Consider the following 72,089-nt stretch of genomic DNA (forward strand, 5'->3'; position numbering starts at 1 on the left):
AGGGTGGCACTGTAGCTTTATAATTAATTGCAATTAAAATGTGAGTAAACATATATCTGATAAAATTTATGTGTTTTCAGATGAAGGTATCCTTTTGGTTTGCCACTGGTGGAGCTGGCTTCTGCGTCAGCCGTGCCTTAGCCCTAAGAATGCTGCCAGTTGCAAGGTAAGCAATTCACTTGAATAAATATGTTAAATGCTGTCATTTTCAGATGGCAGTGTGTTGCTTAATGGTTATTCCTAGTTGACAATGTATGTAGAAACAGAAGTAGTAGTAGTAGTTTTAAGGGGAGGCGACCGACAGCTAAGGTCATTTGCGCCATAGGGGATGGACAGGAAAGGATGAAGGGTGGAGAGAAACCCGGCGTCGGCATTAGCCTGCTCTTTACGAAAGGCGCCAAGGGGTCCGCAGTTTAACGTCCCATCCGACGGACGGCGTACTCACTCAAAGTGCCCTCCACAAAGCACCTCAAGTAGGGATCGAGATACCTCTGAAAAATATTCAACACCGCCGGGATTTGAACCCGCGCCCTCAGGGTGGGAAGCCAGTACGTTAGCCCCCGCACCATCTCGATCCCCGTAGAAACAGAAATATTGACCAATGGTTCATGGTAACTGGGCGAAAACAGAATGAACAGGGAAAGATCCATCTTGGGGATGGATACTCTTCCCCTTGCGCACCCCTCCTGCTTCCATTCCACTCCCCTTGATTGGCCAATGGGCAGATGTGCAATTGAGAAACATTCTCTGCTAAGATTTTTTTCATTACACTGAAGAGATGCATCAAAATCATTGAATTCCGTTTGGTCAGCCTCAGTGAGGTTGGTTGCTACGCTGAGCTTTTGAACCTGGGAAAAGTATTTATTGAGGATGACGCAATGAGTCACAACTGCTAACAAAAAGAAATAATTTATATCATTATTATTCTTTCTTTACAAAAGGCGTTGCTCCCCCTCCTTTGCTGCTGGACACATGTACCACGATTCTTAATACAATCCTGTGTCATTGCTTTCATAAACATTCTGGGTAGATTAACTCCTCTCTAATGAAAGGCAAAACTTTTGGCATTAGGCCTTCAACAGGAAAATAATTTATTTACCTAATTGATACACTCTCTGCGAATAAAAATTGTTGTTATTTTCATAACTGGCTTTTGGGTTACTAATATAGACATGCTTATGTTCAGAAATAGAATATTAAATTAAATATGTGTATTTAGAAAGTTGTAAAATTAAGTAATTAAACTGATGACCTTTATGTGATTTGGTAAGCTAATTATTACCTCTTTTTGAAGAGGCAATGCGTTGCTATTTTATTGTTTTTGGACTTCTGATTAAAATCTATAGTTGAAAGTGTTATAATCTTTGTATTTTCCTTCCTTCAGAGTTACTCTGTCAGAAATTCTTCTCTACCAACGATATAAGCTTTTTCCATTTATCATACAGATTTAAATGCTCCATCCGTACAATCTTTTGTTCTTTGCCAGTATTGTTGTTTAGCCATCATGGTAAAGTGTACCGTATAATGAAGAAAAATATGATTTATACAAAAATTGAGATTATTCTAATTAATTGTAATGGTTTTCATTTCCAGTGGTGGGAAATTCATAAGCATTGGTGAGCGAATACGTCTACCAGATGATGTCACCATGGGATATATAATTGGTAAGGATCCTTAATGTGTTTTCCAAATGAGTTAGATCCTCAAGCTTCCCATCTTCAAGATTGAAGAGAAAGATGAAATCAAAATAATTCTGTTGAGGAACCAGTTGAGTTGATGGACCACATAGTATTTATACTCAAATTTCTATATACATTAGAAAATTAATGTAAAGTAAGTGTACAGCTTGCACTGGATGAAAAGCTAATATCCATGAACTGTTTACCCCACGGACCAATGAGAATGTAAAAGTTTTTTTGAGTAGTCTTGGCTGTGAGCATGCAGTAAAGTACAAAGTAATAATATCTTACTATACTCACGTTCAAGTTAATATAGACTGAAATTTCCTCTGTTTTTTCTACCTCATTAATACTCCACTGACATAGAGTTAAGTTGTCATTTCTGTTTTGACTCACGCTATATTTTGATTGCCTGATGGTCAGATAAATGTTTTTTTTTAACTCTAATCATCTTTGGAGCTATGAAATTCAAGTATGGGCAATGGCTGGGGTTGCAGGATGTGGTGCCAAGGCTGTCTGGAAAATGTCAGCTAATATTTTAAAATTAATGCTGTGATATTGAATTCACAATCCCCTCAAAACTCTATTGGGGTTTATAGGTAGTGGATGAGGTGGAGTTGAAAACGTTTTGTATGATTTAGTGAGACTAGTTGATTGCAATCATTAATTATGCTCTTTATTCATGTTGACTTACTCACAAATGACATTAATATAATGAAGAAGTCAGTATCAGGGAATTATTTATTTTCCAAAAAGTAAAGAACGAACCCAAGTATTTATGTAAAGAATATGATTGATTATTGATTTTTATGCCAAAGGATCCTTAAGTGTTTTTTGCAAAAAAAATAAATTCAATATTCTAAAAGCCATTAAAATTATTGTAATAATTCTCAAATTATTTGCAGTCATTGAGTTCCCATTAATTTACTTATCCTAGTTTTCCATAATTATTCTCTGCAGGATGTCGCCTGGGGTCCATTTGTAAAAGCAACCAGTCACTCAACAAGTTTTAATGCAATCAATTGTGATGTAATTCAAAATTTCCATGCATGCATTCTGTGGAAGTTAGACCAGTTTAACCAGAATGTTAACGCTGTTAATTTTTACAATACTTTTATTTGGTGAATAATTAAGAATTTCACTTTGTTTCCACCAAATATCCTTGCAAATATCTGTCATATTTAGGGAAAGATCTCATACCCATAATTCACTGGCGGGAAATAAATTTCAGTTCATGGTACTTCTTAGAACATTTGTTGTGCTCTTTACTAGAAATATTTTTGGTTCAAGCAGCCACCATGCAAGCACCTTTTCATCTCATTTTCTGTGGTGCTGTGGAGACTTCAGTACTTTATGGGACATACGTGCCATAGCCAATGTGGGCAAACTGACTCAACCAAGGGAAAACTATTAGAAATGGCTGTTCAGTGTGCAGTGATGTGCACCAGAATATAAATATATATGAAATAAAATAATAAATATAAATATGAATGTGTATCCATGTGCCCAAAATACTAGCTAAATTTTGAATGACTGTTATACGTAATTACATATTGCCTTTGTAAAGTCGGAATGACTGCATAAATTTGGTGATATTTTTATGCTTATGTAGGCTAATACTTTCTAGTTTGATGTGGATTCCACTGATGATTTCACATGCTATTGTATGGTACATTTCAGAGCACATCCTTGGTCATCACCTTACAGTTGTGGATGAGTTTCATTCTCACTTGGAGCCAATGAGATTCCTTCCTGAAGAATCTTTTCCCGAGCAGGTGAGATGAAATAGTGACACAGCACAATTTAAGTACTTGAAACTTTTGAACTGTGTTTCTATCAGTAGCAGGATGTTTTTGCTAAGAAAAAAACTTTTATGTGTGGTTGTTTTCCCTTTCTTGCAAATGAGGTCACCCCGCAAGGGAATAAAAAGAGTGTTGACGTAGGCACCTCTGCCCTTGGAGGTGGAGAGGTGGTATGTCTAATGGTTTCACGTCTCTTCATGCTCACTCAACAAAATTTATTCAGAATTTTCATCCGCTAATCTCGTTAACTGGTTGAAATGGGTGATTAGGTACGTCAGCACAGGTTGTCCAATTCCAGGAAACATTGAAAACCTTGAAAGTTTGAAGTGCACCGGTGAAATTCCTCTTCGTGCTCTGCCCATTCTTAGCACTTACAGAGGTGCTTTCAGCATGGCCCATGCCATGATTGCTTTCTCCTCTCGCGTGGCACAGTTATGCACTGTTATGACAGGGCTGTAAATTCTGGATTCCTAATCGTGTTGCAATTTCATTTTTTGCCTGCCTTTGCCTCACTAGCCAGATTGTCCCATTAAAAGTGTTGTGCATATGTATGTGAGCCAGTTTGGGACCCCCCTCTATGTCGTCATGCTGACTTCGTACGTAGGGTGATAGCTTCACTTCCCACCATCAACCATAGGAATTAATTTGTTTCTACATTTTTATAGATGTACTTTTTTCTTCATTCATTGAACAATGTAGCATTTTTGCATTATATATTCTTCTTATTTTGTTCTTAAATGTTCTTCAATACATTTGATTTTACAAATTTTGTCATGTACAAGCTAATAATAGTAATGCTTCATTGTCTGAGAGGTCAAATGACAGTAATAGACCCACGATATTGGCAAATGGAGGAAATGAATACAACTAACTTATAGTTTGTACAAAATCAAAAATACAAAGAGAGAAAAAACAAAAAGATAGAGATGTTGATAGCTTAGGTTAACATTTTCAGTTTATATTTAAAAAACTGATTCACACTGTCATGCATCTTGCTTTTCAAGAATTTAATGAATTTTATTTCTAATGCAGTGGGAGAAATAGTTGAAATAGTTGAATAAAATGATTTTGAAAGTTAATCGTAAATTTGGTAAGCAAAATAGTGGGGGCCTTGCATGAAATACGTTCCAGTTTTGAAAATTTCAATGAATTAGCTCTCTGTCAAGGGTTATCTTACTATTGGAAAGCAGTAGTTCCCAGGAGCAGAGAAGAATATTTTCTCTAGTTGTGAGGGTTTATGTAGATATGAGGGAGCGGAAGGGTTTAGAAATATTAAAATAATGAAAGGCCCATTGAGACATTTAATAGATACCTCGAAAATTGGCTTAAATAGACTTATTTTCCAATGTGAATGCTCGAGTGGCAGTCCTTGAATTACCTCAGAAGATGAGAGATGGTATTGAATTTTAGAGAAGTAAACCATTTTTAAGGAGTGAACGGATGTAATTACCACAAAATTTCTTAGCATGTAAATGCAGGAGAGAGTTTGTTGGAAAGATGATGGATTTGAGTGGTCTAATAAAGATACTCCCTATAGTGTAGACCCAGGATTTGACTGTTTAAGGACATTGGATTGTATAATTAAGAATTTTTTGGGCTGCATGATGGGGGAATATATTTTAAAATGGAATTGAATGAACAAGTTTTGTTTTTATTTAATTACATTGCTTTTACAACAAAAGGTCATGCTCCTAGTCGTATGTTTTGCAAATTCCAAAGAAACTGCGGGGGATGCCGCAACAGTAATTTTTTAACAGAGTCACCTGCTAATCTGCATTTCATGGCAACAATTTCAGAGTGTAAAAATCATTCTCCTTGACCGGGATCCCGGTCAAGGTGAATGATTTTTACACTCTGAAATTGTTGCATTGAAAAGTCTCTTTTGCATTTATCAGTAGAGTAGATCAAATGTCATAATCAAAATTCAGTGGGGAAGTAGCCTCAGCATGGGAAATTACATTGCTATTTGGCACAGAAATAGTTAGGCCTTTGATAAATGGATGAGAAAAGAGGGTTCCCAGAGAGTTATCTTTCAAATTGCACCAATCCCTATGACGTGATGTTCGACAGAAATACGGCAAACGTATTACCTCATGTATTTGGAGGCATCTTCCCTCTTGTCTCCACAACTCATCTTAATCATGAAAGGAGATTGTCTCTTTTGGGCGTTGGCACCTGAGCCACATGAATGTTTGTCGTTTTTAGAACCTTAAGACCGGGAAATTCACAATGGTGTGCCTTTCCTTGGCGTCAATACCGCCTGAGGTGGAAATGATGGAGGACTGAGTAAATGGGTGGGATGGAGATGGTGTGAGCCCAAATGAAATTTAGGACTTGGGCAACGGCACAATTCAGTCAGCTCTGGAACTTGAATCCTACAATACATTCTCACCTTGATATGTTGGTTACCATGTCACTATCATTGCGATTAATCTTTGTCGTTTTCTTTCTTCAGATCACCTTCAGCTACTCACGATATGGCAAGGAGCAGAATGTGCTGAAGATTGAAAAAGGTCTGCCCATGAAGGATGATCCTACCAGGTCAGTGTGCAAAACCCGATCTGAAGGGGTTAGAACAGAATGAAAGCGTGTGATATTGGTGCAATATACCCTTTTTGAAAGGAGGGGCTCGAGTCACAAACTTGGTTGCCGCTCATTCTATAACCAAATGCTAATGCTTGACTTAACTAATATCTCGTAATTGTGATCCTTGGACAAATAAGTAAATCTTCTGCTCTTTTGGAATACTTTCTGTGAAAGTGCCACCAATGCGGGTTGAACTAAGGCCAAAGTGGTCTCCTGCAGGAGGTCAATGACTCATGGTCAATGCTAGCCTTCAAATTTCCCTCAAGTGTATCCGCAATAAAAAAAATGGAGTTGTGGTATTTGAAGTAAATGGTTATTCAGTTATGTATACAGTGATTATCAATGCATGCCATTGTTTAGCCTTTTCCTTTATATATATTAATATTTATGTTTTTACTGAGTAAAATGTAATCTTATATAATATGTGCTCCTCTTTCGCAGGTTACTCTCCCTTCACTGTATACTTCACCCAAGTGCCAAATATTGCCCCAGGTGATAGTGCTCTGATCTCAAATACAACTTGATGAAGTGTGATGTCCTGCAACGTTTTTCGTCTCGGCCTTATCACTCCATAATCTAGGTACACTTGAGTTTGTTGATGACTGCTTGGAGTCCATCAAGTGGTTGCTCACAAAGCTGGGCATGGGATTTTCATGGCAAAGACTGAAAAAAAAAAATCATTGCTTATAAGAGAATGGAACATAAAGTGAGTCACTGTGAAGGTTAAGTGCAATCAAAGATAAAGGTGCTATTTTTTAGGTGTATTTCATTGTTATTTTCATCTAAATGTTTTTAAATATTGGGAAATGTGGCTTTCATGCATTTCCGTGGTCGTAAGAATACTTGTACAGACCATATGTGTGTGGTTTTCATGAGATCACTGATTATTGTTATTACTTCTGATTTGGGAAATTACTTGTGGTGAGTGATGTGCATTAATGCCAAAGAAAATGTGTAGTTTCTTGAATTTGATTATTGCAATGGTCCATTCATTATTCATATATTTTAGCATTCTTACTCTTTTCTTTAACAGTGATGCATGCATTTATCTTGAATGGAACTATTGGATTTGTTGTGATAATGTTTTTATTTTGTGGAAATTTTGAATGTGGTGTGAGATATTAAGAGTGAATGCATTTATCAATGGCTGGAAACAAGATAGTGTGAAATCATTCAACTTGTCCTGCGTACAAAATTACTCCGAAGATACCAGCTTTCACCTTGCACTAATCAATGAAGCATTTTCAGCCTTAAATGCATTGTTATAGTGTCTGTAAATTTTTGAAAATGGCTGCTATTATGTGGAAACATAGCTTAGTTGTTGAGATTGTTTTTAAAGAAAATATGTTTCAACAAATCATTGATGCAGCTATTAAATGAAGCGGAAGGTTTAGGTGCGTACACTTCGATTTGAGATGTGTGTCTACTGTGATATAAAGTAAATGGTTTTATAAACTTTGAATGATTTTTTCCGTGGAAACAAAGTTGCCTGTGGTTTATGAGATAAACACAATGTGAGATTTTAAGAAATAATGGCAGGATATGTTTTTTCATTCATTTAGGACAAGAAACATGTTTTAAATCATTGGTTACAGTGCAATTCTCTAAAATATGATAAATACATTCCAGGACAGGTATCACATTGTGAGAATGGTGCATATATAAAGAAGAAGAAGTAAAATTGTTTCTGGAAACTTTATAATTATATTTCCATTGTGGTAGACTCGCATGCATAGCTTGTGCTTCAGTGAATTTCTACTGTTTCAGTATCATCTAATTAATGGGTGTGTAATGTTTTTCAAATTAGACATCGATGCATTATTTTTTCTATTATATTTTACTCCCACTGATGTTGTACAAACAGTAGCCCAAAATTAATTTTGTCTGCTGCATTTTATTTCTTCTGGACGTTTGTCAATAGTTTTGAATCCCATTCACATTCACCTTATAAGTAATAATATCTATTTTCTTGGTCATTGAAAACGTATAATATTTACATCACCAACAAAATCTTGAAGGTTTAATGAGGTATTAACAAATCCAATCAATCATATATGTGAGTGCTATCTCTGATTATTTTTGTTTATTTATAATTTATATGCCAGCCCGTATTCTGATGTGAGCTCTAGTTTGGTTGGTTGCCATCTTCCATTTCACTCTTATTAGATCCCAATTAATTTATTTCCACCTCTGAATCACTTAACAAATTCACTTCTTGTTCAATAAGGTGTTTTGCCATTCTACAAAATGAGAAAGGAGCATTTTGAAAAGAAAACTGATAATTAAATGAGACGTTTAGCAAAAATGTATTACTCTCCAAATTCTTCAAACTGCTTCAAGCATCAAACTTAACCAATACAAAAAAATACATTTATATGGATTGAATATTCCTTGGAAATAATACCTAATTTGGATTATCCTTGTTTTCTGATTATTTGTGTGTGTATCTGGATAATCAACCGTGCAATAATGGTAATTATAATGATGGATATTTAGTTTGTGAATTATTTATATGCACAAGAAATTATAATACAATTTTTTGCTGCACAAAAATGGTGTCTTTACTGTCCATCAGATCTATGGCCACATTAAAATATGTCATTTGGCTGAGATCTTTCATGTGTTATTTTAAAAAGTGAATTAGCATTGTATGTGAACCTTTTAAGTGTGCAGATACTCTGTAAATTTCTATTAAGAGTGGTTAAAATTGTTTGCAGGTTTCAAAGTTTTTGATTGTTCATTCTATTTAAATGGATAACCTATGTAATTAGCTAATTGCTGCATTGGTGCCATTGAAAATGTTTATTAGGTCGTTGAAATGAGCATGTAGGTTATTGTTGTCCAGGTACATGGGAATGGTTATTGAGTTTAACTAGATGATAATATGGATTTTCTTAAATGCATCACCAAAAATGAGTACTCAAAGTTGGTGCTGTTGACAACCCAAGAGTGTTTGGCAGCGACAGCACCTGCATTCGCAGCTGCTGATAGTAATGGCGCAATATTTTCAATTATAAGCATCTCTTGATAATTATTTAAGGCAGCAGATTGAAATCAAGGAGGAGGGGGTGAAAAGCCAACAAAACCCTAGCCATTACCTTCCCTATTCCTTTTCCCGAGGATTTCCTTTCTTTCCTCAGCACTCACAGTCTTTTTGTGGGATTAAATAGTTGGTGGAAAAAATAAATTGAGTTATATCTGAAAGGCATGAGAACATAGAAATACAGTGGATGGTATGGTTGCATCTTACATATCTGTTGTTGGTGCCTGTGTTCTGCAGGAAAAACACAGAATATTAAGCAATATTTAAATATCCATCCATCCATCCACGTAAACATCTTGATATATGGTTTTTATGGGTGAGGTTAGAGCTCAGCCGAAACCGTATTACACTATGTTCAAGCTAAGGAGACCATTTTCTTTCCCATGAAATTCTTACAATCAGAAAGTCGTATCACTTTGATTTTTAGATTATGTTATGTGGAGGCATCATTCGGTATTTGAACCCAAGACCCTTGATTCAGGTGTTCCACTCACTAGATCCCCATGGTAGAGAAATGGATATGAAAATATTATGTACAGAAAGATATTTATTGCTGGAATACCAATGCCATGGTAAATCTGTGGTGCAAAAATTTGAGCTTATAATTAATTCATTGAATTTTTAGCTCTAAGTGACATCAAAGTAACTAAGTAAGTACTGTCAATGTGTATATCAACATGCTTGGAAGTTAACTATGAGTCTAAAATGTTAGTGGTAGATACGTGTGTTATATTTAAAGACGAAGGTATTACCAAACAAATGTCAGTGAATGTATCTCCAATGGAAGTCTTTTTCTATGGTGGATAGCATTTCAGCACCTTTGCACAAATTGCTTTAATATATAGGTAACATGATTGAATTAATTTGAATCATGCAAATTTTGAAATCTGTGCGCATTGGCCATAGATCTTCTCGACCCTCCATAGTTGGCTTTCCCAAGTCTTTCTGACTGACTCACTCGAGGCTTACTTTTTTAACATTCATTTGCTGCTGATGCAAACTTTCATAAGCATTTATCTTGCAGAAAGGTCAATTAAAATTTAACCAGTATCTTGTCATTCTAAGTAATTACTAAAGAATTTTACGAATATTTTTATTTGAAAATGGTTTTTAGACTCTATGATATGTATTCACCCTTATTCCTGTAATAATGCAATGGTTAGGATGGACATGGGCAATGTGTGAATCTCTCTTTGGTAATTTTTTCAAAAGCAAAGAATGCATATAGGTACCAAATTCTTGTTTGCTCAAAACGTTTGGTTTAAATTAATTTAATTATGGGTAAAATTATAAAATATTTTAATTTTCTTTCTAAAATTCCAAAGTGAATTCAAATCAAAAGCTGAGACTCAATTATTGAAATAATTTTATTACATGAGTAACACCACATCTCAGAGTAGTCAGTTATTTTTTTAAGCTAGTTACTTTGATATTCACTGTAGGGAAAAGGTACCAGTGGCAATACTTTGCAGTAATTTAACCAGTACCGCATAATGGTATCTTGCCTTTAGGTGAAAAAATATTTTTCTGTAACATAAATCAATTGCCTGTCTCCGTCAGACTCTTTAAAGTAATTTTGGAATGAATTGCCAGTGGTGGATACAGAGGAGTGACACCCACTCCCCACAGAGGAAGGGAAACATTAACAGTAAAAGTTGAAGAGAAGAATCTGTTCCTTTGAATTCTGGTGGTTCAGCCTCTAGGACTAATAAGCCAGGATTGCAGGGTTGAACATTTAGAGATGAAAAAATATCCCAGAGCGAAAAATGCCAATATAGAGTGATTGGAAAAATAATGAATTATTAAATGACTCTACTGTTGTACTTGTCCCTCAACCATTATTTCTCTCTCCCTCAGTTCCTAGAATATTTATTTTTAATTTAGGGTTATTCAAGTAAGAGTAGCAATCAAGGGAGTAAACAAAAATGTAGCTATAATATATGTAATGCAAAATTTTTATCTACCACTGATTGCACATTGCCATATAGGGCCACCTTCATATAAATTCTTTATTCGCCTCTGCTAGGTGCTAATGGATAATTTTCACAAAGTTATCTTCCTCATGGACATGGAGAAGTCCTGGAGTCACCTCTGCGTATTTGTAAAACTTGCATTTTTGGAGAATTTTTGAGCTCTCTAAATGTCCATAGTGACTGCTGAATAATATTCCATGGAATTTTACAGAGAACTTGGGTGCATACAAATTCTTCACAACTTTCATTTCCAACATGTTTTTGCTTACATTAATGAATGTCAAATCTAGGGGATAATTTTAATTTCCTCTTTTTAAGTTGGCTTTTCTCTCCACAGCTTAAAATTGCATGACATTTAATTTCATGGGGTTTCTAAAAAATATCAATGAAAACTTTTAATGAATCTAAAAGCATAATGTGTCATAGCTGCCTTTCACTTACTTCCATGTGTATGGAGAGGAATTGAATGCAATGTTTGAGGAAATTAGATCTTTCATGGTGGGTCTATGCATTTTTTTGAGCCAATGGTGCTGGACTCAACCAAATTCTCTGCTGCTTTGTGTTTGTGCAATACATTGAAATTAATCAAGAAATGATTTTTATGTTATGATGTTCTTGTAAAAAAAAACTTTAATGTGGCTATTATTTTGTAACAAAGGAGTGGTGCCGATATGTTTAAATTGTTTATATTAATTGTTAAACACAATGAGTATATTTTTATGTACATTTCTGTAAAATCTAGCTAAATACATGTATATACACAATATGTGTTCTGCTTTCATTGAAAAATTTAGTGCTTTAAAAAATAAGATGTATGTTCACCACCAAAGTCTTTTGTGTGTTCTCCCAACACTGAGTAATTGTGGCAATTGCTCCTGAGTGTTTTGAATTATTTTCATCCTCACCTCTTGGTGAAAGACATATTATACTCTGTATGTAATGATTTACATCTACTCTTGCCACACGTTCCCCGTTGCCCACCCCACTCTGTCCCGCCTCACCTCCTTCACACCCACCCAACCACATTTACCCCTTCACATGCCACATTTCCACCCTTCCACCCAACCAACCCCAAAAACCAAGTGTCTATAACTGAGGATGATTTTTAGCACAGCAAGGCCACCTTGGCCATGCCTGAAAATGTTTATATTTGGAATTACTTGGTATTAACAGCTATTTTAAGAAGAATAAAGACCTGTTGAAGTGTTATTGTTCTTTCTCTCATTTTGCCTAGCATGAGTGATTGGTAGTAGTGCTACTCTGTTTAATAAATACAAAAACTGAGGCCATAAAAACTTTATTCTGCAAAATTTAGTCCACAGCGATTTTGCCTTCTTTGAAGTACTCTCCATTCATTGCTATGCACTTATTCCATCTTCTTCTTTTCATGCACTGTCTAAAGCACCCTTGGAAGTCCTCCTCGGCAGTTAGGCTTTTTAGTTTTCTTGTCGTTTCCTGCTTTATTGTGTCTTCCACATCTTCCAAATGTGATATGTCCCCTCATTACATTGTTGCATTTTGTGAAAGGGAAGAAGTCGCAGGGGGGCAAGATCTGGCGAATGAGGAGGATGATCAAGGATATTGAATTTTTTGTCAGGAAATGGCGAGTAATCAATGCTGGATGTGCAGGTGCATTGCCATCCATCCATCATGTTCGGTTAAAATATTAGCGTGCACTGTTGACTTTCCCAAATTCAATTCATCAGCTGTCATTTCGGACAGTTTTCCGACGATCGGTAAGGTCCCTTGTCCGTGCACACGATCAATGCTGTCGTCAACACAGGTGGTCAAAGGTCGTCCCACTCTGGTGCATCATCTATGGCGTCTTGTCGGCCATCTTTAAAGTGCTTAATCCACTTGAAAGCGGATGTTTTCCTCAGAGCAATATCAGCGTAAACAGCTGTCAACATCTCAGTAATTTCTCGACAACTTTTTTTGCACTTCACCAAAAAACTTGATGTTAATTTGTAGCTCTGTGATTTCGTCAATTTCCATTTTCAACAAATGCTAAGGACGAGGATGACAGAAACAAACATAACCGACACCACATGCATGGCTCGGCCATCCACCAAGCACAGATGGCTCATTGGGTCTCAGGAAACTAGCGCCGCTAGTGGGAGGGGCTATAATCCGTGTCATGGCCGCCAGATTGAGCATTTATTGTACAGACCACATGTACCAGAATAGTGTAGGCTTTTGGTTGACCCTTCACGTACACACAAAGGCATTCCTAAGCTCTAACCAGCTCACAAAATATCCTTGGACTCTGCTCTACATATTACATTGACACATTTTTTACCTCAGTATATTTTCTACCCCGATTAATTTAATTAAAAATGCCTATTTGTTTGCCCTCTACCTTACTTCCCCAGGACTCTAATAGTGCCTCCTCCAGCATCCTATTGCCTCCTTGGTATCTTCTGAATCCACTTGTCCTGCCTTCGTTGAATCTCTGCCAACAACCTACTCCCTCCACCTACTATGCCTAAAACATCATTATTTCTTTTCATTTCCATTAAATTAATTTTTCTACTCTTCTTCGCACCTGCATTTAAAAGGCCTCACAATCTTTTTATCCTCCTGCTTAAATAGCCAAGTTTCTGGTTCATACTAATCAATGCTCCATATAGAGTATTAATGCTCCGTAGAGTTTTCACTAGATTATTCTATAAATCTTTACCGAAGGTGCCTGTCATCAACCCCCACCACTTTGTGAATGCATCTTACCCTGATGCAATTCTTTTAACGACTCCCTCCATTCTGTCCAACCATCCTAAGTATGCTTTGATACCAAACTAAAATTATTTCTCTGAAAATCCCATTTCATCAGGCTAATAAGCTTTTAACAGGTCAAGTTTTATATTGCTTTTCAGGTATAATACATATGAGGGTAGGCTGGAAAGTAATGCACACATGCTCGTAAAACGCAAACAAAAACAAATAGCAAGATCAGGCAAAAAATTCTTTAAAGCACAATTCTTAATTTTCAAAATAATATATTTATCTTTTGACATAGTCACCATTAAGGCTAACACATTTCTCCCAACGTGTGACATGTTATTTCATCCCGTCATTAAAAAACTCTTCCGACTTTTCTCGAATCCAGGACTTGACAGCTGCCTTCACCTCATTGTCCGAGGTGTAATGACTACCCTTGAGTTGTCTCTTTAGGAGTTGAGGAAAAATTTGGGGAAATAAGAGGTGGGTGTGGAATCAGTTCAAATTTCAGGTTACGCAGAACCTCTCCAGTTGCGTGCGAGGTGTGTGGACGAGCATTTCCATGCTGGAAGATTTTTGGTGCCAGGCTAGTATTAACACGACAAACTCAACATCGGAGGTATTTTAGAGTCTGTGTATACTGAGAAGAATTTACCGTTGCCCCTCATTCCAGAAAATTGGTCACATAAACTCAGTGAGTTCGGTAAAGACGTCCACTGCGTGTTTCATCAACAATTATGGCTTTTCCAGGCTTGCAACCACAAAATTTTACTACCCATTGATTTACAGTAGGCCTATCAAGAGCATCTTCTCCATAAACTACCTTTACACGAAGATGAATCCCAGTAGGAGTCAATTTTTTAGCAGTTGAAAATTCTATAACAGCATACCGTTTGACTCCATGCTTTGACTTCTGGGAATACCCTCGATGTGTGTAGTCACCTCAAAACTGTGTGTGAGTATTTAGGGGGAATGTTTCTTCCAGGTGTTGCCTGGTACACTTCTGAAGGTCATTTCGTTTGTGCTCTACAAGCAGCTGTGCATTACTTTTCAACCTACCCTCATATGTTGCATTGAGAAGGAGGATGAAATAAATGAACTTGGTAAGAGGTACATGAAAAATTAACATACATGACCCAATGCATAACACCCTAAGTGTGATTAATGATGACATTTGCACAATAGTCCTTGGAAGAATTATGTTGTATTCTCATATACGCAATGAAAAATAAGTGAATGAGGGCCGGTTAAATTTGCAATTGCTCTATTTGGCAGTACCTGTTGAAAAGCAACCTGCAAAGCAATCAAAGATTGCCTCACATGGATTAATACTTTATAAATCTATAATTCTCAGCCTCATCTAACTGAATGCTTTATTCATTAACCTGAAGTAAAATAAGTGTCCTTCAGATGAGTGTAGATTGATATAATGTACTGACAATTGCATGCACATGACTCATTGGTATCCCTGTATAATGTACCCAATTCATTTGGACAACCTAAAATGTAAGCTCACATTTTTTAAACACACCCTTGGGTGGGCTGTGCAACCTGAATTTCATACTTCTTAGCTTGTGGACCAACATAAGGGTGTAATGTGTAGGGTTCAAGGGTGGCATTAATTGATTATTGAATTATCGAGATATAAGAGTTATGAAACTTTGGAATGTTTGAAAAAATGAATAAGTAATTATTCTATGGAAAAATTGCAACGATGTATATGAATGAGACATGCTCATGTATACCAGTCAGGAGGATATTTTCTATACATATGTGAACACTGGTTGACCAATGAAAATATTATTGTCCTGCAGTTGCAAAATTACAAGTATATTTCGGTTTTCTGTAGCAATAATTAAATATGGTGGGGTTGATGTCTATACTCACAACTATATAAATTACATCTCTAACATAATTAATATTCCTTTGGTGGAAGAAAAGGTTTTTGAGTTAGCAGACAATTCCATTAAAACTGAAGCAGTTGAATTTATGTTGGTTACACTTAATAGCTCTCCATCAAGTGATCTATGTGTGTCTATTAAAAAACTGAATGAACTTGTGTACTCTTTCTATAATCATGGTAGAACTTTGATATAAGCTAGTGGTTTAAAAGTTCTGTAAATGTATTTGAACTAAGCAGTTCTTTTCTCATATGGCTTAAAATATATAATCCAGTTTCCTACTTGAATCACAAGCTCACCAAGTACTATTCTTGATAACAGAACCAAAATAATTTGAAAACATCTATGCTTGATATAGGACTGTTGGTTCACTATTATTGAAGTAAATTTCATTCTAAATGAAATGTCTGTTATTAATTTGTATTGTTCTAAGAAAATATTCTCCCAGTATAACGTTGAACATCTGAATTTCCTGCTGTCAAAGGAAAACTATCGTTATTAAAAAACAATTGGCTCTTTTCTCCCATTATAACTGGTATGTGTTCCATCCTTGAGAATTATTTTCCTCCTATACCTATTGTTAATGGCGGTTGAAATCTGTTCCAAGAGCAGGTACCTTTAGAAATTTAAAAAAATATATCATTCATCATCAGTACTTCAATCCGATGGTCGGTTGATTGAATAAATCCCTCCACCCCACCCTCACTCCTAGGTAGGTCTTACGTCTCACAATCTACTTTCCTTTGCTTAAGTGTTTATCCCTTGGTTTTTCTTGTGACACATTCCCTCTCTATATGTTCCTAAAACAATATTGCGTTTCAAAATGTACTCATCTGTCTAACTATTTTCCCCATTTCACCCCGCCTAGATCAATAAACGCTATTTTTTCAAAATGCTGCAGCAAAGATGTCAATACGAAATTGAAACATTTTCTTTTAAGGTGAATTTTCAGAACCACTAATCTGATTGCCTCAGAGTTCACCATAATTAGTGGCTCTGAGCTCTTACATTAGAAGATGGAAGATTCACTGTTGTATTCGGAATGATTTAAATAGGTATTCTGCCGTAAAGTTCTGTCAATGAAAAATCAACTACATCATTATTCGAAACTACCGGGCATCACACCCAGTCGATGACCGTTGGTCGATGGCGCTCGTAGAACCTCAATTGAAGTAGCTGAAGAAACGTTGGTAACGATAAAGAGAGATCGTTACTTTCCAGCGCCATGGTGTGCGCTTCGGAAATAAACACGTGTGAGTTTTGTGTGTTGGACTGCTATTTATCGAGGAAGTGCTAGTGGATAAATTAAAGTGATTTCGGCAAGCGAAAAACAATGTCAAAAACCGGAATTCTCAAGCCCTCAGGGGCTTCCTCTAAACCTTCGAATAAAGTTCAATTCCGAGTTCCATCAGGTTTGAAAACCACGTTGTCAGAATACGTTAAAGGACAAGATAACCGATTATACGAAGAAACAGTGTCATTATTGAGGGATTATGACGTAGTGGTATGTCTGTTTACCTTCTGGTGTTATTTTAGAACCTGCTATAACTTTTGACTTGTGGTATTTTGGTCACTAGAACCGCAGTTGTTCACTATGCCGGAACTGTAAGGGGCCACTGTGCTGCGTCAATATTAATACATTTTGTAAGCATGTAACTTCCAAGGTCTTTCATGCAAGGGTTACGTTTCAGGGAAAAACCTTTAAATAATACTGAGACGTTGACGTTGTTGGACTGGGAATACCTCGTGTATCTTCAAATTTCCCAATAGTGCTGTTCTTTTCAACCAGATTTTACAAGTGTATTAATGAGTTTTTTGTATTTGCATGTTTTAAGTAAATAATTAGAATGGTATCAAAAACGATTTTCATATTGTGTAGTCCAGTTATATTTCATAATGATTCCCACAAGTTACTACACAGCGTTAGTTCATTGATAGTGAACGAAGTCGTATATCAGTGGTCTTCTGGTATGAAATTTTGGCAACCAGATGTTTTGTCATTGCGTTTTTCCTCAACACATATAGCTTTGGTAGAAGAATCCTTAACATATCCCATGATAGCCCTATGCTCTTGCTATCGATGCATGCTTCTTTATTCATGGCGTTTTTTTGTATGCCGGGAAACCTTCAGTCTTCTCATTGAAACAGAATTTCATGAGTTCAGCTTAAATAGTATATGCAATACATTAATGTGTGTACATTCATTTCAAAGACATCATTTGACCCGGAGCTGGGTCATCCAGTTTCTGGTGGTGGGTGTTAATCATTTATATTGCCTTCGTGATCTCGTGAAAATGTAAAGATTCAGTGTAGATTCCGTTTGAGGCGAATGATTGAACTCCGTTTTAAATTTACAAAAAGTGGTATGCATGAAGAGTTTAAAATTCATATTTGACCTCTATCATTATCTCACCACGTATGTTGGGATAAAGATAAATTTACACTATTGACTCGGTGTGCCTGAAAGAAACTCATTCCTTTCTATTGATGGTATGATTGATATTTATTGTTCTGTCTTGGTGATGGCACCTGCATGTATTAACTATAATTTAATTATTCTTAATTTTTAGGATGAAGATCTCTTACAGCTCCTGAAGGAGGTTCGCAGTGTTGTTTCAATCCTTGATAGAAGAGTAAAATTCTTTGTTCATGTATTTCTGGTAAGTACATTTGAACATGATGATATTTCCAGATTATTAATGAGTCCCAAGGGCAGGTCAAACCAAGGGTGATACAAATCTGAAAAGGATATTAAAAACCACTGAAATTTAATTTATAACTCATTTGTATTTTACAAGAACGTTTGAATGCTGTCTGTGCCTTAAGGAATGACTCTTCTCACACAGTTCTGTTTTATTCTTATTATAACGCCTCCATGCATTGTTTCTTTTATAAATTTTAATTTAGATGACTCGACTAAAGTAAATGATATGGCATTTGTCTAAGTTAGCACCCATTAAACATGGGCCTAGCCTTTTGTACTGTGATGCAATGTATAGATGGTGAAAAGTTCATGTACAGTAATTAGTTAAAACATCTTTGCCCATTTAACCCCTTTACTTTAAGAGGATCCTTTCTAGTTAACTGATTATAACGCTTGCCTGGAAATTAAGAAATCTGGATTTGAATTCTGGTTTAGGTGGCATATGTTTACAGTGTGAAATTCTTGCTTGATTTTAGTGGTGTAATACCTCATTCTATGATTCGTTTAAAAATTCAGATTTTGCGGTAAACAAACCTGGAAAAAGTCAGGAATTACTGAAACTCGCTGGACAACCCTGGACAAATTGGGGAATAAATGAGGGATATGTCCAATAAAACAATCCTGAATATGTGAATTAGAAATAGAATATGTGAATTAGAATTAGGAATAATGAAATATTGATTAGAAAGACGGAAGTGTAGTTGCGAGGCAAGCTGGTGTTTGCTCTAGTCCATTTCATGCAAAACCCATGCCAAAAACTTAAACTATAGTTTCAGGCCAACTCCAGTTATACCAGTGGCATGTGAAAAGGAATGATTACAGGAAATACCTAAACAGACTTCAGATACTCAGGAGAAGAATCAGGAAAAGGAAATTTCACCAGGGAAAAGCCTAGAATTCAAATCAGAAAATAAGTTTGCATCTTGCAAGCAATCATTTGTTATTATGATTGGATTCATACAAACTTCTCAATTGTTTCATCCTCACATTTCACAAAAACACTATTCCAAGTGTCATTCATACTACTAGGCTAATGAGGAAATGAAGTTTAAACCTCCTGAAAAACATGAACCAAAATTTGAAAAATAATGGACAGTAAAACCTTTCTTGAGATTTGAAAATAGATTAACATTGTGCACCAGGTCGCCAATTTAGAAAAGTTTTCATCGTTAAATGGTGAGGATTTGAATGCATTGCACTTCTTTGAATTCCCTTACATTGCATGCCATCCACAAGCTATGTAATCAATTTTTGTTGTGGCTGTATTCTTGTCTGCTCATAATTTGAATTAAAATGTGATCATCACCTTGATGTGATGCACTTTTACCCAAATTTTTTCAAATCTTAATTTCTGTCAAATATTTAAGAAATTGTGTTGATTTTACATTACCCAATACATTGAAATGGAATGTATTACTCCAGAAATTGTTGGGGTACCATTGCATAGACCATGGAGGGCGAACCTTTTGGTGATTGAGTGCCATTGTTTATGTACGCAATAAGGGTATACTCTTAACATGCATGCCACCCCATGTGGTTATCACGGTGGAATTGACCGTAACACCCTCCCAGCTCTGTGTACCAAAATAATTACTCTGCATGGCACTTGGGGCATGCAGGCATGTGCCATAGGATCACCACCCTCGGCTTGGTAGTCTGGTGGTAGCCTAATAATAAATGATGAAATTGATGTTTGGCAAACGAATGTTAGTACTCGGATATTAAGGATGTTAATTTCCTTTCAGCTTATTCCGTGGGCTCATCGTGCAGGCTCTGTGGTTGATGAATATCAAGGTTTTCTGTTAGATTTGCTAACAGCCCATAATTATTATATTGACATTTCATTTGAAATTTTAATAAAAACATTTAGGAATGGTGAGTAATAATATATTTTAGATTCTAAACCCTTGAAGTGAATTGTTTACAGATAATGTGAACTGTCAACATTCAAACTGATTTTACTAAAATTCATTTTATTGGTATTCTAACATTTGAGGTAAGGTTTGGATGGGCACAGACTGAACAATTATTCATTTCTTTGTTTTTCCTGACAAAAACACAATCTGAAATCCAATGCTGCAATAAACTTTGCCAGAACGCATACATAAAATACTAGTGCACCAAAAAACCTCTTCTAACACACATGGAGGCTAAAAGTAATGCTAGTATGATGCAACTTGGTTGCAAAGCATTACCACAACAAAGCATGACCTTAGTGCTGAAAAATATCTGCTGAAATGCTAAGGAGCATGCCAAAGACTTATTTTTTAAGGGCCTTTCCATTTTCAGGGATTACCCTGTATTCATACCCATTAACTTCCTGGTCATTGAAATCTTCTTCCTCAATCCCATATTATTCAGGGTATTTCTCCTCTCTTCACGTGATCATTATTTCCTTCTTCTTGGTGATGACCATTCTAACAAGATGTCTTGGCCATCTTTCTTTGTTCATTCTTTGGTTGCACCATTAGAGAGCTTTTCTCAGGAGTCTTTGTACCTTTAATTCTTTGGCATCTGTTACTTGCCTAATATCTGAATTTTTTCCTTTCTAACTTGAATCCCCTGGCCCCTCTCCTTATTCCCTCCCATCCCCACAGCTCGTATTTAACTCCATTTGTTTTTCACAAGAACAGCTACCTCAGGTTTTGCTCTTGCAGCTTTTTTTCTACTCCGCTCCAGGAAAGAAAATAAATTGCCAATCAATTCCCCTCCCAAGTCCTTCTTTTTCGTTTCTATCATTGCCAGGATATTCACTCCCAATAGCCCTCTTTCCTTCATTTTATCCTCAAGTTTTCCACTCAATCCCTGGACATTCCATGTTCCGTGGCTGAAGGTTCTCTTACATAGCCCAAGTCTTTAATGGTTCATCCATTTGGCTTAATTTTCTTTGGGAAATGTTGCAAAATTATTGTCCCAAACCTATCAGAGCAACATCCTTGTTAAGCCTACCTCATTTGTTTCGGTAAATTCATTTTAATATTTGCCTTTGGCTGAATTGAACTCATCACATAATCTGTAAGTGAATGAACTGCTTTTTTCTATCAGGGAACTAGTCTCACAAATTGATAATATATGCAATTAACAATTTTTCAGTTGATCCTGATGCTGTGGAAGATGATCCTGTTCCCAGTGCTCATGAAAGAAAGGTGTCCGCCAATGTTCATAAGGTCCTCCAGGACATATTAAGAGTAATACCATTGTAAGTTCTATGCTAATGTGCTTAACCTTTAATTTTGGTATTTTAAATGAAGTAACAGTAGGTGGGTTTATTAAGTGAGTAATTCAAAAGTAAATTTGGTAAAACTGAAAAAAATGTAGCTCAGAAGGATCATTTAATGAATTTATGGCTCGCATTGCCACTGCCTAATTGGGGCGATGCCTTGTACACACCGTACAATGCAGGAGTTTCCTGTAACCTTCACATCACATTCAGCCTGCTGTCCCGGACCTATCACTTCTTGAAGGCTCGTGGAGTTTCTGAATATTAAACAAGGAGTTTGATTATCAAATTGCGGCTTGCATTTAAGCGAACTAGCAGCGTGAGGCATTCTCTCTTTGCCTCGTGGTCAGGCAATGCATTCTCAGTTAAACACATGCAGTGCAGGTTCCCCTCAGAATCGAAGATCTTTCTGAAGTCACCGATGAAGTTCTCTGCTGCCTTTGACTCTGAGCTTGCTGCTTCACCTTGCCTCACTATGCCATTGACGACAGTTCTTCTCGTTGACTTCTTAAACCATGCATGGCTCCCCTTGAGCACTCGTTGGGCTGATGATGATCCCGATATCTTATTAACGAAGTTGCTGGAAATCAATTTTCCCTTCTCACAAATTATATTCCCATTAATGGTGTCGCACAGCAAATGCTGCTTGTTTATGAGAATCAATCTTTCAGCATTGTTGAGAATACGTAGCCGTTGCGTGAATACTCTTGTGACTCTATTTGAAGCATCTGCCCCCTTAGTCTCGTCTGTGTTCTCTAAGAAAAGGCCCTTGTCGACCGATTGTTAATCTGCATGTTAGATCAGCCACGCTCACACCTTGTTCCTGATTTTCAATGACTTCACTCTTCATTTCATCTTTTTATTTTTCATTTTAATTCGCTGATGGCTTTCTTCTTATGGATTTTTCTTCAGGGTCAATTTTAAAATTATGCACCAAATATTATTGAACTTCGCCCAAAAATTCACAAATAATATGTCTTAATACAAGTCAAGAAAAACGTGTGATCACCAAGGACACAAAGGTGCCGGTGGAATGAGTGCGAAATACAAACTGCTGAAGCCAGTGCGAATCATTCTGGGAATTCCTATCTCCTTGGCACTTGTTGTGCAAGAAGTCCCTTGTTAAGGTGTTCATTTTCCAGAATAATAAATCAGCTCATTGTGCAAATTGCTCTATCCAAAGGTGCTCGTTTAGCGAGATACCACTGCAATTCTTTTCATGTTCTCATTCATTGTGCAATGAGTCAAATAAATGTTTACATGCTGAAATCAAGGGTTTATGTGGTCCATGCAATAAATGCATGGACTGGTGGAATCTGGTGGCCATGACGCGAACTATAGACCCCCTCCCACACACTAGCGATGGCGCTAGTTGCCTGAGACCCAATGGGGAGCCGCCGTCTTCCTCTGTGCTCGGCGGATCGTCGAGCTGTGCTTATGGTGCCAGTTACGTCATAGTTTCTGTTGTCCTTTTTTTTTTACTGTTTGTGGAAAATAGAAATTGACGAAATCACGGGGCAATGAATCAGCGTCAAGTGTTTTGGTGAAGTGCGGCAAAAGTTATCAAGGAATTTTACTGAAATGTGAACAGCTGTTTATAATGATCATGCTCTGAGGAAAGCATCCAAAGCCGAATAAGCATTTTGAAGATGGCCAACCAGATGGCACACGTGATGCGAGGCCGGGACGACCTTCAACCACCCGTGTTGTTGACAACTTGGATCGTGTGCAGTACACTGTCCGTACCGATCGTTGGAAAACTTTGCAAATGAAAGCTGATGAATTGAATTCGGGAAAATGAACCGTGCAAACTATTTTAACCGAACATGATAGATGGATCCTTCATCATGACAATGTACCCATTGCACATATAGCATTGATTGTTTGCCAGTTTCTGGCAAAAAAATTAATCGGCATCTTTGATCATCCTCCTTATTTGCCAGATCTCGCCCCCAGTGACTTTTTCCTATGGCCATAATGCAAAAATGTGATGAGGGAAGATGTGGACACAATAAAGCAAGATCTGGGAAGATGTGGAAGACGCAATAAAGCAAGAAACGATGAGAAAACTAAAAAGCCTAACTGCCGAGGACTTCCAAGGGTGCCTTAAACAGTGCATGAAAAGAAGAAGATGGAATAAGAAGGCATAGCCATACGAATGGGGAGTACTTTGAACAGGGGACAAAATCAATGCAGACTGTATTTTGCAAAATAAAGTTTTTATGGCCTCAGTTTGCATATTTATTGGACAGAGTAGGATTTAATGAAGCTGTACGTAATATGTGTCTGTCCATGAGCTTGAATGGGATTTTCTGTCGAATTGTCGGCTCTTTATTCTTGTGATTATCTTACAAAGAATATCAGAGTAACATTGAAATATAAATATAAGTGGGAATTTTCTAACATTGAAAAATTAAAATCCAAATTGGGTAAAATCTGTCCCATAAACCTAAGGTTGCTAACTTGTGGTGTGAATGATTGATATAATGTGTATGCTGAATTATAATTACATTACATTTTCTTAGGTCCATGGAAATACTAATTGAGCACTGCAAGACACAGTATCCTTACGTCCGGCGCCCGGCACGCGAACAGGAACTTTACCTTGGCAACCTGCTGACTATTATGAAATACCAACCTAGTTTGCAGTCTGAACTATTAGGTGTAATCATTTCGAAGTGAGTATTTAAAATAATAGGAATGCCTTAAATGTAATAATCAAGAGGTTCTGTGTAGTGTAATTGCCTGATGTCAAAGTGCATCCATTACATAACTTAGAGAGAAGAAATTTGTCTGTTGTGACCTCCAAGAAATTGAAACGTGATGATTAGTTTCAAGTATATTTGTAGAAACTTTCAAGCTGAGTGGAGGCAAGCTGAATTTCAGCTAAATTTGGGCAGATTGCAGCAGTTCTGCTTCTAGTGACCCCTTAATATTCCTCCTGCATTTCACTGCTGGACTCTGCCAGATTATCCAGGAGTCTGGATTGTCAAGGGTTTACTGTGCATGTTTCAAACAGGTTTTAAAAATGTTTTGCAACCTTCTCATACTTCTTGATAAGGTGAAGAATATTGTCAAGTGAAAATGTGCGTCCGCATATATCGTCTTCATTTTGCGTTCACCTAAATGTCAATCAATTATTTGGTATACTCTCAGGATGATTCATTTGGATGTGAACTCTCCATTTGATGAGATTGAAGCTATGGAAGAGGAAGAGGATGACGACGAAGTTTCCCCAGCATCCGTGGATGATTTAGATGCAACAAGCACTGTAACGTCCCTGATGGGAGGCCCTTTGGTCAGAAGAATAGGAGGGACAGGTTAGTTCGACCATTGGTATTCACTTATTCTGCTTCGTAGAATCACAATTCTCGTCATTTTGCATTGTCAGTAAGCAGTCTTTACATGTCTGACCTGGAAACTAATGTTGCATTTTTCAGGAGTTATTTTAAAACTATAATTGGTATTAAACTGAACATTGCTAAACTTGCATTTCTTTCATTGTTTCAGGGATCAGGCACCCTCTCGCCAATACTCTAGATCGTAAAATGGTGCGGTTCTTATCCTACATTAGCTCAGAATGTATCAAGAAGAGGGTTACCAGAGAAGATCAAGGTGTTAAAAGGTAAGGTGAATTTCCTTTCAGATCCAAAACAGATTGATTGATTTCAAAGAAGTGATGGGCATGCCTTTTTCCCCTCCCTCTCACTTAGTTTTCAAAGGGTGGCTAGTTTATACTCATGCATACTTCCTTCCAGTGGTGGCTCTCCTTTGAGGCGATGCAAATCCTTTCTCTGCTATTGCTCTGAACCCATCCACTGCCTTCCCTAGATACAGTGATCTGCCTGCCCCCTCAAAATCCTTTTTCCTCACCTGCCCACACTTGTTATATACTGAGGTGCGCAATTCAGAATGTTGCCAGAAGATGCCTTATCTGGGTGAAGGCAGTCAAATTTATTTCAGCAGTGTGGATAAGTGTCATATCCGTTACTTCATTGAATATCACATCACTTCCATAAACTTATATGTGAACCTACCAAGAAGATTGATTGATGTTTCAAAATAGCATTATAATGTTGCTAGTTGGTTTGAAAATTTCTCCATTTCTGTGACTAGATGACTTAAAGAGGATGCCCAGTGACCGGAAAATGACAGAGAAGTAGTTTCATCATTAATTAAATATTTCAAACTTACATTAAAAATATTCTAAGTGTATTCTGTTAATACAAAGGTGATTTTAGAAATTAAAAAAGAATTTTCCCTCATCATTTACCTCATAACTTAAATTTGAGTGACAATGTCACATCGCTCTGCTTGCATTAGACTCAATTCAAAGCCATGGAATATAATTCCAAGAAAGTGTTGGATTAGAGGTGGTCCAGAAAGAAACATCCATTTGGTCTTAGGTGGCGCAAAGGTCAACAGATACCCTGCAGGTCACTTGCCATCAGAGTCAATACTAACCCTAGAATCATCTGACTGATAGCCATTAATGTTTAGAATGTTTGTACATTATGATTGTTACATGTTGGTGTGGTACTCCAACGGGTAGTGGGTTGGCCTAACGACTGGAGGGACCAGGTTTGATTCCTGGGGATGCCTCTAGCCACCCTCAGTCTCACCTGAGCTTTGCGATTTTTTTGGTATCAGATCTTCCCAGGAAACCATAAGCGGCCCAGAGATAGGAACCGACTCCCTCACCTTCCCCTGATATGTGAACACCGTTGGGCATCACACTATGCGTGTTCTATCCCCGCTTATGACACTGACCTTTGGGTTGATAATTGTGTTTTAAATTGATTTTTCACCCTAGAACTGTGGTGGACCCACAATTGTGGAGGGCGGGTCATTTTATAAATTGACGAAACAAGACAAGCTATAATCATTCTATGAAAACATAAGTAAAGTTCATGAGATGCCACATTGTGACTTGAAAGTTACAGGTCACTGAATTACAAAAATATGTAGAAAATCAATGATGCCATGAAATGAAGTTAATACTTCCTTTGTCAATTAATTTCATAATTTTTCTAGCTTGGTGAATGGATGAACAAAGAAATAATCTGCATGGAATTGAACACGGAGTGAGATAACAACCGCAATGTGCTGAGGCTTCAAAAAGAAAATCCATCAGTGGGGGGAATGGGAAATACAAAGTTGCAAATGAGAGATATATCTATGGACCCACTGCTACATTGAAGTCACAATGATATACTGAAGTGAATACATGTAAATAGAAAATAAGGCCACGTATAATATGTTACAAAAAGGTAAAGGTTGCATCATTGGAGGACCAGAGGACAATAAGTTTGATATCCCACGCAGCTAAAGTTGTTCTCAGGATCATAAACAAAAGGATAGAGATTGGGCATGTGATTACTTAGGGGATGATCAGTTTAGGTTTAGGAAGGGGAGAGGTACGCGTGATGCCATTGCAGTAATGAGATTATTAATCGAGAGGAATATAGAACACAACCAGGAGGTATTTGCCTGTTTCGTAGATTTCGAAAAAGCGTTTGATAGAGTGAATCGGGAAAAACTAATGAGTATTCTGCAGAAAATAGGAATAGATTGGAGGGAAAGGAGGCTAATCCGCAACCTGTATATGTCTCAGACTGCCCAGGTGCGAGTCCGGGAACGGGGAGTCCAGTTGGGCAGTGTTAGGAAGAGGTGTAAGGCAGGGTTGCCCATTATCACCGTTGCTGTTTGACCTATATGCAGAGGAAATGATCAAAGAGGCATGGGAAGACCTGGGGGTAGGAATGAAATTGGGCGGGGAATTCGTAAAATCAGTTAGGTTTGCTGATGACCAAGCTTTAGTTTGTCAGTCAGCCAAGGGGTTGCAAGCATTGCTTAGTGAATTGGAAATTCAGTGCGACACATATGGGATGAAAATCAATATTAATAAAAACAAAGGTTATGCAATTTTCTAGAAAGAATCAGGCTAAGGTAAACATTAAAATAGGAGGGCAAAAACTAGAGCAGGTAGAACAGTTTACGTATCTCGGTAGTGTTTTGGACAAACACGGTCAAAGTAGTTGGGACGTAAGGAGAAGAATTGCGCTAGGCAAAGAGGCTTTCACAAGGAGGAGGGAGTTGATGACTGGGACATTGAGTAAGGATATTTAGAAAAGACTCAAAAACTTTGATATGGAGCTTAGCTATGTACGGCGCGGAAACATGGTCATTGAAGCTGGAGGATAGACGTAGATTGGAGGCTTTTGAAATGTGGGTGTGGAGAAGAATGGAGAGGGTGAAATGACAGAGAAGAAAAAAAATGAGGAAGTACTTGGTATGGTGGGCGAAGAGAGGAGTTTGTTGGGAGAAATCCTATGGAGGCAGGAAAAGTGGATGAAGGGGGTAGTGACTGGCAGCGGGATGTTGAAGACTGTGATAGAGGGTAGAATGTTGGGCAAAAGAGGAAAGGGAAGGAACAGGATAGGGATGTTGGACGGGATGAAGGGAGGAAGAAAGTATTCGGAGACGAAGAGGGACCTGATATAGAGTAGGATGTAGTGTTTTGCTAGGGGTCACAAATTATTTAATTAGTAATTATGTCCATCCAAAAACCTACCTTAACTGGTAGATTACCTAATTATAATAATAATAATAATAATAATATGTTACCTCCTGCTCTCAGGGGATTAGAGAAGGCAAACTGTTGACGGATGAGGAAAAGGCATCTACGCGAAAGGATAGCACACTTAAAAGAGCATATCATCTGTTTAGCCCTCAAGTGGTGTAGCAGCATTTTTTTGAAGCCTATTTCAATTTTGAGGATCAGTGTTCGTAAGAAAACTTGCATGTGATAAGTAGTTGTTTCTCTGTTTTTCACAAGTCAGGAAAAAAATTAATGTACATAGTGTTTTTTACATCTACTAGCAATATTTGTGGTTCTGTCAACTTATTTTTTATAATTGTTGTTAAAGCTATGTTCATGTTCCACTCTGGGTGATGTCATAGCTGAAAGGAGGGAGTGTCATGTGGGAGTGCAGTCCTGGCGTCAGGAGATAACAAAGCAGTCAGAGCAGTGTTAGCGGTAATGTGCACAGAATCTTTCAGAATATAGCAAGCGACTCAGAAGCTGTCAAAAATCCCAATTTATCTCAGGTGGACAAATTAACAGCTCAGGTGTGTGGCATGTCAGATAGCGCTGTGCAGTATGTAACAAGTGCAACGGAGGCAGAGGAATAGATAAGAGAATCAAGTCTTTGACACTCCCAGGAAAAGTACGTAGGGATGGATAATAGGTGCACCGAAATAGAAGACTACAATGAGAAAGATGTTGGTGGAACTGTACTCAAATTCTCAGCAACAGTGCTGGATAATTATTGAAGAATTTGCATGAACTCAGATAAGCTTCAGGTATGTAGGTGGCTAAGAGAAGTGAGAATTTCCAAATATTGTGTTAATGTCTTCATAATTCTCATATCCTATAGGTTAAGAAGTGTGGCTTTGAGGGATAAGGAAAGTTGATGCCGGCCATTATGTGTTCCTTAATAATGTCTATTAGAAGGTGTATTTAGGATAAACGAGGTGTTGTTGTAGGAGAAGAATATACATTTTGGATATCGTGAAGGAAGGTAGAATGTGAGCTGAGGTGAAAAATTGTTTCTGTGCATGCTGTAGATTGCCAGTGTGTTCTGTGCTGGTCTAGGTAGAAGTTGTGTGGCAGTATATAGTCCCTATGTCAATGTAGTTTTTCTGAATCCATCAAAAGCTCACCTCAGTATAATTCAACCAGTGTGTGCACTGAAACATTTAATGGGCCTTTCAGGGAGGAATGGAATTTGATACTAAGCAACAGTTTCTTGCTAAACTCGAGTGTTTTGTAAACTCATTGAATTGTTTTTTTCTTTCTTTTTCAGTTTTCATATCGAGGCTTTGGAGGAATTATATTTGCCAACCTTAGTTCACCAAGATGAGATGGAGGACTCCAATCAATTACCATGTCAGTCGGGAGATAAGGTTTGTTGCATATTTTTGCTATTTAGTATTCATCCAAAAACAGCCCTTTGTCCTAAAATGTTGAAATATACTGAAATATTGAGGTTATTGAATTAATCTTGCAATTACCGTAAAAGATTTTCTATTCTAGTGACGAGGGTTGTCTAGGAAGTAGCCTAAATTAGGCCATAAAAAAGCACAGGATTAGGTACAGAAAATATTATTTACATCTCAAAACTGGACATCTCTGCCATTTTTTCCACATACTCACTGAGCAGATCTGAGGATTTTCCATGTCTCTGAGCTGGTTAAGATATTTCCTCTGTATAAAATTCTGCCACGTGTGATCACAGTCGACCAATGAAGGGGTTACTCGTCGAGATGAGCACAAACCTTGTGGTAATCTAACCTTTTAGTCTGAATTCCATGCAACAGACTCTTAGAAATCTGTGGAAAACTCTATAAAGGACTTAGATTTTGTAAAACGCCAGTTTTGTCCAACATTTTTGTCAAGTCTCCGTAGCAGTTCATTGTTCACCACAGATGGATCGCCAGTTCTTGGACATTATGGAAATTTGTCCATTTAATGTTACCTCTGACCCACAACACTCACTCATCACTTAGTCTGTGCACAGCCCAAATATCCTGATGAATGTCGGCTGCTTTGACATTTACGACCAGTGAAAGCCTGAATGGATGTAACATTTGGTGGGATTTCCAAATGTATTGTTCATTTTGACTCGCTGCTGCCGTAAACACACGACGTGCGGCGTGGCGTTCCCCCAAACACTCTGCAGGTGGAGGCGTACTGCCTCTCCCTATTGTGTGTGTGCGCGTGTGTTTGTCAATGCAGAAAACATTCCAACTCCCCCCTCTACATTGTTTGCTACATGATAACGGAGGTTACTTCCTGGATAGCTCTGGTATTATTACATTATTTTAGCTATTATTGATTGAGTCAATTTCTGTTTCTTTGGTTATTATCAGGTTATCTAATGCATGGAAAATATAGGATTTCTATTCTTGTTGCCATTCCCTCCAAAATAATTCTGGTTTAAAATCCAGTTTGGTTGGCCAGTTATGTACTTCTCCCACATTCATTGTTGAATATGCTCCGAATTCTTCTCTTGTGATGACATGGTGAACTTCCGCATCATGCCTGCAGGTATGGGGTAGCTTATGAAGAATGCTACAAGATTTATATTGTTGCACGATCATGTATTCCCCTGCTAAAGTCTACATTAATTGACGTTTTTAGGTGTCTGTTTGCACGGGAATGTAAAATAAAGGAGGCTAATGGGAATCGTTCTCATTTAATGAGAGAGTTAACTTAATTATGCACTTCAATTCACTGTGGAAGATCTTATCATGATCTGTACCAAGTACATACCGGCTAAAAAGTATTAGTTAACATGAGTGCTACGCCTAATTTCATGGGTAAAATAAAAATTACAATTGGTTCATTTAAAAGTAAAAATTGTAATGTTCTGATCTCATCTTTTGGGTCCACAGCCTTCAAGTTATTCATCATAAGAACTCACGATTTAATAATTAATGTTGGAAGAAGTTATTAGGAAGCCATTTCTGCAGAAATTGGTGAAGATACAGGGTTCGTCCGGAAAATAAGTGTACTGAGCTCAGGAAAAAAAATTTATTACACTTTTACATATCTTAAGCTAATATTCCTCAAAATAGGACCCTTGTGAGTCGATACACTTGTTCCAGCGGCATTCCCATTCCTGGAACGCTTCCGCGAAGGCATCATCGGAACCTCTCGAATACACGTCGTCACGGCCTCTTAGACGGCGTCCAAAGTTCCGTATCGCGTTCCTTTCAAACTCCTCTTTATCTTCGGGAACAGAAAGAAGTCCGGTGGTGCCAAGTCCGGGCTGTAGGGTGGGTGCGGCAGCGTTGCCGCACCATGCTTGGCCAAGAAGTCCGACACAACAAGCGCGGTGTGAGACGGCGCATTGTCGTGATGCAGCCGCCAGATGTTTTTGAACGCTGGCCGGACGCAGGCGACTCGTTTTCGAAGCCTGTCGAGCACTTGGACGTAAAATGCAGCATTTACAGTTTGTCGTTCAGGTACAAATTTGTAGTGGACGACTCCCCTTTTGTCGAAAAAGACAATCAAATCAGTACACTTATTTTCCGGACGAACCCTGTATTAATGAAGACTAATCCAGTGGACTCAATTTGGGCCACAAATTAAGCAGACTTTTGTTGCTATTGCCAGTAAATTTCTTCAGTCCATTTGTTCATACATGTGACAAGTGCAAGTCCCGTGCAAAGAATGGTGTCAGGCATGACACATTCCCATTCCCAGGCGTGCTCTTTTTTCCTTCTCTACTGTAAGGTGTGCCCTTGGGTATTTAGCGCATGTGTCATGCTGGCTCTTCTTTTGAAATTCCCCTTTACAACCAGCTGCTAATTTGCATACCTCTTTCAATATAATTTCAAAAGAAACAATGCCGTGGAAAAAGTTAATGATCCATCTTTATCGAACAGCCTTCACATGTACATTGCATTTATGTGGAATTGCCTGTCCCATTTTTCATTTTTAGCCTTGAAGCTGCTCAGAAACACAGAGCTATCAGCCATTAAGCTTATTAGCCATCCACATTTAGCCATTGCGCTATGAAAATATTAACAGTGATCCTCTGCTATGGCAGGAAATTACGTGACATGGTTTTATCCTAAACTCATTTTGTGTTTTCAAGATTAAGAAGTGGAAGTTTCATTTTTTTACGAGTTAAGAGATGATATTCGATTTAAACTGCAAACATTCCGGGAAAAACCAAACCAAGAAGCGACCGTAAAACTGGAAGAAATTATTTCATGTGACGGCTTGTGATGTTAGGATGAAACTGGAAGTGAACTAGATGTGCATGCTTGGAATATTTTTAAAATGGATTTGAGATGAAAGGTATCGACTCTCCAGTCAGCGGCTCCTTGCAACCTTCTCGAAGGTTGAGTGCCAGACTTGAGTCAATGCAAGTTTTGAAGCAGGAAATTCTGAAAACATAAGTTGAAGTGAATAATTTTGAAAAGGGTTTATTCGCTTATCTTTGTCTGCTCGGAAATGACTTTTCAATTTCTTTGTTAAAGGAAGTGGATTGGGCGAGATGCAAGTCTCTCTTTGTAGACCTGAAGGACGTGTTCTCTCGTCTCGTACTGCCCACGCATGGATCACACCATGTGCAGTTCCTCATGTTTTACGTGGCAGCCGGGGGTATCCAAGGTAAGGCACACACGATGTGCATATTCTGTCCTTTTTATGTAAATCTTGTGGCGTACGATTATTAATTTAGAAATTTAACGTTTTGATTTATGGTGGGAAGTCTGTTGATATTTAATCTATTTTTAGAGGAAACAGAAGAAGAGATCCCCGTGATAGATGTATTTCATTCATGACTGTTTATTGGTGGGGCCCTGGAAGAAATTCCCAAAAATGTATTAACTAATGCTTACAATACATTTTTGCACCCACTGAAATTGAGAATGGGAGCATACCCTCGGAATGTATACTGAGGAAGATGATGAGGAAATACAGGGTTCGTCCGGAAAATAAGTGTACAGAGCTCAGGAAAAAAAATTTATTACACTTTTACATATCTTAAGCTAATATTCCTCAAAATAGGACCCTTGTGAGTCGATACACTTGTTCCAGCGGCGTTCCCAGTACTGGAACGCTCCCGCGAAGGCATCATCGGGAACCTCTCGAAGACCCGTCGTCACGGCCTCTTTGACGGCGTCCAAAGTCCCGTATCGCTAAAAAATTTTGCTTTATTATCGCTAAAACATTCTCTAAAAAATGTGGATCATTTTTGCAGTGATCCGCAAGTTGTGTTGCGATTTCCAAACGATTGAGTCTTTGATCATCACTGAGCACTTTCGGCACCAACTTTGCACAAATTTTTCGCATCTGTAATTGGTGCCTAATAATCTCGTGCACTATTGTTTTTGGCACATTACCCTGCTCTGCTATCATCCGAACACTAAGACGACGATCAGAGTTCAGTACATCGCGAACTTTTTGCACATTTTCGTCGGTGAGTGTCGTTGATGGGCGTCCAGGCCGTGGTTCGTCGTCGACCTCTTCTCTGCCCTCCACGAACATCTTGTGCCACCGAAAGATCATGTTTCTGGACATGGCTGACTCCCCGTAAGCCTGGTTAATCATACCGACAGTTTCGGTAGACGATTTCCCAAGCTTTACCGCAAATTTGATGGAATAACGCTGCTCCAAAAACTTCGGCATCGCGTTCCGTGACGTGGGTCGAAGCGTGGAGGTTCGCGTTAACAGAGCTCCTCACTACACCACAGCTCAGAGCCGACTGCCTTTTTCAGCGTCGCTTGCCAACATACCCCCCTCCAATCGCAGCCCGTCAGAGCGGTGCTGGGCGTGCCTGGAGCGGCGGGAAAAAATCAATACACTTATTTTCCGGACGAACCCCGTATGCTTGCAGTTCAGTTCAGACGTCAATGCGTAGAAGTTCTCTCTAGTGTACCTCAATTGGCCATCATTGACTTGGGAGGTGATTCTCCAGCATTTGTTCAACTCATCATAATTATTGATACTCCCATCAGTCCATGCTGTGGAAAATTTTCATGATGAAATTAATGCATAGTTTTTAATGATCCACAATGAATTTTATCCAGTGGGAACAATTGGAATGCTTGTATTTATTTCATTATTTTATCATCATTTTTCCAATGTAGACTCTCTTGTATTAAAAATCCTATTTAGTTCAGACTCAAGGGATGACATAAATGTTGATGTACGTCTTCAGTTCTATTTCAAATTTTTAATAGTTGTTGTTTGTGTGTGCATATTTTGATCAGACACCAAGAGTGATGGGAAGGGCCAGCAATGGGTGAAGCTTGCAGGTTCGTTTGTGTCCCTCCTTTGGGGAAAGGCAAGCAGTCCTAATTCCGCTCCGGTGGAGAGGGTTGCTGCTCTGAGCTATCTTGCATCCTTCCTGGCTCGTTCAAAGCTGCTGCCCGTTAGGTGAGTGGTGTGTGTTTCTTCTCTTAAGCACTTCTTTCAGAACTTGAGTTGAAGCTACTTTTTGCACGCGGGAAACATTTAAGAATCCATGAATTAGTATCGTTTACTCTGACGGGGCAGAAGATACTTTGGAATTTAGGAGCAGTTAAGAACTGTGACGGAGGAGATGGATGGAGGAGGGATTCAGTTGCATGATAATATCTAGCTGTTGCGATGAACAGCATTGGTGGATGAGACTTCAGAAGCCATAAGAGATGCTCAGAATACCACACTCTCTAAGTTATTATTATTATTACTTTTTATTTGCCCAGAGATCACAATACAAAATCACTTGGCAGGTGGTGTATGTACATGACATAAGGCACGTCAAAAAGAAGCATAGAGACAGGCTCAATTAAGATACATAAAAAAATGATGCTTATAGTTACATAAATGTTTGGCACAAACCCATGAACATTGGCTGTAACACGGACATGCAATATCAAATTCAGAAAAATCATTGATCTCCAAACATGAATCAGACCATGACCATTGCTAGAAATTAAAAGTATGGACTTACTGGTCGGGAATATTGTTGAGATATTCATCAACCGAGTAGAACATATTACGCTGTAGATATCTTTTTAATTTATGCCTGAATGCAGCAGTTCTCTTTGTATCCTTGATACTTTTGGGTAGTTGGTTATATAACCAATCTGATGCCCATTTCATTGGGTCCTAATTTCAATGCTTTAGTTCTTATATTCCCACAATGGATGTCATTCTTTCATCTGGTGTAATGATGTTGATAGGCAGAGTTAAGAGCATAGTTTGCCAATGTTATTTTTTACATACAGAATTAAAAACATAATGTAGATGCACGGGAGTGGTAGCTAGTTTAATTCATGGAAAATAGGCCTTGATGGAGCATTGTGAGGTTTCCTGGTGATGTCTCTCATCGGTTTCTTTTGCATTTTAACCCTCTTAGTGCGGCGGGGATTCCAGGGGTACTAGTGAGGAGTGCAAAGGGTAATTTAAGAAAATGTATCACCTTAGAAAAAAAAACATTATGAAGTTATTTGTTTAGATATCCATGTGCAGTTTTTTTATTTTAAAATATAATATTGTAGTTAATAATAATGTAATACATTTACATCATCTGAAAAATAAATGTAATTACTAAAGTATCATAAATTTGAAGAATATTTTTTAGCAATTATATTTCGATTTTTAGACACAAAACCAATATTTAAAAAAAAAAAATTTCAATTAAACTACGATATTTAAATATAATAAAGAATCAAAAAGACATGCAGAAAATATTACAAATAAATAAAGAAAAACCAGTGAATTGCAAATTTTTTTGTCAGCCTCTGCATAGTTCGATTTTGTTGAAAAGGCTGATCTCACTGATTCAAGTTAGGACTTTTCCCTTTTCCTTGAGACTGCGGCAATGTGCTTACAATCTAAAGGCAGAAAAAAACCAAGTTCTAACTCACAGGGAATTGCTGACAATGTAATCCATTACTCAGGGTGCAATTGATTAGATAGGATGGACGGCAAGAGAAACCAAAATGATTACAAAGCAGTGTTCTCATTTCCATCGTATCAACAAAGTCTGAATAAGCAGCCATATATCAACACCAGGACACCACAACACATTCAAGAGATTACAGATGAAAACAGATTAGTAGCCTTTCAGTGGCTTTTCAAAGTGGAAAGACCACTCAGAAAAAAAAACAAGCAAACAATTAGGCTGAGCTTCCCGACATGTACAAAACTGAACGAAAAATTATAGTAAGAATTATACTTTTTGAAAAGCATTTAAAATCGCTAATAAAAAATTAGTTACGTAATTCTATGAAATTCTACCTATCGATAGCACAAAAACCATAAATTAGTAGAGAAAAAACCACAAGTTACAGCGATTTAAACAATAGCCTACGCAAGAGCCGATATATCAGCCCGCCGCACTTTTCGCCAGGGATACGAAAGCCGATATATCGGCCCACCGCACTAAGAGGGTTAAAGATGGTTTGAGAAATAGCAGCTGATCCCCATAATATTATACTGTACGTTATATTTGAATAAATTTCCCCATAGTATACGTTGAGTAGTACAGTTTTACTTGTACTTTCATACGGGTGTCTTAATAAGTAGCAAGTTGAACTGAGGTTGTGTTGAATGGCTTTTACATGCGTATCCCAAGAAATATTTGCATGCAGAGAAATGCCTAGAAATTTACATTCCGTCACATGCTCAATTGATAGGTCATTAATTTTTACATGTTGTGTGTGTACAAGTGCTTTTAGAATTCATTACTTGCATTCTTATATTTTATTTATTTTTGCAGCATTCTTAAAACGACCTTATCCGACATGTGCCATTGGATACATTCATATATTGGGCGTCAAGAGTATACAGAAAATGGAGCACTGACCAGGGAATGTGAAAATCGAAATCACTCGGTCTTCAACTCTGCCTGTCATGCCGTCTTCTATGTCATAGCATTCAGACACATGTTCCTCTCGAAGACAAGTCAAGGTATGGGAAATTTTTTATTTTGTTATGAAACATATTTTCTTTATCCTAATTATTTATTTTGTTTAGGAAATATCACTGATATGGTTAAATTTAGATGTAGAACTCTTAATTTTTAAAACAGCAGATTATCGGTTTCTCATTTGAATTGTGATTTAATAAATTTGTGCTTAAAAGATAAGATGCTGGCTAAAAATCATGATGCTGGAATTGGGTGTAAACAATTTGATTATCTCTCGTGTAGAACTTTGGTTATAATTAAGAAAAATGGTCTGTGGTTCTAGGACTCTTGCTAACTTTGAGTTAGGAAATACAGCAAACTCTCCGTTATCCCTGTGCGTATTACCCATTTTGCTGGTCATCCTTTTTAGTCTCTTCCTAACACGTCAACTTTTTAATAAAATTATGATCGCAGAGGTAATTAAGTGCTGTAAAACTTTGATTTACTTAGGAAAAAAATGCAAGTTTGAAATACCTTGGGCTTTCTTAAAAGTTTTTAATTTACCCAAATAAAAAGTTATCAATAGTATTCTGTTAAAATTATTTGTCACCCAATCCGCCATTTTATTAATGTCCCTTTGGAGTATGGTGCGGTCACTGTCATTTTTGACTTTCTTGTACATAATGCAGTCGTCTGCAAAAAGTCTTATCTGAGAATTAATATTTACTGGGAGATTATTTATATAGATTAGAAACAAGAGTGGGCCAAGTACGCTTCCTTGTGGGACTCATGTTACCCTCGGTTTCTCAGAATACACTTCTCCTAATTTGACCCTTTGCGTTTGACCTTCCATGAAATTTATGACCCAAGAGATTACTCTTCCATCTGTGTGTAGTGGCAAATGGCCCATCTTGAGCATTAAGCAGAATTCCATATTTTCCTTCAAGGCAAGCAATTGCTCTTACATAGTTGCACTATGCAACAAATATGTCATTAACTGTCTGCATTGCTTTATTGTAATTGCTATCATATGTCGAATATGAATTCATGTCGGCGGCAATCCTTTGTCAATATTTGTAATTCACCAATCATTTGTTTTTTTCCCTGGTTACGAGATTGGTTTATTGCTGAAAAACTAGTGTTAATCGCAAGAAATGAAAAAAGGAGGGTCTCCACAGACATCCATTTGTATCGCGAACAAATTTGCCGCTTATTTCAGTTATATATGTTTTTCAATTATCAATGTTTCATAATACATCCACTAGCACGTGGGTAGTGGAGAATTGACCGTATCTTTGAAAATAAAAATTGAATCTATAAAAATACTTAAAATTACGGGATTTGCAATTATTTTCTGGTAAAATATTTGTCATTGGAAGGAAATCCTTTTTTAATGCTTTAAAACTTATAAATATATTTGCCATTGTTCATAGTATGCTCATTGTTTATGGTTAACGGTTTAAATTTTTGTGCTGAAAAAATGACCAAAAATGACTGAAGAAAAAAAGTTGCCCCCCCTGTTGATTTAGGCCCCCGCGTTGGCCCTCCACTACATGTGACTATGGAACTGTTGCTGGAGTAATCCCCTCACTCACGTCAATAAACCCCAATATTTCTATCTCATCTGTCTTTAGGCATGACACGCCCATATGTTCTGACGCTCTGTCACTTCATGATTTCTGACTTTCCTGCCCTTAAACCTAATATTGTTGGTCCCTATTCTCACGGTGGCCTCTCTTTTATGTACCTTCTCAAGAATTCATCAGAATCCTAAAATTGCAATGGGAATATTTGCGTGAATGTGTTATTTGTTCAAGAAGAAATGGAGCAAGGAATGTGTGGTGAGTGAGCCTTTTAAAACAATTAGAGGGGAAAGTGAAGGAACTGTGGCAATGAGACAGTTACATCCTTAAACGATGGATTGGTTTATATGTATTTATAATTCAATGTTGTAGAAAATTAAATATTCAAATTAACATCTTGATACTTTTTTATGCATTCAATAGAATTTTTAACTGAGAACCTTACTGATATTATAGATTATGCATTTATATTATATTTTAATAGCCTGCCAGTCTCTTAGGTAATTTATGTATTGGCACAAGCATTGAATGAGTTAATTGATGATGTTTGTTGATATTTCTCTGATTTGCAACCCTTTTATCCCCTTTTTAATCACAGACATACAGTTTCTTCAGTCCCTGAATCTGTCGCGTGTTGTCACGACGGCACTCAACCCACTGAAAACATGTCCGGCGAACATTGCAAAGCGCTTTGTGTCTGTTGTTACATCTTTACAGCTTGCATACTGTGCAACTGTCATGGAAGCAAATGCACGGGAGACTATACCAGTTGAGAGTAGCAGTACCATGTTTGCAGCCTTACCCGTGATTGCTTCTTACTTTCCATTTGACCGTTTCGTTCTTACAAGGTGAGCTTTTTATGCTGATAACCATGTGGGGGCATATTTATTCTTTGGAGAAATAATTTAAAATATACAGAATTAATTGTTAAAATTCTGAAATTTAAATGCCTTCACGTAAGAGGGCATTGCAGTGAAAAGAATATGAGTAGAAAGAACTGCAGAATGTAATCAGGATGCCTTTGTGTGTGTGTCGTGGGCATTGAGAAGGCTAACAATAGAAGGGCAGAGTGAATTAAGTGGTGGCAAGTATTGTAGAATATGGCAGAGGTGCATGTGCAACTTATTCTTTTCCAATTGCAATTGCAGCGCTTGCAAGGGTAGCAGAGGGTGAATGTGGATAGGTCTGGTAGGGGAGGGGGACAGGATTGGCCGTCTCATGCCTTTGAGCATAAATGCGGAGAAATTGTCAGGGGTGGCATTAGTGAAGGGCTTCAGCTGGCTTTAAAAGTGGACGGCAAGATTATTAAGTTGGGCTTTCAGGTGCTGAAGCAATAGCGAGTCAGAAAAGGGATTGCAGCCATTGTGAAGAGATTTGCAGGAGCGATGTGAGTTATGAGATGTAGACTAACTGAAAGAAAACAAAGTAAAGAGATTCCCAAAATAGGAAAGCGAAACTAGTAGTACACTAAAAATATTAAAGGAGGCATGAATAAACTGGTGTAGATGGAGCAGTTTGTGTATTCAAGTAGTATTTTAGATGAACGTGGCTAGGTTTGTGAGGACTTGGTGGAAGAATTGAATTGGGCTGGTAATCATTTACAAGAATGAGAGAATCAATGACCATAATCTAATAAAGGTCTAAAAATAGGATAAGTAAAGACTGTAATAATGGAGTGCATGAGTTGGAAACTTGGTCTTTGAGTCGAGAGAATGGGCATGGATGAGATGCCTGTGCGATGTGGGTGTGGGGAGAGAAGTCATTTGGGCATAGGGGGAGGCAATGCTGTGATGCTTGATATGTAATGGGTGAAAAGAGGAAGCTACCGATGGAAATTCAAAATGGTCGAGAAGAAGTGGGCCGAGGGAATATTGAAGGATGGATTATTTAAAGTCATAATAGAAAGGGTAATAATAGGCAAGTGGAATAGAGGAAGGAAAAAAATAGAATTTTTAAACAGATGGCATGCCATGAATTGAAGGGAAGAGGCTGCTGTATATAACCAGCTATCTATGCTAAGGCTCTGAGCAATCCAGAAAAAAGTGTAACTAGTCTTTCATAGTTTCTAGCCCATTTGGCTAGATTATTACGAGGGTCATCCGGAAAGTAGTACCCGTTCGTGAAATAAAGACACAAAAGTAAATATTAACAAACATAAAAAATTTTATTTGAAAGAGGATACTTTAAACTACTTCTCAACATAATCTCCAAGCAAATTAAGGCATTTGTCATAACGTGTGACAAGTTTCTGTATTCCTGCTGCATAGTCCTTCGCCGCCAGCTCATTGAGATACGCGAGGGACCCATCTTGCACAAATTTTTGCATAATGCAGATGGTGTTTAACAATTTCATGAACAATTGTTCGAGAAACATTGGGAAAATGCTCACAGATGTCATCAATTGTGACGCGCCGATCGTTCCTCACGAATTCGTCAACTGAGCTCACCAGTTGGTCTGTAATGACAGACGGTCTCCCCGAACGCTCATCGTCGTGTGTGTTCCCCCTCCCCATGTTGAAGTTGCGACACCACCGCCGAACTCGTCCATTACATTGTCTCCATACACCTCCTTTAATTGGCGATGAATATCACATGGGCGAACGTTTCTTGCATTGAGGAATTTAATCACTGCCCTCACTTCACAACTGGCGGCGTTCTCAATTTTTTTAAACATTGTAAACAATCACAGAAACAACACAGGCAATGCTAGCGTCACGCAACTTGGCTCAGAGAAGGCAGACAAGCCACTGAAGCTATCTGACCTCGTCCAGCGGCTACTCGCGTCGTCAGCACTTCATGCGGCACGAACGGGTACTACTTTCCGGATGACCCTCGTATTAGCGAGTAGCAATTTACATCTTGCAGTCCTCTCAAGTTAGCATGGCTTTCGTTGTAAATTCTATTTTAAGCTTCCTTAGAAATGCCATATTATTTTTCATTAATTACAATACCAGGATTAAGTTTTTTAAATCCTCTTTGTAGCTTATTTTGCTGCAAGTGACTTTAGTGGAAAGAATGCAAATTTATGGCATTTTTTCCTGTCACTTGCGACAGTAAAGAGGAGAGGGTTTGAGTGTACTGAGTCCAAATAATGACTCGGTGCATATAGGAACTCTCCAACACATGCTTGAATGTAAACATGTAGCGTGTGAGTAGTTAGGTCCAGTGGATGGAGGAGTTAATCTCCGAGCTTTATTATGTGAAGCTTTATTCATTATTCATCAATTGAGAGAATGCATGTACATGTCTGAGTTTGCCTTAATAATGTGCGGTAAAATCTTGCTGTTCCTGACAGTGCCAATCAGGAATCTGCCTAATCCGGACAAGTGCCTGGCAGTGTACTGCTGGTGGTTCATCTATTCACGATCTTATTGAGGCAATATTGAGACACTTCATAGTCCATTCTTCCAACTAACCGCTATACATACGTGCCTGAAAGACAATTAAAAACCCCCAAACCATATGTGGAGGAAAACCTACCTGGGTGGGAATCAAACCCACGACTGCTGATTGTGTCAAAAAAAGAGGGCCAGTTTCTTATTTTGAATGTTGGCGGGCCAGAGTCAAGTTGTACACGTGCAGAGGTATCCTCTACATATTGTTTCCGAAGCCATGTTTCAAGTATTTCAATAGCATGTGCATTATCCATGCTACTATTTTCCTAGCACCTTGAATATTTCATTTAAATTACAATTGTAATGTTATTGAAATGCTTTGAAAATTTGACATACTTAAAAAAAAATAACAAGTTTGAAATACTAAATGCCTTGGCTTTCCGAGAAATTTTTTAATTTCACGAAGTGAAACATTGTCGATAGTATTTAATTTTTAAATTTAAACATTTTTTACTATTCTTGCGCAAAACTCGAATTAATCACTTGGAATGAAAATGAAACATATCACGGCCATAATTGCCTCATATTTCGATGATCCAGCTTCATCATACATCCATTTGCAGGAATATTAGAGACTTAACTATAATTCATATTTAAATGGTATGCTCTAACACTTGATTGCCCTCATGTATAATGATAATAATATCCTTGTTTGTCCAGCGGGCAATTTACAGTTGTGTGCATTATTGAGAATACATGGCAGGTGGTGTATAGGGCACGTCAATCAGATATAGATCATCTCTTATTCCTTGATAGAAATACAAATACAGATATGATGGGAAACTAATGTACGATTAAGTTTTAACATATGAAGTTTTTAGAAGTCATCTGTGATCAAGAGTTAATGTGATTAGAGGGGAAAATTTTCAATGTGGTTGCTTGAGTCAAACCCCTTTAAGATATCCCTTTTATGGACAACCTCAAACACAGTGTGGATAATGGCAAGAATTTACTCTGCATAGTTTATCTTAATGTTCATTAATATATGCATAATATTTATGTTCACTGGCATGCAAAAATGAAAGATGGCTGTTTATTCTCCCAATACAAATATGCTTTGGTTGATGTGCTCGTGGAGTGAATATTTGGCTGCTTTATTCGTGGGGAAGTTGTTAATGTTAACCTAAATAGGGTGGCATGGGATGCTCGTATACGATTTTGCATGTGGAAATGTTTTCAAGTAGAGCTAAAGACTTGCAACTCTTGTGCAATTTCTTAAACAAATGCTATGGTGGAGTGAAACTAGTTTAGATGTTTGTGTGATGTAATTTTTTGATTTTTCAATTGAACATCCTCCGTTAAAATTCTTCTGTTAATAGTTAACTTTGTGTTCAGTGTTGCATGGTGAATGATAACATATCATATTGCTCTGGATCCTTGGCAAGACTGAGAATTATATTTTTGAATGGTGATGATATTTGTTTGTTTAACGTCACCATTGCTAAGGGTCGTGGATTTAATTTTAATTCATTCAAACTATACCAAAAGTGCTTTTTTTGCTGAGGAAAGGGTCTTTATTCATATTAGGGCAGTGAAATTTTATTCTGAAAGCCTGTTGATTATTAAAATGTTGACAATTTCTTGTTCTTTTTTAATTCCAAGATTGATGGTAAATTATAAATAATTCTTTTCGACTTTTTCTAGGTCTGACTGTTTCATCAGCCCATTGTTCCTTCAGTACCAGGGGCAAGAGGAGAAGGAATCCCCTGAAGATGAGGATATTTCGGAGGATGAAGACGGAGACGACTTCCTTGATGAAGGCCCTTGCAATGTGTCAAGGCGCGTAAGGGATGTCTCCATGAGTGAGGTCTATGGGACATCGCCAGGTCTAATGGATTTGAGTTGATTAACTTCAATTAGTACTTTTAACTTCTGGCTGTCACAGAATAATGAGTCAACGTGTTTCTTTTTGTTTGCAACAGTTTCCCTGTTTGAAATGGGTGGCTATGCATGATGTGTGTGTCCCTCAAAGTGGATGTTTAGCTCATGTGAAGTGGATATTTTCTTACCGAAAATTATTGTAAAATGAACCAAGTTGAAGAGTGAGAATGGGTGTAAATATTTGTTATCATAGGTGGTTTTTTTGAAAAGTTATGTGGTTTTTTATTGAACTTGGACTGATTCTTATTATAAATGAAATGTTAATGTTGATAATGTTTTATTACAAAATCCATTGTCTTTTATTGGTCTCCCATTTAGAGATTATATGATGTCTGGGTTTTCTCTCTCAGGTCAGGTTTTCAGGTCTATACAGTATGCCTTGTTTTTGCCAGTTGGTCACACTAATTCTTATTAATTATCTGTCTGCTATGATAGGCAGTTATTATTGCACTGTTGCCTTTTTTATTAGAGATGTTTTCTCATTTTGTGTCTTGTAGAATTCATGGGAAAGGACTATTTACATGAAATTGGATTTCAACAGAAATGTATGCACAAATTAAGCTTCTATGAACGTGCTTTCCCTAATCAAAGAAACTGCAGAAGATGCTGGGTTAGTAACTTTTGACAGTCATCTGCTAATGTGCATTGCTATGCAACCATATCATTGTGTGAAAGTCATTTGCTTGAAGTGAGATTGGAACCCAGATCCCTCGTCAAACATCTTGTTCCTTCAATTGCCCCCAACATTTCAGAGTGGAAGAGGACTGGGAAACTAATTGAATATTTAGGGCCTACTTCTTTTTCTTCGATAGACTAGTTGTGCAATAATACATGTAGCTTCTAATTGAGTGGTGTGTGTGGATCACATTTTTGTGTCGAATAATGTTCTCCAAGAGCAGAGAGAAGAACCAGGGAATATGATACAAACAATTTCCATCAATCATATTATTTCAAAGAGATATCAATTTATTTGGAACCCACCTTAAAAAAATTTGCTGGTGCATTACTGCTGGATTATGAATCAACTGTTGATTAACTCTGGGAATACGAGGAATTTCCTTCAATTTAAGAAAACCATTTAATGTTTGAATTTAATAATCTCTAAACTTGCAAAAAAGTTAAATCTGGGTAAAAATTATAACCATTTAAACTGCAGACCTATGAATTAACTAATGGTTTAAACTAATTTGATAGGGAACCAAATATATGTCGCAGTATGTTAGAGGAATAAGATGAGACTTAGATCATTCAAGAAAAAGTAAAATGGGAGTCCTTCATTTATTAAGGAAGTCAGTCCTTTGGAATGCAGACATGATGTTTTATTTTCCTAGGTATTATGAAATGAGAAAACTAAGAATTGTTGGTAGTTATCTGGTTGGGAGAGGAAATGGATTGAGACATTAACTTCCAAATTATTTTCATTTCTTTCGAGACATTATTTTCAAATTCTCTTCTAACGGGTCCTAGGAATCCATGGAATTGGCTAAAAAAGAAGACTTTTGTAGAGAAATTTATTCCTCTGGAATATTTTGAAGATATTTATAATGTATTGTAATATAATTTACTGATTTCAGGCAACATACACGCACTCCCATTGATTTGGTTTTCCTAATGGTGCCAGGTAAAAGGTCATTTAATGGTATACTATATACTCGGTTGTAAATTCAATCTTAAATGGCCTTTGTGATACCTGATCGCCTAATGGTTAAGTGAATGGCCGGTAAATAAAAAAACATTCCAAGTAAGGTCAATAATTGGATGACACACAGTTTGGATTTCCTTGTTTATGGAACATAATAATAAATTTATTTGTTACTAGTTTTTATGTTAAGCGCAATGATGGGAGGAAGAAGATGTCTGGAATTCAAGAGTGGTTTTTTGTGTTGCTGGATAATAGTCTGTTTGCTTTTTGTTAGGAAAGGCAAAGAAATGTATTGATGTTCAGTCCTTGTCCATCGTAAACCTGCCTTAAATGGTTTAATAATCATAATTTGTAATACTTTTGAGAGAAGCTTTTAGACCATTTCTCAGTAAAAGCATTAGTTTATAGGAAATCACAAATAATGTAATTGCAATTGCCACCTGGTGTGCAGTGATCAATCAATTTGCTACAGTCTTACTCTACTGTTTTCGCTGCATTTGTAGGAGGGTGGTGGTTCGTCCGTATTCACAGTAATTGACTTATCAAATGTGAGATTCGCAGAATTAATGATGTAATATGAGTTGAAAGGTGGTATTTTAGTTCTGAAGTGGGTCGTGGTAGTCTAGGGGTTGGACTTACTATGACCGGAGGGCCTGTGTTTGATTCCTGCATGTTTCCCTCTCCGGGCACCCTCAGCTCATCCCAAGCTGTGCTATTTTTTGGGCACCAGATCTTCCTGGGAAACCATAACCGGCACAGGGAAAGGAACTGGCCCCCCTACCCTGATGAGTGAATTTGACATGACGTCGGGCTTAGTACAGGGTGAACTCTACCATCATCAAACTGACCTTCGGGTTGATTACTGTGTTTTATTTAGTTCTGATAGTTTTTAAAATTGTCTTTGTGAAATTATTTTTTGGAAACATATTAATTCTCAATTTTGTAAAATTTTTAACACACTTTTTAAACTGCTTGGGGAATTCTCAGTGAGTTAATATTAATGCTTATGCTTAATGCTATGAGGGATTTCACTTGACTATTTTTGAATACTTCTATAATGAAATGACATGGAGCTCCTCTGAAAAATGAATGCTGGGATTCGGGCCTTTTATTGCTTGTCCATCCATGTGTTTAAGGGTATGGCACCAATCATTGAGTGACCCTATTTTCTACAACTAAACTTATCCGGCGTCACTCACCCTCTCTCCAACACATTTAAAGCTGATGGAAATCGAACATATTCTTTTACAAAGTGATTGGAAATAATGAACGATGTATTTATAATTGATCAAATGTTCACTGAGCCAGAATCGGGTTACTGTAATGCTCTTTTAATCTCGATGATATAAAAAAAATCTGGATGCAGGATACCTCCTTTCATGAATGTAGTAGAAGCCAGAGGACTAAGTCTTGGATGGAAGAAAGTCTGTGACAGTTTTGAAGAGTAATAATTTTATGTTTTAAAAACAGACGCTGATGTATCGTTGGATGCTGATATCGTTTTGTCTGGACGCCTTCCTGTTTTTATAATTGGTGGCTGGCTGGATCTTTGCCACGCGAGATTACCGTGACATTATTTCGTCACGGCTCCTACGAGAGTCGTTCCACTCGCCGCCCAAACCGTTGGGCGGGGGCCGTTACCTTGGAAACCAAGTTCCGATTGGGTCAATGTTCCTTCCATCCCACAATACATTGCGATGTTGGATAAAAAATTCAATCGCAATATGAGCTTGGTCGCGTGGCATTCATGAAGCATTAATTATACCGTGCACATAAAATACATTGAAGAAGGGCCATAAACTGAAGAAGAAAGTGGGATTCGCCAAAAGTTAACCACCGTAAGTCGTAAAACTCTTCCTGTTTTTCGTTCTGTCAGTACTAGTCGGAATATTTGTAAATGCCATGGTGAAGTTTATATTTTATGTACTCATAGAGCCAGTATGTACTTACGAGAATGTCTCGCTCTGAAATTTTTTACTCAATATTCGTAACTCAAGTGGGGTAGGCATATGCCCTTTTCTATATTCACTCTAGGATGCTAGTTATGAATATCGAAATGATCTACGCTGCTTCCAAAACTTTGATGAGAATCCATGAAACGGAATTGGTGACTTTTAGACTAATTTAGGCTATCATTAAAAGAAAACGGGGATATTATTTTTGTGGTGATATCATATTATATATGCAAACATAGGTGCCTCAATTTCTATATTTTAATCTTCACAGCACCCTTCTTGGAATTGAAATACTCAATTTTTTTTATGTTAGCAGATCTCCTCATTTGTAAGAAGCATTTAGCATGGCCAAAGATTACGCATCTCGATCAATGAGACATTGCATATAAATATTTAATTAATATTTCACGACCAAGCTTCTCAATCGTTATACATTGGCGCATTTTACAACTTTCAAAGTTCGTGTTCATGTAGGTATATCGCCAGGTACGCTTATCTATGGTTGGTTTGGGAGGATTAGATGTCTTGGTGTAGTCCGAGTGTCGAGGATGCCTACAATATCTCTTCAACCTAGCCATTTTACGCGGAATACGAGTAAATTAGTCGTAAAAATATATGTCACTGTTACAAAGAAACTTATTTCTCAAGCCACAATGCTCATTGTCTTCATCTCGCCTTACACGCCACCGAGCCCTCTCATATTCATTTTCTCAGTGAAACCTTCCCAAATACCCTCTCCATCCATCACTTGCCATCTCTCTCATTTATAGCGCCTTCATCCGCGAAAGTCATTGCACACGTCCCTCCATGAGAATCCTGTCAATCTCCAAAATATATACTAATATCTTTGAATATATAATATATCTAATAATTTTATCCAGCGCAAACTGACCACTCATATTTCATGCTGATCTAGTGCCTCGCTCGGAAGATTTGGGGTTGCAACTTATAATGCGAATACAAAATGTACTAACGAAAAGTATCCTGTAATATTAGTATTTATACACTAATAAAATTGACCTTTGAGAAATCTGGATCGTAGTATATTTTCTAACGGACTCCTAAACATGTTTTTACTCATAGACCTAAACAAGGACATTATCCTGTAGCTGTAGGCATGCGAAACATTTTGAGGGAGCATGAATGTTAATTAATGTATGCGAAAGAATTGTGATGATGCTTAAGTTCAATGATTTCTAATGCCATTGGTTTTATTATTTACATTCATGCCGTTGTTTGATTTATTTTCTCTACTTTAAACTGATAAGAGTCTTATGGCAATTATCCTTAATAAGTGTGATTAGGAAGTTTAGGGAGTCATTAAGGAATTTCCAACTGAGAATATTCTAGTTTGACACTGTAAGTGTACTCTCGGTGACAGGATTCACCTTTTTCGAGTGTTACATAACATCGATTTGATTTTCCAGCCAACCCTATTAACTTGGCTACGCAAATGTTCCTCATCCAGGTAGTACTATATATTATCAATGAGAATATCAATATCATTTCGGTCGAAGAACATAACAATAAACGAATTCCGGCGTTACACGAGGCTGAATTATAACGCGGTTAATGGCTTTTCAAATACCGCCAATAAGGTTCCCTGCCCTCCCCCTCCTACCTTCCATACCACCTTCATTATTCTACGATATATTGCGTTGCATGGAGAAATATTTCCTTTCAATGGGCACACTGAAAAGAAACTGCATGATCGCAATAACACATGTAGATAAAGGTCCCACGAGTTCGGGATGGGGTGAATAATTCTCCCCGCACATCCCAAACCTGCCTCAGGATGTCAGTTCCGGATCTGGCTGTCTTGAGTTTGAGTAGAGATAACAGGCTCCTTAATGTTCAGCTCCTTTTTTGTTGCCCCTGAGAAACGTCGAATTAAATGTCGTTCTGGAACAACGTTCGTTTCCTTTCTTTCACATTCCCTCCACCATTTTAGAGGCGACCCCCTCCCACTCGCGGAATGGTGGTCTGCGACTTGGTTTAACGTGCATTCGCCAAGTGTTTTCCATTCTCTTGCTGCACAAGAGGAGGATGGTAGGCCAGCGGGGGAGGGGGCTTTGAAATGCTGTCTGGTTGGCGTCCGTTCCAAATCCTGCCTGATGTGTTCCGAAGACTGTTTAAAATCTAAGATATTCTGGATGCAAATGCTTCTTGGGAGACTGGTAGCCCTGGAATGGCGACTCTAGCCCCATCTTCACCGATTGTGCATTTCACACGCCTGGGTTCACAATGGGATCCATCCTGCTAAACACCGCAGGGATGAACCCGAAGGATTGTTTGATGGGCGGAAGTGAAGCGGAGGTCACCTCGGGCTTGTAAGCGACGCGTGAATATCACACATCGGGCGATAGGTAGGGTCCAGTTTTTTGCTATGCGCCCCCTGCGGTTTTCCAGGAAGATCTCTTGCCTGAAACATCACAGCTGGGGATGTCCCCCACCACCGCATTATAACTAGCCAACAGCAGGCAAACACGCTGCCCACGAGGCTACCATTCCAACCTTCAGGGTTGATTACTACGGATACCCCAGCCATGTACTCTTTAGGCCTTCCTTCTTTTACATGCAAATGCTTAGGCATTTATCCATTTGCATGTTTTTGTATTACCTTTTTTCAGAACTTTTTCCCGACCCATGCAACATTCTTATTTCAACCGTCTTTTCATCCCGAATCTGTTTCTATGATTGTTAAATCTGAGGGAGAGATCGAGAGAGGGAATAGATTGGTTGATTCTTGACCATGTACTCCGACTCGTTTGCCTCTTATGCTCTTTTGCTTGTGAATTTCGTATTACCGCTGTGGCTCCAGGAACCGAAGAGCCTGGGGAGAGAAAAAGGCGTGCTCAGGGTGGGATTCGAGGGGAAATTTTGAATCTATTTGACCTCGAATTTGCATAGTTCGTCATTTGGAACAACCGAATCCCGAATACATTTGTGCTAATAGGTACGTCGTCGAAATAAGCAATTAAAAGTGGCAATAAATTTAATTACAGTAATAATTTAGTAATTGAAATACATAAATAGTAATTATGCGCTATTAAATACAATTAAACCCATACTTATTTTGTCATTTATTTGGTTAAGTATTAATAATTTTCAAAAACATTATACTGTAATATCACAGATTGATAATTTTTGCCAACCTTTGGGCTATTATTGTTTTCATAAAGGTTTTCGAGAGACGTTTTTCTCTAAATGGCCAAGAAAATATTAAACTTCAATTGATTTATGACATATTGGGAGAAGGCGTCGAACATTAAATCTCGTACTCCCTCAGAATCAGCATGCGGCAAACTATCTCAGCGCAACCTTCTGCATTTGAAACTCTGGGATTATTTAAATATAATGTAGGAATATTAGAAAGGAACGGATTGGTTATGTAATGAAACGCATTGAACTCCCATGGAGAAAAACTGGAGGCCAGTTACAAGAGAGACCAACTTGGGTACTTGGGTTATTCGAGAAAGTTGTGGTACAACTGTTCAAGGAATTATCATTGAACACGGAAGAGTACTTTTAGGCCGTGCATTCACTGCAGTGTTAGGGCGACTTTCTCGCTGTAAATTCCAAGAGGCACGCAGTAATATTATCAAAACTTCCTTAATTATTAATCGATACTTTAGATAATGACAACTATTTCTGTTGCTCACGCCTTTTGCTGTTGTATGGAAGATAGGATAAGGGCATGGAAAATGTAGGATAAGTGTTCCCCTTTTCGTATCTACTCCAGGAACGTTTTATTTCGGCAATAGTGTTCGGTGTAAAAGTAGCTAGAGTTAAGATTAAATTGTGTTGCTAAGTAAAATGTTTCTATCATTTTCCTGATTACTAACAAAGTGTCAGTCTTGACCAAACAAATTGAATCGGAGATTCATTGTAATATAACTTTTCTGAAGTATTTTCTTTTTATAGCGAAATTGCTGCATAATAAATACTTCTCGAGAATAACTTTAGTTGATTAATTTTAAACCTTATCTAAAATTTGCCGGAAGAATGAGCTCCATCCAACTTCGCAACGCACCAACGATGATTCCTTTGTTTTTTTTTCATTTCACTTCCCTTTCCATTTTTTAAAGGTCCATTTTCCTTTTGATAATTAACGGCCATTGACAACCCGCCTATTTAATCTTATTTCCATTCCTGGCGGAGCCCTGCGCTCTGAAATGGGCGCTGTGCGGGACTGGTCCTGCTTTCCTACCACTCACAAGAGAAATAGCAATTCCAATGAACTAAATCCAATTAGTCCTTAAGGCCAAAGCCGCAGCATCTATTTTTCTCTCAAGTCGAGGACACTTGAATTGGTTGGCGAAAACATACCTATTTTTTAAGAAAATAATTGGAAAATTCTTGGAGAGTTCGTGATAAAATTAAACTTTAATTGCGCATTTGAAATATAAAGTTTAAACGCATTTAATGATATTCATATTAAATTCAAATCGATAGCTTACTCACTTTTATTTCTCTTTTTGGTCTGATTTTATTAAATTTAAGAGTACATCTGTAATGCTCATTTGTATATGAGTCTAATGCGAGCTTCAACGCCTAGGAGTCAACGTCATGTAAATTTACTTGGTATTGTAAGTCCATTACATGTTTGTATATCTACATCTACACAATACCCCGCAAGCCGCCGCAAGGGTGTGTGGCGGGGGGTGTTAGGTCACCAGCCATGCATGCACAATCGAAATCATGAAACCTCCATACACAATCACGCATTTTTTCTTCGTCTGACTCTTGGAGTGAAAGGACGTGCCTCACCGAGCTCCGGACCTCTTCCGCCGCCACCTGCAGAACCCCTTCCAACGCATCTAGAATAGCCGCCTAGTCCTAGCTATATATTAAGAGTAGTGATAAGTAGTACATATATATATATATATTTTTTTTTTTAATAACCTCATTTTATTTCGTTCATGTAACATAAAGATTTTAGCTTTATCGTTAGTTATACTATTACAAAGTTGATTTTTCTCTACATCTATATCTACATAATACCCTGGAAGCCGCCGCAAGGGCGTGTGGCGGGGGGTCTAAGGTCACTGACGGAATCAGTGACCATAAGGCTATTTTTGTAGAGTTAAAAACTAAGTTCGTCAAAATTAACAAGGAAAAGCGTAAAATATACCTAAACAACAAGGCAAATTTTAACGGACTACGAGAGCATTTAAAAATAGAATTACCTGAATACAAGACGAAAACACTGACAACCAATACAGAGAGCACTTGGAACTATTTCTTAAATATTTTACGCGAAGGAATGAAGACGTACATCCCGTCCAAACTCAAATGCGACAGTAAGGAACCTAGATGGTACAACTCGGAGTGAGTGTAAACTCGGAGTTATGCAAAATGAAGTACAAAGAGTTTAACAACAAATTGAGGCGGCCAGCAAATAAAGCAAAAAGAAGCATGGTGGAAGACGCAGTGTGAGGATATAGAAAATTTGCCAAGTAAAGGTGAAATTGGTGCGCTCTACAGCCAGGTTAAATCTTTATCGGGAAGTAAGAAAAGAAGATCTTTGCTAACTGTTAGAAATGAAGCAGGTATTATTATGGGAAGAGTCAACCCCAGCCGTACTCTTATAAATGGGCAAAGGATGGGTGAGGGAAATTAGAGAAGACATATGCTCGTGAAAACTTTGATATGGAGCGTAGCTACGTAGGGCACGGAAACGTGGTCATTGAAGCAGGAGGATAGACGTAGACTGGACGCTTTTGAAATGTGGGTGTGGAGAAGAATGGAGAAGGTGAAATGGACAGAGAAGAAAACAAAGGAGGAAGTACTTGGTATGGTGGTCGAAGAGAGGTTGTTATCATGTGGTATAAAAGTGGACGAGTGCTTTCCCAGTGGATTCGTTTCCCTACCCTGAGTTAACAACTGTAAAAATACATGACAACTTACAGTAATTCTTAATTTCCTCGATTTTAGATTCTTCACGTTGAACTTAGCCCCAAAGTTACGTGCAAATAAAAAATTGATATTGAGGGAGGGATACGGTGCTTTTTTTCTCTTTTAAGGTCCCGAAAAGGTTGATTGATTTTATCAATCAGTCCGGTTAGTCTTTCAGACAAAGACATCAAACAAAAGAGGTGCATTATCGTCATTAGGAAGTTCTCAAAGACGAAATTGCACTTCCATCAAACAAAAATGTGATAAAATTACGAATTATACTGTATTTTCAATATATCTAGTATCTGTTTGTTTCCGAAAACACATCATATTTTGAATTCTTCGCTTTGAAATGCACGAAAGATAAGAGCGCAGAGGAAATTGGTTTCCTGAAAAGTGTGTCGTGTTCTCTTCTGCTATGGCACTGAATCAGATCATTGACGCGAGAAATCAGTTTACGAATACGACTGCCTTATATCCCCCTGCCTTATTTGACAAACTCGTGAATGCGGTATCTATGTATGAAGGTGAGCACCGGAGACATTCAGTGAGGTCAAATTACCTCATCAAAAAAATAAAATATATTATGATTACATCTACATCTACATAATACCCCGGAAGCCGCCACAAGGGCGTGTGGCGGGAGGTTTTAGGTCACCAATCGTAAAAAGGAACAATACCACATGCAAAACAACAACATGGAAAATTACACCCACAGCAGCGCACACACTCATGCAAAAATCCCTTCATCCAATACTCATGCAAACACATATACCGCAAAACAACAAAAAACTGCACTCCTGGATGCAGAACGAAAGCCATCCTACAACACGCAAGCCAGGACACAACAAGCAAGAATGTGAAACACCAATACCACATGAACATGCACCACAAAACACTCTACCCCCCCGAGGAGACTGTAAAAGGCAGGGAATGCGACCCAACGTTGCAGGTAGTAGGAATTTCCCCCCGCGGAGAGGGACGAGGGATTGAAAGGGAGACTTAAAAACAGAATAACAGAACACGAATGAGGTCATTCCGAAAGAATGGGTCATTGTAACAAAACACACAAGGTTAGTGGAAGAGCATGCATTTAAGTAGAACTTAATTATTTTTTAGACGCTGAGGGTGGCAAGTGGAATTTTTGCTATCTATAACCCTGCCGTTGCTATCCCGTATTGCCCGTGGGAAGGAGTCCATGAGTTGGCTAGTTCTGGCATCTATTTCCCGGATTTTATGTACATGATCCAAGCGACCAATGTATGTTGGAGTGCGAATAGCTTGCGAGACCTCGGTGCTGAAGCTTGCGGATCTAAATTTATTTAGTAATTTCAGCCTGGCATTGAATCGTCTTTCTTGTTCCTATTCCTTCTCCCAACTCCAGAAGCATTTCATTGACGCTTTTCGTTTTATCGTAAGGGTTTTTAACAAAAAGAGCTGCCGGGCGTTGAACCTTCTCAGTATCCCGAATGAGGCCTTTTTCATTCGGATCCCATACACTGCATGCATATTCTAATTGAGGGCTTACGAGATCGTGGTGACAACGCTCCTTGACCTTCGAGTCACTTTTGCCGACAATGCGTCTAATGAATCCCAATTTTTTATATGCTTGCCCGCAGACTTTACGTATGTGAGTCCCCCAAGTTAAGTCTTTAGTGAATGCAACACCTAGGTATTTTACCGTATCAAATACTTCTAGGTCAACTCCAGTTAATTTTTGAACAAATCCCGAGGATCTTTTAAAGAAATTTACCACCGAACATTTATTATAATTTAGGGTCAATCCCCAGTTAGAACACCATTTAGTAATGCAATGTAAATCCTGCGCTAGAATAAAACGATCCTCATCCCCAGATATCTCCCGATAGATCACCGTGTCATCCGCGAACATCCTAATTTTACTTTTCACTTCGCGGTTCAAATCGTTAACAAAAATCAAGAAAAGCAACGGCCCGATTACACTTCCCTGAGGTACCCCGACGTGACTCGAACGCTGTCGGAACTAGCGCCATCAAGGACTACCCTCTGTTCCCGCTCTGAAAGAAAATCTTTAACCCAACTTATGGCGCCCTTGTACCCGCGACCTTAAATTTATGAATGAGTTTACCATGGGGAACCTTATCAAATGCCTTTTGAAAATTTAAAAAGATCGCATCCACTTGCTTACCTCACACCCGATAAAGGTAAATCATGTGTAAATAATCCTAATTGGGTTTCGCAGGAGCGGCTTTTCCTGAATCCGTGTTGATTGTCACTTAAAAAGTTAATGCTATCAAGGTGTCTCATTATTGAACTGACATTATTTGCTCTAAGATTTTGCAACAGATAGAAGTGAGAGGTATAGGTCTGTAATTACTGGGGTCGTACCTGTCGCCACTTTTAAAAATAGGCGTTTTTTGCGCGGTTTTCCAAATCTTAGGTACTTTGCACTCTGTGAGGGATTTTAAAAATATAAATGCAAAGTACGGGGCAATGTTTAGAGCTAAATGTTTTATCACCCTAGCTGGTATATTTTCGGGACCCGGGGATTAGTTGGGTTTAATCTCATTAAGAAATTTAAGAATTCCTTGTTGGTCCACTGTTATTTTTTCCATGGGTTGAGTATGTATTGTTTCTTGGAGATATGCGGTGGCAACATCATTCGTGAAAACGCTTTGGAAGAATGAATTTAGGATGTTAGCTTTACTCTCCTACAATCCCTAAAGCAAGCCACGGTTTGTTTACTCCCATTTACTTCCCTAACATGTGACCAGAAAGCTTTGGGGTCAGTGTGCAAGGTACTTTGCGTTTAAAGTACAGTAAGGCGCTACGTAATTGTGTTTTGGTTTCAATTTTAGAGGATTTATATTTGTCCCGTAATTGTTTATTCTCAGGGGATAATTTGTTCACGCCTGCTCTCTTTACCCTAGAGTGTAGCATTCTCTGCTTTCGAAGGGCTTTTCTAACGTCTTTATTGCACCACTTGGGGTCACGATTTGCTTTGACGTATTTTATAGGGATGAAATCTATGATGCCTTTTTGAATAATATTGACAAATTCTGTCCAAGTTTCTTCCACGTTGGCATGACTTAAGCTGGTTTTGAACTCGGGTAGTGAAGAGTTTAATTGATTGGCAATAGTTTCAAAGTCTGCCTTATGGTAATTATAAATTTTTCTTTTTGGTTTAACAATCTTTTTTATTTCTATGTCCAAGTGGATATTAACTGCTTTATGGTCACTCAAGCCCTCGTCAGTTGATACACTAATAATACATTCAGGCGTGTTTGTAAGAAATAAGTCCGAAATGTTCTTTCCACGGGTGGGCATACGTACTGCTTGATGGAGGGAGTTTCTTTGAATCATTTTTATCAAGGAATTGCAAGATTCGCGATCGCGGGTCCCAGATTTAACGATATTGTTGTCCCAATCTATACCAGGGAGGTTAAATCGCCACCAATTATGTTGATGCTGTTATTATATTTACGTGTAAAATTGTAAATTTGATCGTTGAGGGTATGAAGTGTTTTCAAATCTGAGTCTGGAGGTCTGTAGAAAAAGCCTAAATTTATGTTGGGTTGATTGGTCCGTAGTAAGGTGCACCAAACACTTTCTATGTTATTATTTTCAAATGAAACTTGCCTGCTTTCAAAATGACTTTTAACTGCCACGAAACTTGTATCTCTATCGTGTCGGTAAACTTTGAAATCTATTGGGCAAATTTCTTGGTCATTTACATCTACATCTACTTAATACCCCGCAAGCCGCTGCAAGGGCGTGTGGCGGGGGGTGTTAGGACTTGATTGGCCGTAGTCAATACTGAACCCTCTATTTTGTAGTTTATATCCTGTTCGTCGCTTCCTTTGTTCCAAAATTTCAAAACTGCGCATTTATCTGTATTAAGTGATATCCCCATGTCATTACCCAACCAACTCTCTGTGCCTAATACTATATCAGCGGAATGAGTTTGGATTATTTGTTCGAGATCCGCTGATTTGTTTTTGAAGCTTCTGCAATTTATAACAAGTATAGTAAAATTATTTTTATTTTGAATAAAGTCCTTATTTGTGACTGACTGTAATTTAGGACGCCTTTCTGGGGAAGTGCGTATCACATGTCTTTCTAAATCAATACCAGTGTTGTCGGTGACTTTTATATTTTTACTAATAATATTATACGCGCTAGCTCCAGATGTTACCGACCCACTAAATAACCTGCCCTCTGTCCTAACAAAGGCCTACAGTGGTCGAGTATCCTATCCGCTACCTTACTCGCCGCTTCCGCCGTGTAATGGACCCCAGATCGGTTAAGGGGAGTCCTGCATGATCGCAGGGTTGGCCTGAGGTCGACGAAGGAGGCTCCTATGTCCGAGCAGAATCTCGAAAGTCTCTGGTTTATGCCTAATTGTTTCCCCGAATGTAGCTTTTTTGCCGTGATAGTTGATCGTTTGCTCCAGGAATTGTATCGTGGATCTTATCTTAGATAACTATTTTAACGTATATCTACTTTAGAATTTATTCCGTCTGGGTCTCTTAAATTATTACATTACCAATTTTCCTTAGATAGTGACGTCTTCGCGTTTTGTTGTTATAGTAACATCGTTGTTCTAGTTGTCTTTACCCTTGCATATTATTTTTAGCGTATTTTTCTGGTGTTAGATATTGTTCAACTACCTTAACTTCGTTAAGGTAGTTGGGTCCTTCGTGGGTTATTGTAACAAAACACACAAGGTTAGTGGAAGAGCATGCATTTAAGTAGAACTTAATTATTTTTTAGACGCTGAGGGTGGCAAGTGGAATTACTATCTATAACCCTGCCGTTGCTATCCCGCATTGCCCATGGGAAGAAGGAGTCCTTTAGTCGGCTAGTTCTGGCATATATTTCCCGAATTTCATATGCATGATCCAAGCGACCAATGTATGTAGGAGTACGAATAATTTGCGAGACCTCGGTGCTAAAACATGCGGATCTGAATTTATTTAATAATTTCAATCTCGCATTAAATCGTCTCTCTTCTAATGATCGCCACCCCAACTCAATGAGGCGGACCAACAAGGAATTCTTAAATTGCTTAATGAGATTAAACCCAACAAATCCCCGGGTCCCGAAAATATACCAGCTAGGGTAATAAAACACATAGCTCCAAACATTGCCCCGTACTTCGCATTTATATTTAAAAAATCCCTCACAGAGTGCAAAGTACCTTCTTCCATTTTCTCCTCTCATCTATCTTCGTAATCATCTCATTTTCGATCCATTGTTTCCGAGTCCTTTTAGCGTTAACGGTTCCAATGGTGTCTTATGCGGCTTTCGATAACCCTTTCTTGATACTTTCCCATTTTTCTTCGATAGTACTCAGCTCTTTACCATCCTCCATAATTTTCTCTACCGCCCGTTGGTACTCCTTCCTCAATCCATTTAATGCCTCTACATTCCATTTTCTAACCCGCCGCCGCTGTCTCATCATTTTGAAACGGACGCTACATTTCATGACAACTAAATTGTGGTCAGAGTCCGCAGCTGCTTCTGGAAAACTGTGCGAATTTATCACACTGTTCCTAAACCTATGCCTAATCAGAATATAATCTAGCTGATACCTTTCTGAGTCACCTGGCATTTTCCATGTATACCTGCATCTTTTGTGGTGTCTAAACCAAGTGTTGGTGATGGTTAACCCCTGTCTCCTGCAGGACACAACGCTTTCCCCCGCGGTCATTCCTCGTGCCTAAACCGCAGTCCCCGACCTCAGCACCATCTCTTCCTTTGCCTACCGTCGCATTCCAATCCCCCATCACTATCAAAAGTTTTCTTGAAGGAACACACTCGATTATGTCCTGTAACTGATCGTATATCCTATCGACCTCTTCCTCCGTATGGTTGCTCGGTGGCATGTATAATTGAATAATAACCAAGTTAGTTGGTTCTGCTTTTATTTCTACTAGTAATATTGCCTGTTATATGTTGACTACGCTTCTTCCTACCTCTTCACTTAATATTACGGCAACCCGTACTTGGCTCTCGTCCCCGCCGCTGTATATTATTCTATAAATATCATTCCAGTAATCCCCGCTATCCTTCCATTTCACCTCGCAAAGACCTAAAATATCGATATTTCCCCTTTCTATCTCTCGCTGAATATTTTCCAATTTCCCTGTCCTCATCATTGTCCTAATATTCCTTAAAAGACTTAAAAACTTTCATATGGAGCGTAGCTATGTACAGCGCGGAAACGTGGTCATTGAAGCAGGAGGATGGACGTAAATTGGAGGCTTTTGATATGTGGGTGAGGAGAAGAATGGAGAAGGTGAAGGACTACAACCTTGACGTGGTGGAAGGGCTTGTGCGTTCCGATGACCCCTAGCGCTGTGCTGGCGGGAGTAATAATAATTGCTCCTGGTAGGGTCACCCATGCCAGATAGGTCGAAGGTTAGGAGCCATACCATTATATATTTATATATAGTCACAATTTGAAAGAATGTGCCCTCCTCTTTGTCCAATTTATTTTCTTATTTTTCCTTCGCTCCCACACCTCGAATGCCTTCGGCCTACTTCATGCTCATGATGTTTGATTTCTGGCTACCAGAATATTCTGGGAGACCTCATATGGCTCGGAGATAGGAGCCAACCCCCTCATCTGAGGGAGATGGTTAAACGCTTTTCAGAGTCCAAAACGTATTTCACTCAGGTCACCTGAGCATCGGTTCGAGCGGTCGTCGGGCGTCCGACGCGGTGCTCCCGGCCTTCCTTAAACATTTTGTGCCAATCAAAAACTCTTGTGCGGCTTATGGCATCATCCCCATACGCCTGTTTAATGAATTCAAGGATCTCCGACGCGGATTTCCCGAGTTTAACGCAAAACTTCACAGCGTAGCGTTGCTCGACGGTGCGCTCCATACTGGCGCGTCGACACCACAAACAATCACACGTCACAAAAATACACCTCCTGTCTCAACGCATGCCCGGAGCCGACTAAACTAAAGAGCGCCTGAGTGGTGGGGGACACCTCTGCCGAGCAGACCGGTCAAACCCCTATCCTCCGCTCCGTTGAGGCTATAGCGAACCAGTGCCGATACTCATTATACGGACTGCGCAACTCATGGTCTCCGCCCCCAAAGACACAGACAGGTAGGGAATGTGATACAACGAAGCAGGTACGCAGCGGAACCTAGTGTTTATTTGAACCATTGTCCGTGAGCACTACGTACTTTCCGCGTAATTAAACCATACAATTCCGTGAATATGACGCACCGCAGCAGGCGGGCAGCGGAAGCGTCACCCCCACAAAGCGAGAGAGAGAGAGAGAGAGAAGAGGGATGGAAGGCAATCCCCTCCCCAGTGATCAGACGCGCATTCAAAATACTAAAAAACATCCAATATACTTCGGAAGAATAATACACACACACAACACACATTCACGCACTCACTCTAAGGTGTTACAGGGAAGCAATGCCAACACTCGGGAATATGAAGTGGACAAAACACTGGGCGACCAGATGGCGTTGTCACAAACGAAAACGGTCGGGAAAAGAGCCCTCCATTAAAAAGACGGGAACAAATAGAAAATAAAGGAGGAAGGCAAATAATAACGTGAAAACTAAGGAAATACATGGGTGGTCTGAAAAGTTTCCGACCTCAAAAACTTCAGAAAATTCCAGGAAAAATGTTTGTTATCTCTGTTAGGTCGGAAACTTTTCAGATCACCCTCGTACAATGGTGTGTACGTTAGATTTCAGTACTAAATGGTCAAAATTGAATGAAATGATTAATGGACTAATTAATAAACTAAAGCGTAAGAAGAAAAGCACTGCAATTTAAAAAGAAAAGCCTACGAAGGTATGAAGCCACCATAAGGAAAGTGTGAGAACTTTGTGGGAGATGACCGACGGATGAGGTCAATGGCGCCACTGAGGGTAGGTGGGTAATTTGGCAGAGGTCAGGATGTCCAGGGAGGAGTGGAGAGCAGTTGAGAGTCAACAGCGGTCCACTCTAAACGAAAGGCACCGAGTGATTCACGGTTCGTCCCATCCAATAAAAGGCGCATGCTACGAGGTCAGCGCATGGCACTCGGGATGGGTTACCTCGAGAAAGGAAAATCTCCAATCGTCGGGATTCGAACCTGGGACCTCGGGGTGGGAAACCACAAACCACTGCTCAAATTCGAAGACTCTTATTTCGAGGCATGGTTTCTTGCATCGCAGAAGTTGAAAGTAAATATGGTGTTGTGGGTTGAATTCGAAAGCTGCAGAAAGCTATAGAGATTAGGGATGCTTGGCCAACGAGAGGGTGGCCAGTAATTAGAGATGGAGGGAGTGCTGAGATGGATGAATCCAGATAGATTAGGGCGAAATTGAGACCAAATGGTCACTTCTTCCATTTAACCCATCATTGTATACATTATATAATGGCCATGAACGGTGAAATATACATCCACACTCAACACGTGCCCACTCTTAAATAGTCGTACATATAGACAGACGGAGACATGAATTACGCACAGATTGCGTATCTTAACAAATATATGCATGTAATTAATATGCACCTACACATGTATACATTTTCACACGCACACACGAAGGGACATCCAATTCACGGGAAATAAAAAAACTGATGCTCTGAGATGCAGTGAAGAAAGAAACACAATAAAATAGGGAAAGTCTAAGCAAAGAATGAGGTTTATGGGAAAAGCTAGGGTGAGCGTGGCAGCATTCACTTATTGTAAAACTCACGCAGGAAAACACCCACGAAGAGAAGGGGGGGGGGTGAAAAACCTGCGAAAACCCTATTATTAATTAGAGGAAATATACATATTCATTGTAACAATAATTTTTCACATAGTATACATGTTATAACGATTATGACGCAAAACCCTACAGTTTGAGGTGACAAAAGAAAAAGCAGAAAAGGTCAACTGCATAGCATCAGAGTGAAAGTGAGTGAGAGATAGAGAGAGAGAGAGGTGTTTGCGTCCGGATAATTGTGCTGAAGAAAACTGCGACTTTTGGAGTGGATAATCTGGAAATACCACGGGGTTCCAGAAGTTGATCACTTTCATCTCACTCCTACCGCGAAATTTAAGAAAGCAAATCCATTGGGGTTTCGGCATGGTGCGGTGGCTTACCTGCGCTCTTCCCATACGGAGGCCTAGGGTTCTAACCTTGGAGGCGGCAAGTTTTTTGTGGTTTCCTGATTCCTCTTTGAGGTACCTTGTGGAGGGCACTTTGAGTGAGTACCCCGTCCGTCCGATGGGACGTTAAACTGCATGTGAACCCTTGGCGCATTTCGTTAAGAGTAGGCTAATGCCGACGCCGGGTTTCTCTCCGCCCTTCCTCCTTTTCCATCCATCATCCCTAATGGCGATAATGACCTCAGCTGTCGGTCGCCTCCCCTAAATACTACTGTTACTCTGTAAATCCACTTCGAAATCTTTTGGTATTCTGTTATTTTAGATTGAAAATGCGATCATAAGGTCGCTTACACAAGTTTCGACACCAATTGCAATTTTATATTCTTTGAGTCTGTTATTTCAATGTATCATTTAGCGGCTTTTTTCCATAAAATAATTTGAGTAGGCTCCGAGCCCAAATGACTCAATTGACCATTACGCAAGTGAGGGGATATTATTAAATTCGGGTTTGGATCAAGCCAGATTATTTTTATTCGAAGCGACTTTGCAGGCATGAGAGACCAGGGTTCGCGTCCCAATGGGTGGCATGATTCTTATTTCATTTGCGATCGCATTGTGTAATGATATAAAACTTTATTCGCGGATTCTCCATTGATTTGCCATTTAATCAAACGAGAGGAAAGAAGTCTCCTGGCTTCGTGACTACTGGGAGGCGTCCATTAATCTAATAAATTATTAAATAAAAAGTTGAAAGTTGCAAAAAATTAAAGGGCATAAGGGCCCTCATTCCTCACGACATGATCGGAGGGCAAACCCTTTTCCAACTCCTTCAAATGTAATGGAGCGATTAATGTAAGCTTCCTCAGAGGAATTACTCATCGGCTCCCATTCGGAGAGTCATGCGGAAGTGGGAGTTTCTTACTGGCCAGAGCAAATCGCGAACAATTCGATCGAGTCCGATGGCTCTGTCGTAATGGAAATCTAATTCACTGATATCGCGTTAGTGGAACTCTTAAATCGTACATTTCTCACGAGGTAGAAATGTTAGCGATTTCCCCGAAAATGAAAAAAACTCCTTGATGGGATGGCTTGATGGGAGTCGGTTCTTCTTTTTATAACGATCGCTCATTCGAGTGGTAACTCGCTGGAATTTTCAACTAGATTTTAAAATCGTGATCCGCACGCGCTTTTAATTATGGTGGAATGATGAACTGCCGGCGCTTAGTTTTTATTCTGCAAATTCTTAGAATTTTTTGAGAGGAGCCTTTATTTCATTCAGTAGGTCCTCGCGAGTTTGCATGTAAATAAGTCACACGGCCGATGCAGACGAATGAAAAATTAAAAGAGTTCTCTTAAAATAAACGGGGTCTTCATAATAAAAGAAAGACTTAGCCCTAAATCAGTTATTCGTGTCAAAATACAAGTGCCAACCCTTCGATTGGGGTTGATTAATTTCGAATCCTTTTATTTTGGATATCCAACGATGATGATGATCCCAGTTTTCTTTGCCTTCCATCAATGCTCATTGATTCGATACTCATTCCAAGTTTACATTCCACCTGCCAAAATAAATACACTGATTTCACGCGATAATTTTTATATAGGTAAAAAAGAGAAACTTAAAATATGGAATTTGAAAGAGAGAAAGAGACACTAGGTCAAATATTTTTGCGTGCATATTTATTTGGCTTGGTGATCGGCATGGAGTGCCCAAGTTGATTCCGAGTACTTTGCCATATGACCTGATTGTTCATGCGAAGCATCTTGTATGCCACATAAGAATCTGATTTCTATAGCAGCCGTTGCACTTAGCTCGCTGCCCTTGGATTTAGAGTTGCTCCCTCCGGTGGCGGCGGCGGCGGGAAAAGAATTTTTTATCGGAAACGCACCGGAGGCACATGAAATATTTGGACGGGCGACGAAAAAATCTAAATTTCGGGTCTTTTGTTTGATCCTCGTCGGCTTTTGGAATCCCGAGGGCGTCCAAGCGTGGAATCCGTGCGCTACCTGGCCGGCGCTCCCCGAACACGGGCGGTCCATGGGGGGCCGCCGCAGGCTCGCCCAGTCGAGTATCCTCGCGAGCAAGGCCTCCTCGCACGCAGCCAAGGATTATCCCCTCGTTCGGGCGGCGGCGGCGGTGGATGGCGGTGTCGGGCGGGCGGGGGGAGGGGAGGATTGGTCGACCAGGGGTGGGGGGTTGGTTGTTGCTGGTAAGAGAGAGGAGGGAAGTGGCGAGAAGAAGGGTAAGTGGGGCGGGAGGCGTTTGTTTGTCCCGTGCTCCCGCAAAGGGAGCTGCGTCCGGCTTACCCCCGTTCCTCCCCCCAACCCCCTCCCTCCGTCAGTGTCCGAGCAGACCCCTTGGGCGGATTCATTTCCGTGTGTGAGTTCCCAGAGGGCGATACGTCGAACCGATCGTCTCAAGTTCATGCGTCGATCGGAAGTAACTTACTATCATTATTAGTTAAAAAGAATCTTCGCGTTTCGCTGTTCAAAAGTGTTAAGGTTTATTTTGTTTTCCTTGGAGTGAATTTTGAATTTCTCGGAAGTTAATTTAAAAAAATTAAGGAGATATATATAGAAAATTCAAATAGACACTCATCCGTTTCCATTCCGAGCCTTGTCGCGCCATGGCGGCGGTGTTTTAACGGGGAGCTTTCGGAGTGGGATTCGAGAGAGCATGCGCCGTGGGTTGCGTTGGAGAGAGTCGGACGAGGTAAGCAATTTCATTTGATGATGTGCATTTCGTGTTCCCCTTCTTTTTTATCACCCCTCCCCCCCCTTGCCATCGCGGACTTCACGGGGTCCACTGCCATTCGCCCTCGGGCCGATTAGGGGGGAGATGGGGGGGGGGAACTTGACCGTTATCCTATTTTTGGCGTAATTCAAGCTGCTTGGCCGCGGCGCTATGCGTGGCTGTTTCCGAGAAACGTATATTCCGTTAGAGTCGCAGGTGTGCATTATTCATGTCTTTTGTTTGACCATCTATTCCGAAGGTGCCCGCAATAATCACGACGGTCTCTCGACCGTGATCCAATGTCTTCGGTTGGAGTGACGTTGTCTGAGAAAGGACGGCGGAGTTAATTGCATTTGGTTGACATTTGATAACATTCTCACTATACGATGCAAAACAGGCTAACATTTATTTACAGGTTTAGACGAAAAATAGTTCTGCTATAAACTTTCTACCCTCCAAATAAAGGTTGAAAGACGAAATATTTCTAAGGATGATGGGACGCCCGATTTTCGGTATTATTTCATTTAAGTTGCGCTCTTACGTGTAGCGTAGATTATTTTAATGATAAAATTATAAGAAATTCATTAATTTGTTTTGACTCTTCAAGTTTCATCGTGCTTTTTTCTATGGCACTGAACAATTCTTCCTTATAATTCAATACTCCCACCGTCACTTCATTACTTTTACGGCCACACTAGATTTGGATTAGAAAGTGGAAAATTTCAATCGCTCCGCATGGTTAATTTACCCTGCGTACGCCTTTTTCGCGTCATTTCTCATCCGTGACATTTAGCGCTGACTCCACGGGCATTGAATTTCCCCCTCTTTGATGAAGTCATCCAAGGTTCGCCTGGTGAGGATTTCCTCCTTTGCTAATCTCTTCAGGGAGTTCGGCTCGGTGCGCACGAGTGGCCGAGTGACCATTTGGAACAGGCCCACCCCATAGGTCTGCAGTGACTATTTTACGAGGGATGACCAGTGGGCTTGAGGACCCGGGTCGATGGGCCCGTCGCGAGACCGCATATCACTCTTAATAATCTCCGGCTATTCCTCGCTCCTTCCCACCTCTGCCCTCTCTTATCGATTGCGCCTTCGCCAAAAGTAGAAACTCTGACCTGATCTAAAGAGTTCAGTGATTTACACATGCAGAGAACTGCTTTGAATTGATTATTTTTGCGAGGTCATATTATCGTAGTTATTTGATCCTAAGTGTCCACTGGTTATGTGTTGAAAGCTGGCATGTGTAGAGATATAAAAAAATACCCAGATGAGAAAGACATTGAATTGAAAAGTAACTAATTTTGTATGCCTCGAAGTCAAATAGAAAAAAAACATTCAGCGTCTCTTAGCATATATGAACGCTCACATCCAGCAGCGGAACGTTTGTTATTGAGAATATTTTTATGCCCAATCTGATTGGAGGTAGATATGCAGTGACTCGATTGTAAGGACCTTATAGATTTCCTCTTTCTTGTCGTGACTTTTTTGCCGTGACAAATATTTTCAAACTCACCAGGCTAATGTTTTTTCGCTCCGTCTAAACGTGTTGAAATCATTAATTATTTTTAGAGGTTGGGTCAGAAGCATAGTAAGTTATTCTCAAATACAATTCTTCTTCAAAGTATTTTTTACTAACATTCCTTCAAAATTTAGTTCCGTGAGATTTCAGAGTTAAATTCTGATTCATCAATTTATGCCCAGGCCCGCAAAATTTGAAAATGCTTTGAGTATGTTTTTCAGAGTTTTTGTTGAGTTTTTATTTTCTGTAGATTATAGTGCCATCAGCAAATCATCTATTGTTACTATTGGAATTTGAACAAACAACTATGTATATACAATTAAATAGGGATACACTTCCTTTTGAATGGCTAGAAGTAATCTCACCCAATACTTTCATTGGACCATTAAGGAGAATTATTTTGGCTTCAAGTACGTTGGGAGGAGTCGATTAGATGCCACATTCTCATTTCTCAACCCTGATATATATTTGATATAACATACACCATTCAAGATTATATCGATCACAAATTGACTTCATAACCGATCACATCAACAAGTTTCAACGTAAAGTTTAAAACGTGTGACAACTCAAAAGTAAGAATACAAATATATCAATCAACGTTTAACGTCTTGATTATCGATTTTCGCCGAATTTTTCATGGCCGTGTTCCACATCCTCCGAAGGTGAAAGGGGTTTATTTTTCAATCCCGAGGGCAACTCCGTCGCTCCGCCCTGCAGCCCGGAGAATATAAAAAAGAGAGAAGATTTTTGTCTCCGCGACAGTTTCCTGACGGCCTGTCCCTCCGCAGAAGGAGCAGGCTTTAGAAGTTTAATCCCCCAACTCCTCCCTCCCCTCCCACTCTCCGCTTTTAAATGAAGGAAAGCTTTTCTTTGACACGCGAAGGAAACTGGAGAGAGCGGCTCGTGTCGAGGGAGGCTCTCGTGAGGAATAGCGGGAAAGGCGAGGCGATCAGATGAGGAGGGAAGGAAGGGCGGCCCTGCACCACAGGTGCGAATCGAGCCACGCGCCGGCCCTGCTCCAGTGCACACGTGCTCACGTCCACGGAGCAACCTGTTCTGTGCGTGGTCGGATTTTCCGCCGCCGCTTCCTCTCCCCTTCCTTCACCGGGCCCCTTTCTCAACGCCCCCCCCCCCTCATCCTCGCGAGAGGCGAGGCGCGCCCCTCAGCCTCTCCTCTCCTCGCCATTTGACCACCCTCCTTCGATCTATCGCGCCATTCCAGCCTCCGGGAGTTCTTGTCCCGAGCGCGTCGAAATCTACGCCTTGTCTTCTTCACGCTTCTCTCATATATTCTTCGGTAATGTTCTCATTGGAGCAGTATTCATCGCTTTAATTTAGCAGTATAACTAACATTTGAATCGCTAGTCCTCAATCATTTTCTTAAAATGAAATGGTGCGATTGGTTATTGCAATTGCATTTTAATCGGTGAAATGATATTTTCTCCGAATACGATTTGTATCATTAAACCAGTTCTTCGACGGTAAATTTGCAAAGGAGGATTCTATTCATTTACATTAAGAATATAGACTCATATCAAACAAAAGGAAGTAAGCAGACGGCACACTATATTTAGTTGATCCAGAGTGAATCACGTTGCCTGGTTTTTTATTTATAAGAATATCCATGCCCTTGTGACACAATTTGGAATGGGGTTTTTTGCCGCGGCTAACATCTTGATTGGCTGGTTACTTAAAGTAGACATTGCTTGACGTTCACGAGTTACTTATTTCAAAAGCTTATACTTGAATTTGAACGCAGTTTGAGATTTATGATTTGCAAGTTAGATATTTTGAATTTGAAAAGCCAAGCAGTGCTAAATTTGGTTTGTCACTTTCATATTATTCTCTCTGTAAGCCGATCGAAATTTCCCTCGATGTGTTTTATTTCCTAGCAAAAGATGCACTCGGAGGACATTCGTGTTTTCACGCGTAGCGACGCATAACCAGGCAATCTTCTGTGCTTAATTCAAGATAAATATTATGCCGGGAATCGGGGCGGGGCGAGCAGCTGAGGGGTGGAAGGAAGTGGGGAAGATTGGAAGGAAGATATGGGAGGAATGAATCTTTTTCTTGGCTAACGCGATTTACTTACCTTTATTCCTCCCTTGCTTGCTTAGGACGCGATTCAGGTCTTATTTTTCAGCTTTCAAGCCGAGAGGAACAGCCGCTTCATTTTGCTTCGTCTGAGAGAGGTTTCCATGCAATGGCCGTCTCGTCCTTGAGCTGTGCTTTTTGAAAGCGTTCCGTTCCAAGATCGATTGCGTGCCTAGGTATCTCTGGGAGTTTTCGCGTGCCTCTGTCATTCATGTTCCATCCTTTTCCTCCCAAAGGGCACGAATAAACGCGTTGCTCACATATGCGCCGCCTACCGTCGAACGACGGCTGCAAAGAAATCCCACTCCTATGAAAAATTCATATTGCGTTTTATTCCCTCCCTGACTCTGGCATAAGTTTAACCGAACCCTGGCCTATAGTTTCTCTTCACAATGTTTAGGATTAATTTTTTCAGATTTATGGTTACCTATCGCACTTTTTAAAAACGACCGAGGTGATATCTATCAGTCATACTATACCAGAAGTTTCATTGTTGGCGAACTTAAAAAAAATTTTTTTTGAGGATTTAAAGACGAATTATTTTTTTTTACGGGGACGACATTATCCAGAATAAATGAAGGCGAAGACAAAAGAAATGACACAATATACATTGATGTTAGTTTTTTTGTGGCACCTATAATTTATGGATGAAATTTGAGAGTCTCATTCTAGGGATGTTTCCTCTTTAATCACCGCCATCCTCTTGAATGCGACTAGAAGTAAGGGAAAAAAACGAATCGTTATGGCCGTTACAGCGAGAGCAGATAAAACCATTTACGGCACGGTTGGTTATCGGATTCTGGAATGCCTTCGAATGACCTTATTATTTCTAGTTTATTCACTCAAATATGCTTAATTCAAGGAAAATATCATGCCGCGGCGGGCGAATGGGCGGAGGGAAGGAAGAGATGGGAGGAGGGAGGAAGCGGGGGATGTGAAACGGAAGGAGGGAATGGGGGGTGTGGAGGAGGAAGAGAGAAGCGGGGCAGTGTGAGTGGAAGGATGCTTATCGAGGAATAACTTTGCAGTATGCGAGATCACGCTCACCGGCCATGAAATCCAATTGGACGGCGAGCGGCTATCGATTGCCTTTCTTTTTGTCTCGCCGCCGGGGTGTATGTTGCCGGCGTGTCCGCTAAGGCACGCGTGCCTCACCGAGTCTCCCGTGTCACCCCTTTTGATGCACCTCCGTCCTTCGCCTCCTTCCTTCCCATTCCCTCTCTTCCCATCGAACCGTGCGTCGGGCGGTGGGGCTTCGTCCGCTGCTCAAAGGAACTCTCTCCGGTGAAATTCATGAGAGCGAGCGGGTTGAGTTTTTCCCCGGAGTAGCTGATGGTAGGGAGTAGATGATGCAGGGTAGTTAGGCTCGGTCGCCGGCCGCAGTCGCGGTCGCCGTGGTTGCAAACATTTTCCAACGATCGCGCGACTGCGGGGATTCGTGCCGAGACTCACAGCTCAAGACTAAAAACTCAATGGATCGTTGTCAGTCTCTCCGAAGCGAACGAGACCCACCTCCGCGGCCAATCCATGTTTTCAAGGGGCTTAAAAGGCTAGCTCGCCTCGAGTGATTCATAAACCAGATGTATTGCACGCGAACGCGGAACTAGCGATTAGGTTCCAATAAGATTTGGGTTTGATTATCGTCTTTGGGACGTAATCTTGGACGCGATTGGAAATGGGAAATTATAAAAGCTGAACCAACAGTCATGGACTGGCCAAAATAAGTATACTACTGAAAAAAATCTTCCGCTATGTGTAGGACTGGAACCCAGGCCCTCTCGGTGGGATCGACGTCCCGCCGTCCAGCCGTCCCACCACTTTAAAACTATGAACGGTTGATGCGAATGGTTTTTCTTTGATTTCCATGTGATTTTTTTATTGTTGCAGTCTTTTAAGAGCATTGATATTGAAATAATGGGAAAACCAATTTTTTGTTAATCTTTACTCATGGAAGTTAATTGTTTTAAGTATGTACCGGTAAGTAAATGAAATAAATCAATTAAAAATTGGCAATTTTCCACAAAATAAAATATATTAATGCGACCGGTTTCAATGTAACTACATCATCGTCAGCGATGATGTAGTTACATTGAAACCGGGCGCAAAAATAAATTTTATTTTGTGGAAAATTGCCAATTTTTAATTAACTATCGAACCGAGAAAAATAATTACGAACCGAGGCCGGCGGGGTGCGGATCCTCGCTGTCGGTGCGGTGCGAATCGAAGAGCGAGGACAATGATGCCAGGTGCGACTCCACATTCGACACGTACGGAACCAGACGTCATCCGGTTTGGTATGCGTCGCAGTCGTCAAACTCAACTCCAGTGAGGAGATCACGAGGCTGCTATTAGATCGACAGCTACCGACGCCTTTTCTAGTCCATGTCACTCGTAGGATGCGTGAGCAGCTTGGTAATGCCCAGTGCGCGCACGACTTGTTGATGTTGTATACGCCAAATTTTATCTTCAAGGAGTCCATTTCAGTACACTCGAAAACACTGAAAAATTGAAACATAACGCTCAGTTAGTCAAGTGAAAGACTCAATAAATTGAACTATTCAACTGAAGAAGTGATTATTGTCGGTGTAAATTAAATGTAATCAGCCCAACCAACAAATCAGAAACGCGGTTAAAAATAATGTTGTTCCTCACTCGGAGGATGGACTTATTGAATCTGTCCTCGTTAAAACTATGTTATCTTGGAAATTTAAGTGCATATTGATTGAGATCATAGAGTAAAATTTGATCCGCTGATAATATCAATCGGGAGCGTTATATCTTTATCGACGGTTTGTTGGCCAACGCTTTTGTCAGATGTCGTTTTGCAGCGGACTTGGTTTATTCTCGTCGGTCGTGTCTTTAGTCTCGTAAGTCTTCGTCCCTATTCTTAAATTGTAGACGGCGGGTGTGTGAACGTTCCTTCGACAGAAAATAAGTCTTTTTATGGAAACGCGAGGGGTTTCGTATGAAGAGAGAGACGACACGTTGGAGCTCATATGAGTTGGGACGAATCTCTGTACATGTTTGGGAAGAGAAGGTAGAATACGCAACTGGTTCCTCGGTGGAGATGATTTTAGGATTCCATAACCAAAATAAATTCAAAATTCTACTTATGTATTGCATGTTGATGTTCTCCAGATTTTGTTCATTGCCATTTCCACAGAAACATAGGAATCGATATTTGAGCATGATTTCCTGCATGAGGAAGAAATTTGTATTATTTTTTGCTAAACAGTTCTG

At 39.2% G+C, this 72,089-nt stretch overlaps 2 protein-coding genes across 2 annotated transcripts in view; both read left to right on the forward strand.

Annotated features, from left to right (window-relative positions):
* The window catches only part of fng (Fringe glycosyltransferase), an 89,343-nt gene extending 77,350 nt beyond the window's left edge, over window positions 1–11,993 (forward strand). The window contains exons 5-9 of the mRNA XM_071595053.1: window positions 81–166; window positions 1,594–1,664; window positions 3,360–3,454; window positions 5,937–6,022; window positions 6,509–11,993. Of these exons, the coding sequence (XP_071451154.1) occupies window positions 81–166; window positions 1,594–1,664; window positions 3,360–3,454; window positions 5,937–6,022; window positions 6,509–6,563 (393 nt within the window). The 3' untranslated portion in view covers window positions 6,564–11,993. The remainder of the gene's footprint in view (window positions 1–80; window positions 167–1,593; window positions 1,665–3,359; window positions 3,455–5,936; window positions 6,023–6,508) is intronic.
* Window positions 11,994–16,917: 4,924 nt separating this feature from the next.
* Tif-IA (RNA polymerase I-specific transcription initiation factor RRN3 homolog Tif-IA) lies at window positions 16,918–44,160 on the forward strand. Its single transcript, XM_071584204.1, has 13 exons — window positions 16,918–17,206; window positions 18,273–18,362; window positions 20,152–20,281; window positions 21,500–21,605; window positions 24,152–24,304; window positions 24,783–24,946; window positions 25,137–25,251; window positions 29,495–29,594; window positions 32,682–32,814; window positions 34,419–34,584; window positions 36,917–37,107; window positions 39,227–39,476; window positions 43,668–44,160. The coding sequence occupies exons 1-13, from the start codon at window positions 17,036–17,038 to the stop codon at window positions 43,867–43,869; spliced, it is 1,971 nt and encodes a 656-aa protein (XP_071440305.1). The 5' UTR covers window positions 16,918–17,035; the 3' UTR covers window positions 43,870–44,160.
* Window positions 44,161–72,089: the final 27,929 nt, after the last annotated feature.

Source organism: Hetaerina americana, unplaced genomic scaffold, assembly GCF_022747635.1.
Source record: "Hetaerina americana unplaced genomic scaffold, ioHetAmer1.1.p SCAF_1, whole genome shotgun sequence".
NCBI lineage: Eukaryota > Metazoa > Arthropoda > Insecta > Odonata > Calopterygidae > Hetaerina > Hetaerina americana.

Bases quoted from the DNA above. Each gene is read 5' to 3' on its own strand.
- Tif-IA (XM_071584204.1), top strand. From the start codon at position 17,036: ATGTCAAAAACCGGAATTCTCAAGCCCTCAGGGGCTTCCTCTAAACCT. The intron at 24,947-25,136 runs GTTAGTTCGACC...TCATTGTTTCAG, and splicing joins CAGAAGAATAGGAGGGACAG to GGATCAGGCACCCTCTCGCC. The intron at 37,108-39,226 runs GTATGGGAAATT...TTTTAATCACAG, and splicing joins CCTCTCGAAGACAAGTCAAG to ACATACAGTTTCTTCAGTCC.